General features: G+C 35.0%; 1 protein-coding gene and 1 pseudogene across 1 annotated transcript; both read left to right on the forward strand.

The window, feature by feature from the left end:
• The first annotated feature begins 21,116 nt into the window (after positions 1-21,116).
• Positions 21,117-24,093, forward strand: LOC120251100 (annotated as a pseudogene).
• A 10,095-nt stretch (positions 24,094-34,188) lies between these two features.
• On the forward strand, positions 34,189-46,396 carry LOC120251937 (UDP-N-acetylglucosamine--N-acetylmuramyl-(pentapeptide) pyrophosphoryl-undecaprenol N-acetylglucosamine transferase-like). Its single transcript, XM_039260588.1, is given in 5 exon segments — positions 34,189-34,815; positions 34,818-35,205; positions 38,023-38,131; positions 45,648-45,784; positions 46,013-46,396. Coding segments are annotated over 5 exon segments (1,287 nt in total). The 5' UTR covers positions 34,189-34,277; the 3' UTR covers positions 46,128-46,396.
• The last annotated feature ends 19,463 nt before the right edge of the window (positions 46,397-65,859 follow it).

Consider the following 65,859-nt stretch of genomic DNA (forward strand, 5'->3'; position numbering starts at 1 on the left):
AATGTTGAGGCAAGTGGCTTCTTCATTTGTGGTTAATTGAGCTTCTTCCACTTTCTCATATTTTTCCATGGCCATAATGACATCCACATTGTCTTGCTTTACCCAGTCCTTCATGACACTTGGGTTTTCTTTAGCCCCCGCCTATACTTGTTCCCCACTTGTAGGAGTGACAGCCATCAAGTGCTCATTCTTGTTATTTCCAATATGCTCAATATGCTACCTGATGCACGCTCGGAATTTTCCCTAACAAGTTGCCTAACTTGGATCTCAAGTGCTTGGATCGAAGTTTGGGCACTCCTTAGTACGCTACCAAGCTCATCACACTGGGTGTTTATATTATGAAATCTTGCCTCCATGTTGAGCATAAACTTTGCTAGAACATCTTCGGTAGTGTATTTCTTCAATTGTTGCTGTTGGGGCTGAAATTGGGGGACTTGGGAATGTGGTGGTCTTTGTTGTTGTGGATAAGATTGGCTTGCTTTCATGGCAAAAGACTTTTTCCATCCATTTTTCAAGTGCATAGAGTTTTGCGGCCAACAGTTTGTCTTGAAAATCCATGGCCTTGTGTAAATATACAAAACAAAAATTAATAAGCTAACAAAGAATTTAAAAGAAAAGGAAAACAAATAAATATACACAAAGGGAAAATAAACACATAGAAAGACAAATATTTACAAAATGAAAGAAAAATGACTGGAGCAGTGAGCTAGAAGTTTGCCTAGCATTCTTCGAGTTCCACGGCAATGGCGCCAAAAACTTGATTGAGACCCGCAAGTGCACGGGTCGTCAAGTAATACCTCTTGCATAAGAACAAGAGGGTCGTATTCCCCTGAGGTCCTAAGAGCTGCTATTACTTCCCCCTAGATGGCACTATCTAGTCTACTCAATATAAGTTTAAAAGAAACTAAGACAACTAACAAAAGGCAAAACTATAAACAATTGGGCTAAAGCACACGACATAAACACATTAAGGACGCAAATAACAATAAAAGTATGAGGCCCGGATGAGGATCCCCTCCGGACTACTAAAGCTAGAAGGATGCTAGAATTACACAGGCAATGGTGGTTTTGGGCCAAGAGATATCCTAAAATAGGTTACCCCGATGGTCACGGCGATAACTCCTAATCCCTTACCAGTATTGGCTTAGAATCTCCTCTGATCAAATCCTCCTACAATCACATTACAACTTGGAAAATCTCTAATTAGGGCTGTGACACGTCCGAATATGCATGCGTAAACCGCAAGTGCACGGGTGTCGAAGTAATAATTACCCGGTGAGTCGGGTAGTTGAATCAACAGGGAACGGAAGTACTAGTAATAACCACTTCTCAATTATCTAGTCGGAATCAATGAATATAATGAAGTGAACTAATTGCAAGCAAAGCAAACAAGTATGCAAGAAATAAAGTAGAAGAGTCTCAATCACTAAGGATGAGGTATTCGGGCAATGATCCCCCTAAGATCTTCTTTAAAGCTCAAGATTCACTAAATGCTCTAGAATCGAGTCTAATGAGTCGATGTAGTCCAACGATAACCAATCCTTGTCTCCAAGCAAAAGGCACTAGTCCCCTACAAGGTCCCGTGGAGAAATCAACCAATCTCAACACTTCACACCCCATATGACCGCGAATATGCTCTAAGGAAACCTAAGAGTGAAACCGATTCCTAAATGTAGATCCAACCCCTAATTCCCGGCGAAGGATCCTAACCCCCTACAAGGTCCCAGGAGAAATCGAGCAATCTCACGCCTCACACCAAATATGGTTGCAAAGAGAATATGGAATACGGAGATAGGAAACACTCAATCGAAAGGGAAAGGGGACACTCCTCCATCTCAAGGCTCACCCTCTCAATCCTCTTTAATCTTGGAAATCTAACTCTAATGGAGACCTCTCACATTAAAGTATTAAATCATGCAATGTAAATCAACCACAAGGATTAACAACACTAGCAAGCAATTAAATCACAAGATTAAAAACTCAAGACAACTCGGATTAACTAGAAACATTAAGAGAATCAATCCAAAAATATAAATCTTAGGGTTCACATGCCCAAATACCCACTAGGGTTTAGCCCTCCATGGGCCTAGTTACAAAAACAATAATGAATACAATGAAAAGCAATAAAAACCCATAGAGAAAACCCCTCGACTAGCGCGGATTGGCCTTGATTGGTAGTTCTACGCCTTGAAGGATTCCTCTCGAAGCTAGGTCGCCAATGGCTCCCCAAAAATGCTATGACATCGAAGGAATCTATCAAAGTTGGTGAAGAACTCCCTATCAATCGGGCGAAGACCTTCTCCTCAAAACCCCTAGCCGCCTCTCTCAATGTCTATGCTCAAAGCTCCGCAAAAGTCCCTTTAGAATCGGCCAAAAGGTGTATTTATAGCCTCACAACGCTGCTCGTCACGTGCCTCCACGCGCCCGCTGGGCTGCGGGAATTTCCACGCGGTCGCTGGAATTTCGCGCGGGCGCGTGAATAGCACTCGCTACGTGAGTTATGCTACAAGCATCGCATGCTGCTTTTGCTACACGATGATAAACATTCTCCTCTTAAGGCCACACGATCGGGCACACGATCATATGGTAGGCTATACGGCTTTTCCTTCATCAATGCGCCTTGAAAGGTCTTGAAATCTTTACAAAGAGGAGGAATGTGGAGACATGGCTGCCTTTTGTGCCCTTCCATTAATAACTTGGCTTGCAAAAACTATGGAAGTTGGCACACATCTCCTCATACACGTAACTCCTCTTGTGTCTTCCAACTTGATTTGTACAAGAACTCCCAATATTATGCCATGATAGCCTATCTTCGCCTCCCTTTTTGAAATCCCAATGCCTTCACAACCTATATGCATAAAAAGAACAACCAATACACGAAATGAGACATAAACCGTATAAAATATGATGCTCAATGTATGTAAAACATGCATAAAAACATGTTCACTCAAGCACTTATCAGGCTGATACTTAACCTAGGTCCAACTCTAATGGTTGGGGGAAAATAAAGTACCTGATGGTCATGGCGTATTTATACATGAACCCCTTCCAAGCTAGGTGAGTCTAGCACAAGGGTGATGGTCACACACCAAGTACAATCTAGAAGTTAAATCGCAGAGTTCTCATACAAAATAACACATCAAAGAACACCAAGCTTGAACAATAAACCAAACCAAAAGCACTAGAAATAAATCATAACATCCATACAAGCAAGTCCATCCCAAGGTTTACCGGATTCTCGATGACCTTGGGAGTCTAGTTCAACATGAATAAAAGAGATATCTCAAGATACATATACAACATGAACAAAACTAAAGAAACTCCCTTGAAATGTTAACTAGAAGATGGTGATGGGAATCCAGCATATCGACGCCGACGAACTCCTAGATGCTCTCCCTTGAGTGTGATCTTCCACTCCCTTTGGATTTGCCCCTCAGATCTGCCTTCTCCAGCCTCCTTAAAGCCCTAGGTGATGATGGTGGAAAACGGATGCCAAAGACTCCTTAGATGATGCCATAAAAACCCCTTTTAAACTAATCTAGGGATGGCTTGCAGTTTGGCATATGGTCAGCAAATAAGTCGTGAGGTTCCTCAAAATTCTACTGAATTTCCAGTAAGTTTCTAAAGTGACTACTACAGTATGCTACTACGGTAAATCTGCTACAGTAGAGTGCTACGGTGAAATAGCTGCAGTACTGCTTCTTTAGTTGGCTTACGGCCGTCTTAACGACCATAAGGTTGCCCGTGAGGAATTCCAGACTTATCATTTTTCATCAAATCTTCATGCTTCAGGCTCCTATTATGTTACTACAGTGCCCGGTGCTCTAAAACGCCATTTTTTAGTGTCAATTTCTTCTTGAATCATGTTGTCGAGCTCGCCTAGGCTTCTTTTATGCCTGTAACATTAAAAGACCAAATTGAACCATAAAATAGCATCGATTCATCAAGAAAATACACAAATTATACACAACAAATACATATAAATTACATACATTTAGGCGTTTATCAAACATCCCCACATGGAAGCTCTAAGCGAGAAAGACATAAATGACTCATTCCTTGAAGAGCACTTGTACAATATTCAGGTAATGGAAGAAAAAGAACCACCATGGTTTGTCAATTTTGCTAACTACTTAGTTTGAGGGTCATCCAGAAATGGTTCATGTATCAACAACGAAAAAAAATTCTTTTCTGATGTTAAGTACTACATATGGGAAGATCCTTACTTGTTCAGAGTTTGTTCTGATCAAGTTGTTCGAAGATGTGTCTCCTAGCTAGAGGGCCTAAGTATCTTGAAACATTGTCATTCAAGACCCATCGGAGGCCACTACAATGCGAACAATAGAGCAAAGAAGATTCTTGATGCAGGTTTTTATTGGCCGTTGTTATTTCAAGATATCTAGAAATTCATACAGTCTTGTGATAGATGTCAGCGAGTAGGCAACATCTCTCACCGGGATGAGATGCCCTAGAATTGGAATCAAGCTTGATAAGTCTTTGATATGTAGGGGATTGAGTTTATGGGACCGTTCCCTAGCTCCCATGGATACAAAGTCATCCTTGTGGCAGTTGATTATGTATCCAAATGGGTGGAAGTATAGGCCTTACAAACAAATGATGCAAGGGCAGTGGTAAAATTTTTGAAGAAATTGTTTTCCAAATTTGGTGCGACACGAGCAATCATTAGTGATAGAGGCACTCATTTCTGCAATGCCCAATTCGCAAAGATCGTGAAGCGTTATGGTGTCTACCACAAAATGGCAACACCGTATCACCCGCAAACTAGTAGGAAAGTAGAAGTATCCAACATAAACTTGATGCGAATTCTGGAGAAAATATTCACTCAGAATAGAAGAGATTGGGCAATGCATTTAGATGACACTCTTTGGGCATACAGAACTACATACAAGACCCTTATAGGGACCACTCCTTATAGGCTAGTCTATGGAAAAGCCTGCCACTTACCTGTTGAACTTGAGCATAAAGCTTATTGGGCTATTAAATTTCTAAATCTTAACTCTACTCTCGCAGGTAACAAGAGGAAGCTACAACTAAATGAGCTAGATAAATGGTGCTCCATTGTATATGAGAATTCAATGCTTTACAAGGAAAAAGTAAAGGAGTACCACGACAGGCATATCAAGCACCCAAAACAATTCCAAGAAGGAGACCAAGTGTTGCTATTCAATTCCAGGTTGAAACCCCGAGAAGATCAAATCATGTTGGTCACGTCCGTACTCTATTACTCAAGTCTTCCCACATGGGGCAATAAAGGTAACCCACCCGAAAAAAAGTACTTTTAAAGTGAATGGGCAAAGATTAAAATTGTACTTCAACCACAATGACTCTCAAAAGATGACCGGGGGTAGCATCAAGCTCTTCAAACCCCCGCGAGGTAAGCAAAAGGTATGTTAGGCTCGTGACATTAAACAAGCACTTCTTGGGAGGCAACCCAAGCATTCGGGGGTGTGCATTTCATTTTTCTTATTCTAGGTGTTCATTTTACTATTCTCATCATTATTTTCTTTATTCGTATTGTGTGTGAATATTTCCATGCTCACATGCCTTGTGCAATTTTTCTCATCGTATTTCTTGTGTTTTAATTGATAACCATCTTGAGAAGCATATTTTTGATGGATTTCATGCATTAGATCAAAGTTTTAATCGTCTCATTCATGTTTGAAAGAGTCCCAAACCATTGTCTAAGTTCACTTAGTTGTTTGGAAGCAAAAGGGTTCAAATCAAAGAAAAATAACTAGGCTAAACAGCCTTCATGCGGCCTGCATGGAGGCCACATAGAGCAAACCCGAGAGGTTTGCCTATGCCATGCGGGCTTCATGCAACCGCATGAAATGGGATAGGGGCTTTATAGCCCCTATTCTCCCATCTTCTCTCTCTCTCCTATTTTCAACCTTCTTCTAACCAAATTTCCTCTCATTTTTCTCATTCATGTCTCAACCAAATCTCTTCATTTTTTTCTTCTAAAACTCCTCCTCATTTCATTGGGACTTAGATCTAGTTGTTTGCCAAGAGTTTAACTCAAGTTTTCTCAAGATTTGGTCGGTAAGCTCTTTGATGCCCTAGTTTTATCTTCTTCATTTTTCTTGCTTTTTTCGAGCTTATTTGTGGAATTTTTCAAGCATTTGGCTTGGCTTTTGTGGTGTGATTATCATGGATGAAATTTCCCTTCAATTTATGTAAAACATTTTTGATCTTTATGTTTTTGGGGAGGTTTTTCGAAGTGAACAGTACCCATACGGCCCCCATACGACAGTATGGTCATTAACCATCATTTTATCCAATTTTTCTTCACCTTTTACACCACATTTTGAATTGTTTTGGATTCCTTATAACTTTATTAAGTTTATCTATGTTGTAAGAATGCCGAACATCAAGAAACTTTCCTACAAATGCCCAAGAAGCACAATGCCAACCCCTAAGAACCCCACTTTAAGCATGCTCATCACAAGGCGAAGTATGAAGTTTTGAAGACCAAACCTTTTGGCACATTTCATCACATAGAATGGGGTATCTTGGAAACAATTGGGATGAATGAATGGGTGAAGGAGTTACTCTCACATGGTTGTTTGGTGAATTTGTTTGCAATTGATGATCCCACTTATTGCCAACTAACCTAGGAGGTTTTGAGCACTCTTGAAGCACACCAAGGCCACCACATCTGCAACATCCAGCGATGACTAGTTTGACATTTGAGCATGGACATTTGTTTTGCTTATTTTAGTGTGTTTTTGTTATTTATATTTCAACATATTTGTTTTCTTTCTTGTACTAATTAGTTGGCCAAGGTCCTTACCTTGCAAGCCTTTTGTTTAGAACTTTTTTTTTTTATCTAGTATGTGTGTTTGACTACTCCCTAGCTTTTAATCTTTGCATTTGAATTTTTCTTTGGAATGATGATGTCCCTTTTTGCCTTGCAGGGCATTAAGGGAGTTTGGTGAGCCTCTCCACATTCAATGAAGACTGGACCTGACATGTATAGCTCATCACACATGTTGTTAGGGTCACACTTCGCCACTTGCACAAGATGAACTGGGAAAGTTCGTTTTCACCCTCCTCTATTATTTTCATTGCATATATTGCGTTATTCTTCATGATTAGTGTACATTGAGGGCAATGTACAACACTAGGTATGGCAATGGGTGTACTTCATGTATTAGGGCTATTGTTTACATGCTAGTGTTATCGATGATGCCTTTATTCATTCTTATGAGATTCTTATAGCTTGGATTTATGATTGATGTGAGTTACATGCTTTTTGTACTCTATTGAATCCTGTTTAACCTCTAGTATTTTCTTGTGCACTGAATCTTTTGTTGATGCCCTAGGAATAGCCAACATGACTATTCTAACTCTCTTGTATGCTTAACACACAACTTTGAGTACTTGGCCTTAGAATATTAAGTTCTATCCTTCAATGGACTCTTAAGAACTTCTAAGTTTTATTGAGCTAGCCCTAGTATTGTGGCATGTAGAGCAGTCTAAAGATGTGATCTAGGGTGAATGTGAAAAAAAAAATAAGAAAAAAAAAAGGAGTCTATGTCAGCATTCCTCTGCTAATGATGCATGAATGCGTCTATGTAGAACTGTAATCGAGTAGTTGGGTGGCTCTTATGCCTAACCAGCATGTGCATTCTCCAAAAAGATTTTTGTTCAGTCTACATTAGTCAGACTCGAAAAAATAATAGTAAATATATATAAATAAAAACCCTAGTGATCATTTTGACTACCTTCTTGTTATTTCAAGAAGAAAGGGGATTTAGTTTCAAGCTCAAGAGTTAGAAGGATCTTACCTGTCCATTTAAGAAGCACTTAGTAGTTTTAAGACTTAGTACTCTTTGCATGTGGAGTGATTAGCATCTAAAGATATATTGATTAAAGTCAATAATCTAGACCATATCAGGGCAAATGAGATAGAAGATTCACACACATGGCACATACATATAGGAGGTGAGACAGGATCTTTTTTTTGTGCTTATTGATTAGAACTCAACATCTCTATATCATTATCTATTGCTTTTAGACTCTTGTATTCATTTAAGCCTGAGGTAATACATTTAGCCACTTATCATCCTCTCTGTTTTTCATGATTTGTTTGCTTGGGGACAAGCAAACACTTAGGTGTGGGGATATTTGATAAGTAATGTAGCAAATTACTGTAGTAATTTCACTACAGAAACTACTGTGTCACCTGGAGGATTTTCGGGACAGAGAGTTTAGCCTAGCTCATGCGGCCTCCATACGGGCCGCATGAAGGCCGTATGGGCCCTGTCAAACCATGATTCATCCAAGTTTTGAGCCCAATTCACGCCCCATATAGCCCCCATACTACCTATATACCCCTGGGGTATAAAAGCACACTTTTAGGGCAAGAAAATGGGTCATTAGCAACCACTTAAAGAGGGGAAGAAGAAGAACGAAGAAATCTCTTTGAGGTGAGATTCTAGGGCTAGAGAAGGAGGCAAGAGCTTCATCATCAAAGGGTGAGATCTATTACCAAGGAAGTAAGGATCAAGGATCAAGAAGCGGCCTTCGGCTAGGGGAAGCATCATTCGGCACTTCTTGGATGGTGGAAGTGTCATTCGACTGGATCTCCATCTTCTTCTTCATCATGTTGACTAGGGAGTGTCATCTATGAACTCTATTTATGCTTTTCTTTACTTTTTTGTTATTACTTGTATGATGGCACACTAGACCCCCAAGGCCATAGGGTGTTGGTGAACCTTGGGGGGAAGGGGGGTTCATCATGTATTTTGAATGATTTTTACTTAAATCTAATGCTTGGGTTGATTAATGATTTAGTTCATTGTTCTTCATGCCAAGAACTACCCAATAGAGAAATCCGTAGTTCTTTCTTGTTATACACGTAGATGTGACCTACTCGCGTGTATTAGATCATTAATGAACTAAAAGGAGTTTGCTTGTATCGATATGCAAAGAAATTGGATGTCAATAGCCCTCTAATCTATAAGGGTAAACTTAGGTTAAATGTACCCTTATCTTTGGATCTTCTTGTACTTAACGCAATCGTAGGAATGTTGGTTAGGGAGAAATTCCAATCAACATTCGTATGGGATTAAGGTTCAATCGCTGAGAAATTGGGGTTAATCTAATCTAAAGATCCCTCGGTCTAAATCACCCTCGCTATCTTTTATTATTCACCCATGTATCATGATGACTCCTCAAGGGGATCCACATTCATAACCTTTGCATTTTACTGTAGCTCTTGCAATCTCTTGCTTTGTTCTTTAATTCGTATAGCTGTATTGTATTTATTTTCCTGCATCTAGTAGAGTAAACTCTTTTGTTTAAGATGTTAGGCTAGATAGTAGGCGATGAAGGAGTAATAGTAGATCCTTAGCCCCCAATGAATACAATCCTTGTGTCTTTACACGAGGTATTACTTGGCGATCCCTTACACTTGCGGAGAGCACATCATTGTTCCACATCCAAGTTTAGGCTAGCAGATAAACCAAGAACAACTCTAATGGATAACATCTTCACAATCAGAGAAAATATTTCTACAAAGTCAATACATTTCTTCTGACTAAACCCTTTCATAACCAACCTTGCCTTGAACTTTGGTTGTAAGCTAGTCTTCAACTTCTACACCCACTTGTTTTTCAGTGTCTTCTTACCCTTAGGTAGCTTTACCAAATCATAGGTGTGGTTCTCACACAAGGAACTCATCTCCTCTTGCAAAACTTTGAACCAATCCTGCTTCTTCTCATGTTGTATAGCGTCTTGATAGGTTTCAGGCTCTCGTCCATCACTAAGCATAACATACTCATTCGTACTGTATCTACTAGAAGGATGATGATCTCTAATAGATCTTCTCACTTGGGTCTCAACTGGTGGTACTGGTGATGATTGTTTTGCTTATTCAACTAGTTTTAAAACATTAGTTGGAGGAGCTTCAATATTACCTGTATCATCACCATCTTCTTGCGTAGCTCCCCCTTGAGATGGACTCTATCCGGAAGAAGTACTAGATCAACACTAATAGAAATCTCACTTGAAAAACTAGATGCCTCTCCTTGCTCATTACTGTCAATCATCTAATCTCTTGGAAACACAACATCTCTGCTCCTGACAACCTTCATGTTTACTAGATCCCACAATCTATAACTGAATTCTTCATGGTCATACCCAAGGAAAATACACTCCTTCGCTTTATCATCAAGCCTGGACCTGTCATCTTTGGGAATGTGAATGAATGCCCTGCAGCCAAATACTCTCAAATGAGTATAGGACTCTTTCCCTGTCCACACTCTATTTCACACATCACCTTCTAGAGTTGCTACTAAAAAAGGATTTATCATGTCCATTGTAGTTATCATGGCTTCCCCCCAAAAGGACTTAGGAAGCTTTGCATGAGAGATCATGCATCTTACGCTCTCTTCAATTGTTATGTTCATTCTCTCAACCACACCATTAAGCTAACGTGTCTTGGCTAGAGTCTTCTCAAGCCTGATTCCATGAAGTCTACAGTACTCCTCAAACGGCCCTCTATACTCACCACCATTATCTACTCTTAGTGCCTTCAACTATTTTCCTCTTTCCCTTTCTACCTTGAGATGGAAATCCCTGAAGACATCCAGCACTTGATCTTTAGTCTTCAAAACACTTTCCCAAACCTTCCTTGAATGATCATCAATGAAGGTCACAAAATAATGTTCACCACCTAGAGTTTTGTCATGTATAGAACAAACATCAATATGAACCAAATCAAAAATATTTGATTTCCTGGATGGGGGATGTGAATGAAATGCCACTATATGTGTTTTTCCTGCTAAACAATCAACACATGTTTTGAGAGATGCCCCTTCCATGCTAGGTAGAAGATTCTTCTTGGAGAGAAGTTGTAGCCTTTTTCTCAATGACATGCCCAAGTCTTTAATGTCATAGCTCAATACTTTCATCTTTCTGAACTGCATTTAGTTCTCCCATGTGTAGCTTAGCTTGCATAACATAGAGTGTATTCATCTTCTTCCCTCTAGCAACCACTAGGGAACTTTTGGTGAGCTTGCACTTGCTCTCACCAAACCAACTGACAAACCCATCAGCATCAAGCCTTCCTGTGGATATCAAATTTAGGTGAATGTGTGGAACATACCTACATCCTTGAGTACTAGCTTGAGCCCTTGATTAGTCTCTGATACCCACTATCTTTGATGCACCGCTATTACCCATCTTAACACTTCCAAGGTCACCACTAGAGTATGTAGAAAAAAAAGTTACCATGGGGAGTAACGTGGAATTTAGCTCTTGAGTCAAACACCTAATCACTCTCATGGCTCACCAAATTAATATAGGCATCATCACAAATGACACTAATGTCACCCTCTATGGCTTCTGTATTAGTCTCCTTCTCCTCTTTACTTTCACCACTCTTCTCTCTTTTAAGGAGCCTGCACTCCTTTTTCACATGGCCTATCTTGTTGAAATGAAAGCACTTGATGTTCTTCTTGTTCTTCAACCTGCCCCTGGACGTATCTTTATAGCCATAACCTTAAGGATACCTACTCTTGCTTCTACCATGACCTTCTAGCTTTTCTAAAATAAAAACCCTAGAAGAAGTTTCACCTTTCTCCTTCCTCCTAGTCTCTTCACTCAATAGACTTTACTTAACCATTTTCATGGCTAGCTTTCCACCTAGTGCTGAAGTGCTCAAAGATACCACCAAAGTTTCACAACTATCTAGTAAGGAACTTAGGCATAGCAATGCTTGTGACTGATCTTCAAAAGGCATCTTCATGGAAGCCAATTGGTTCACTAAGCCTTGAAAGTCAAAAGTATGCTTTGTCAAACTTCTTCCATCTTTATACTTCAAGTTTACTAGCCTTCAAATGATTGAGGCCTTGTCCCTAGAAGTTTTCTTTTCATACATGGCTTCTACCTTTTTCCAAAGTTCATTGGCCTTGACTTCTTCGGAAATGTGATGAAAACTATTTAAATCCACCCATTGCCGAATTTTTGCAGTAGCTTTTAGATATAAAATTTCCCATTCATCATCAGTCATCTTCTCCGGTTTTTCTTTGCCCATCACCGGCAAGTATAAGTCCTTTACAATAAACAAGTCCTGCATCTTGGGCATCCAAATTGAATGATTCGATTAGGTTAGCTATAGTCATCCCAAATGAAGCTTGTTCAACCATCTCGACTCACAACAAACAATCCCTTTCTAACCTGGTTCTGATACCACTTGTCAAGGGTTTCTAGTAATGAAATAATGTAAAAACCAAATGAATTTACTATAGCAATGTTATTGTTCATGATACTGTAGCGATATTACTATTCATCATACAGTCCATCTACAAGCACACACCAACCGCAAGATTTCTTAGCCAACCTTTTGTGGGTTCTTTGCAGGAGCACACCGACTACAGCCAATCCTGAGTACTATAGTAAAGGTACTATTCACCACACTATATAATTGTTACTGTTCGTTGCGCGGTTTACATGTGGGTGTAAGCTACCTACAAAAACTCTCTACCAAGCCTGTGCAGTCTCTATGCTAATGCACGCTGCCCGCACAGTGTTTTGCCAAAGTTGTAGTGGCTCTATAAGGCTTGTATGACCTTCCTAAGTCCAATACAACCCTTCAAACCTTCAAAACAAACTCAAGACACTACCAAACCCCTCAATATGTGTTAGAAAGAGATAAACATCAACACAACAAACAAACAACAGGATTTTAAGTGAAAAACCCTTCGAATGGAGGAAAAAAAACCACGGTACTCCTTAGAGCCACTTGAAATAAGCTTCACTATATCAACTATAAGATGACAAGGGTCCTCAATAGATACAACTAGTGGAATGACAACAATGCATCAACAATGAGGGTTTTATACAACAAACATCAAGAAGAAGATAGAATGAGGAATCAAGCCACAAGGCCGAGGAGTACAACTTGCAATGATCAATCCAATGAATTTAGATGAACTCCGACACCGATTTGTCAATCAATCTTTGCCCTAGCTCAAGACCATCTCTTCCCCACTTTCTTCTTGGTCCCCCCTTTCTCTTGTATTCTCCCTCTTCACTTCCTTTATTTTTTTTTATCCTGATGAGCAAGCATAAAAAAAGCATCTCACCCTTTTGCCCTTCCATAAGTTGGCATAGCTTTTTAATCATGGGCTTGAATCCCATTTATTCCATCCAATCCACCAAATGGGATGGACTCAACAATTCTCCCCCTCAACAACATTTGGGGCTCTACCAACCCCTGTTCTTTCCCGACATGCTTCAAGCTTCTCCTTGGATAATGCCTTGGTGAACATATCAGACCCATTCTCACTAATGTGTACCTTTTCCAAGTATAACTCTTTACCTTCAAGAACATCTCAAATCCAATGATATCTAACATTGATATGCTTGGAGCCCATGTATTCCATTTCAACCCCAGCTCTTGTATTCTCCCTCTTAACTTCACTCTTTTTCATCCTCATGAGTAAGCATCATAAAAGCCTCTCACTTTGCAATTACCCTTTTGCCCTTCCATAAGTTGACATAGTTTTTTTTTTCTTTTTTAAATCATGGGCTTGGAACCCATTTATTCCATTCAATCGACCAAATGGGTTGGACTCAACAACATTATACCATACTTAATATCAAATCAATTCATAACAAAATTTCAAACATAACATCAAATTAAATTAGATTTAGGGATTTAATTTTTCAATTCTTTTATTTCAATAAAATGACATATTTACATTTTAGTATATAACAAAACTCACACTCTGAAAAAATCATTTCTAAAAAAAATAAGAAATTGGTCTCCAGATCTTAGAAACCCGACCTGTTTAAACTGAATTAATTGTATAAATGGTTTAATTAGAAATATGTATCCCCCCGCCCCTCTCTCTATATTTATTTAAAAACCTAATGTCAACTGAATGTTGCATTGGTTGTCTGCGGCTTGATTGGCGCCAGTGATTTGGACGTGACAAAGCCATGAATGTCCAAAATTGTCTCAAGAGTCCACATATATAACGACCTAAAGACGCTCAATTTATTGGGGTTGCTTAAATTGTCAACATTTCTCAAGTTGAGTAGGAACTTAAGCTCAAAATTGCTTTCTTTACTTTTACACATATGTATATGCTAACAGCTTCTTTTCTACGGAGAAACCAGGTCTTATCAAATAATGCAGACAAGCTAGCATGGGTCTTGGAATTTGACTAACTCTGAATTTTTATATTCTTCTTGAGTTGGTCCAAGTCAATTTCCATTATTAAGTCCATTATTTGTTGAAAACACTAAATCTTGTATTTTATAGCTTTCTCCTCCAAAAAAAATTTTTTTTTTTTTGGGATATATTTACAGCTTTCTCCATACCAACCTTTTAAAGTTTTTCTTAATATAAAAATACTTTTTTGTGACATCAAATTGTTCAATATAATTTCTATATTTATTGTTTATTTTCATCATTTAAAGTGCCTTCATCTAGAATTGGTATACAATAGGAAACATATAATTATTTTAATCAATATTATCAATCAATGTGGGTTTTTTTTTTCTTATATACCCTTGAAATTCGATTAGCTAGTTACATATTTACCTCTCAATAAAATTAAATATCATATCTACCTCTTAAAATTTTCACATTAACCATTAAAATATATTACATATTCTATGAATATTAATTTTAATAATATTAAAAATGGAGTTTTTTTTAATTACTGCCTACCTTAGATATTTTTTTAATTTTTATATAGATTAATAAAACAATATAAAATGTTTTGGAAATGATTTGATGACCATAAAAACTTTTAAGATTTAGATGTAATAAATAAAAAGAGCTTAAAGTTTTTTTAAGAAGTATACGTACAACAATATTAAGTTAATGATCATTAGAGATTTTTAACAGGATCCATGCATGGCTTTTTGGTTCTTTGACATTTAATAATGTATTTGAATAATATATCTAATGCACAGAGGTATGCTAAAAATAACATATGAATTAAAAAATAATAAAAATTAATTGTAAATTGTATAGAAATTATACTAAATATATTAAACATGGAAGGGTGAAAATAAATATTGGGGGTACAAAGACCAAATAGTTTAATTGTGCTTCTTATAATTTGTCTCAATATTTATTTCTGCCTAATTACTCTTAAAATAAGCTCTATTCTCGTAAAAAGTTTAATATGATGACCCAGTCAATCATTAGATAGCCGAATAATATGACACAAGATTACAAAAGGGAGGGTAAAAGTTTGAATCTTTCTCTCAATAGTACTATTTATGTATTGTACATTTGGGTCTGGGTGTGGATCTCCTGTGAAAAAACAGTGGTTTCATCCCTCTAAAATTATAGTGCAGGAGATATTTGTAGGAGGCCTGTAAACTACAATAATTGTTGGTGTATCTTTGTGCTTATCTATCTCTTTGACAATTTTTTAAAAAAGAAGTGCTTGTCGTCTATTCTTTAAAAAAAATGATTCACTCACATATGGCCAAAAACATATAAATATTTTATCTATTTTTCAATTAAACTTTTTTTTAAATAACCTTATAAAATGTTAACATGGGATACACAGATTAATTTTTTAAGGTATATTATTATAAGTTAATAGTATAGTTTGAATTATATGTCAGATGGCATCCATATTGAATACTCCCTCCGTTTCTATTTGCGGGGCCACAATAATCAAATCTCTTAAACCAAAAAAAATTAAGTAATTTCAAATTTCAATAAAATATTTACTTATCTAATTTATTTTTATTATTTGTAATTCAAAATAGAAAAATAAAAATGTCAAAACCACTTGATTTAAGTAATTAGTTACACAAAAAAATAAGTCTCTTGTGTGGTGTGCAGAGTAGTAAGGGTTCAAATCCTCATTGAAAAAATTAACTCATAAGTGATGTCATAGTCCATACTCAAACGCCATAGAGACATACGCCAAAACTTAGTTTAGTAGTAAACTTGAAAAAACTTGATAAATGTTTTATTAATAACATAAAATGACATATAAATAGAAAGTAGAAGTTATGGCCATACAAATATGAATGAAGTACTTTAAAAAACAATCACAAAAGAAAAATACAAAAAGACAAAGCACATGTACCATATTATATATATATATATATATATATATATATATAGATATAGATATAGATATGTTAGTTAAAACGTTAGCTAATTTTCTTTATATTTAAGCAACTCATATTCATTTAAGAATCTAAAATATATCTGAGAGTCAATGCTAGAGGTGGGCACCAGTCGGGTAACCGGGCCCGGCGGGCCTGATCCGTCGGGTCCGGGTTCACCCGATCCCATCGACCCGGACCCGACCGGTGGTCTAGAACCCGGCGGGCAGGTTGGCCCGCTGGACCCGGCGGGTCGAGGGTCACATGAAGCCGGGGCCCGGAACCGACCCGGCTCCCAGTTGGCTCGGCGGGCCAACCCGCCGGTTGGGCCCGGGGTCGGCCCACGCAGCTAGGCCCGGCGGGCCGGGTCGTGGCACACCTCAAAAAAAAATTTAAAAAAATTAAAAAAATTATAGAAAATTCAGAAAAAATTCAAAAAAAATATGAGAAAATTTGTGAAAATTCAAGAAAAAATTCAGAAAAATTTCATAGAAAAATGAATTAATTAAGACCCCAAAAATGAAAACCACAAGTTTCCAAGTAATAGGAGATGTCCCACGTATATAATTAAATTTTTACTAAAAATTGAAATTACACTAAATTTGGAAATAAATGGCTTGGACTTAATTCGCTTTACATGCCGAATTAAGTTGCCTCACGTATCCTCCTGGGTGTAAGAGGAATCAAAGCCCACGTAGTTCTATTACACATTATAATCGGGTCACCCACTTACTTAAGTCCAGCTCATCTAGGTCTTGGTCGGACTCAATGACTGTCGAGCTGCGTGTGCTCATCACGTATTATCTCGTAGAAGAAATCACTAGCATCCTGACTTCCTTCTTCCGCTTCTTGTCTGAACTTGAGCACGCTTCGGGTCCATCCGTCAAACTTGAATTTCAATATTTTGTGGAGTCAATCGCGAACGTGTCGAATCCAACATGCTTTCACATGCGCTAAAAAGTCTACTCACAAGCCATCGTAGACATAGGACACGCAAAAATATCCTTTTACCATTAGTGAAAAGAATGGGTACTGGATTTTCATTACTCTTGCCACCGATTGAGGACGTTGAAAGTCATAGTCCGTGTTGATTTCTTCCGAGAACCCGAAAGTTGTGTTTAAGTACAAGTCGAGCTCAGATATCGTGATCCCCTTGGTTTCTTCTTTGCTTGCCTCTGCACGAATGATTCTCCTCCACCACCGCTAGATTGTCCTCATCGCCTCCCGTACTAACCCTGTGGAACTATATGACTCTAAACTAATAATATAAATTTAATATCATAAATGCAGAAAAGAAATTCATTCACATAAAAAAATTCATGCAAATATTAAAGAAAACCAAGTATACTTTTTAAAACTCCCACAAGTTAAAAAAATAATTTCATACAAAGTTCATAAAAAAATACATTCATGCATTTTTAAAACCACAACTCTAAACTAATAATAAAAATTAATATCATAAATGCAACAAAAAAAAATCATTCAATTCTACAAAAATAATTTCATGCAAATATTAAAGAAAACCAAGTTTAGAAAAACTAGAAATATTAATTTCATGTATTTTTTTTAAAAAACCACATATCCATTCTAATAATAAAAATAAATATGAAGAATATAACTAATAATTTTGTTCAAGTCTACAAAAAAATAAATTCATACAATTATTTAAAAACAACTCTATGGAAACTACAAATAATAATTTTCATACATTTCTTATATGTCCACAAGTCTAAAAATAATAATTAAAAATAAATATCAACAATTTCAACAAATACTTTTATTCATGTCTACAATAATAATTTCAGTCCAAATATTTATATCAACCAAATGTCCAAAAACTACAAATAATAATTTCATGCATTTTTTATATGTCCACAAGTCTAAACTAATAATTAAAAATAAACATATAAAGAATACAACTAATACTTGCATGATTAAATTAAGACAAGCCTATGAAACTATAACTAAACATAAAAATAAATAAATCATCACCAACCTTGTTAATTGGAACTTCCGAAATCTTAAAAAAATTAAGAGAAAAACCAAAGTTGAACCACTCCAAGTCTCCAAGATTCCAACTTGTAATATTAAGCCTTGAGAGAGTGAGATTAAGAGAGAATGAAAGTAGGAGATTAAGAGAGCATGAGAGTAGAGAGTTGGGAAATAGTAATAATTGGTAAAAAAGTAAATAATAGTGGGGTGGGGGTATATATAGAAATTTATAAGAATTTATTTCGAAAAATTTGAAATTTGAAATTATAAAAAAAAAAAAATAAATTAGCCAACGGCTATGAATTCAAAAATTCATAGCCGTTGAGCTAACGACCCAACTCGACGAGTTGACCAGCGGGTTGGGGAACCGGTTGCAACCCGTTTTAGTTAGGGCAGGGCCCGGCGGTTGGACCGTGGGCCAACCCGCCGAGCCACGGGTTGGAAAAAGCCCAACCGGCAACCGCCCGGGTCTACGATGCTGGTCGGTTCTGAGTCAATGACCCGGCTGGCGATTTCCGGGCCGGGCAGGGTTCTTGGGACGGCCCGTGCCCACCTCTAGTCAATGCAATCAAAAGGTAGGTATGCAATTATTTGAGACTTTTTGCTGAATGTAGTGCATGATTTACAGCTAAAAAATAGCAAATTTAACTAATATTAAGTCAAGTGACATCCATATTAAAAAAACAGCGAATATAACAAGAGAGCTTCGTTGCGCATTATGCCAAGTTTAAAAGAGTGGTGTTATGGTTTACAGAATAAATTCAATGGAAAACTAGCAAATAATGCAAATGGAAAGTGACGACTTTGCTTATTTCCACAAAATCAATGATAAATAATAACAACTACATGCATAATATACTCCAACATGTAATATATATATATATATATATATATATATATATATATATATATATATATATATATATATATATATATCCGCCAACCACCTCTTCATTTATAAAACACTGGATCTCTTATGTAAAATATTTATGTTTTGTTGAAAGTGTTTTGTTGAAAGAACATATTAAAATCTCAGCACATGCATGATGAGAACATGATATAAATGCTTTGAAATATTAATTCTATACATATGCATACTCTTGACATATGACTTATCTACAATTCATCAAATATATACATATATACATATATACATACATATAATTTTCTTGATGTTAGAATGGTCCTCTATGTGATCATCATTGACAATCTTCATGACTACATCAGTTGCGTGGGAGTGGTTGAAAAGCATGTGTATGTTGTCTTTGATTTAAAAATCAAATTTTATTTATAGACGAAATGTAACGTGTTTTGTTACTTTTTTTAAGGATCTAAAAATAAATATAAAAATGATAAGCTTTGTCAAGAGCATTTAAGTAATTTTTCAAATAAATAAATAAATAAATAAAATCATTTGATAATCATGGTATGGGAAAGCCACCGGAAAGTTGGAAGCATCTTTAGAAGAAATTTTCTGAGGAACTACAATACATGATACTTTTCTTACTGTCACAATGATTATCAAATTTTGAAGCGTCTTTATAACAGAATTACAACGGACAAAGACCAGATAGTCTAATGACACTTAAACTTACTATAAAAAATAACAGTGAAACCTTAATAAAATATTTCAATTCATAATTTATTAAAAACAATAATAGTAATGAGTCACTAATTATAAATACAAGTTTGTAATTCAAACCTCTCATCCCCGATTGAGAATGTGCGAGTTAAACGATTAATTATCCATCTATACATATAACTCTGATATATATAGCACTTGTCGATTTTGTAAAAAAAAAAATTACAACACACATTTGCACTTCCTATCTTTAAAATTAATCCCTAAAAAATATAAATTATTATTCATAATTTGTCAGTTTCCAGTTTTTTATTAAATTATCATAGTTCTTACTCCTTAGTTTAATTGCAAAGAAAAACAACAATTAATATTACTATATTAGCATGATCTTTTTATAAAGAACAGAAGGTGGCCTACCCCCAAAGTACACATACAATGGAACAACTTTGCCAAAAAAGGACAAAGAAAAGAAAACATTGGAACAAGATGCTGCTTCTTGTAGGGTTGTGTGAGTTGAAACCCTTTTCTTTCTTTTTTTTATTTAAGTTTTTACTTGGCACCCCCTGAAAATTATCAAAATTATTTACCTCATTATATTTCAAATATTACCTGTCATTTCTTGTTTATGTACATTTATCTTCAAGGCCATTTCGGGAATAGTTCAATTGTTTTAAACTGGATTATTTATTATTTATAATGTATATATTATACACGAATGTGAGATTTTGTAAAAATATTCCATGATTTCTTAATTAAAACCACTAATATATTTCTATTTTTAAATTCATTTTTTTATAATTAAGTTTGAAACAATTTCTAATTATATCTAAAAGCACATAATACAGAAAGGCTGAAAGGTACAAGTTTGGGATTAGGTGGCACCTAATAATTGCATCTTTGATATATATTTTTTTTTTTTCATTTTGTCCAGCTCTTCAAAAACAAATAATCTTTTGTAGTAGTCATGTTTTAGAGACTTCAAAACTTACAATTTTACATGTATCACAATTTTGTTCTTCTTATCTTCTTTAACTTTACAAAATATCTAATCATCTGTTGTAGTTAGAGTGTATTTCACTTTTGTTCATCAAATCCTTACATGTGATTACTATCTTTATATTTATGCTTTGTTTTTACTAATATATTTTAACCGACTAACATACATATATATATATTATTATTATTATTATAAAAACCCAAACTTTTTTTTATTATAAATTAAACCCTCAAAAGTTGTTATGGACAGACATACAATAAGTGAATAGGATTAACAGAGTGATGAGAAGTAATATTTGAAAATTGAGATGATGAAAAGTAATTTCACTATTCTTAAGGGTGTGGAAGTAAAAACATTTTAGTTTTTTTGTTTTCAAAAAGAGCCTTCAAAAGCTATGAAGGGATTCCTTCCCCTCCAACCGCTCACACTATCCCCGCCATTCTTTCTCTTATATTCTCCTTTTCCAAAGCCAAAGCACCCACTACAAAACTAGTCTATCTTTCTTTCCTTGAACTTCACTATTTATTTATTCATGCATCCTTCACTCCATTGACAGCAACTACTGCTGTTCTGTTTTTGCTACTCTTCACTGATGAGTGTATATGTTCTTCTGCTGCTCATCATAGTCCCTACTGTTTCAGGCTTGAATTTAACAAATGAGGAAGTTACTGCTCTTCTCTCTTTCAAGTCTTCTGTTTCTTATGATCCAGATGATTCCCTGAGCAACTGGAACTCCTCCATTGATGAGAACCCATGCTCTTGGAATGGCATTACATGCAAGCAAGGAAAGGTGGTTTCTTTGAGCATACCAAGGAAGGGGCTTGTGGGTTATTTGCCTGCTGCTCTTGGCTCTCTTTCTTCTCTCAGGCATCTCAATCTCAGGAGCAATAGACTCTTTGGCAACCTTCCATTAGAGCTCTTCTTTGTAAAGAGCCTCCAAAGTCTTGTTCTTTATGGCAACTCCTTGTCTGGACCTCTTCCTCAAGAGATCGGCAACCTTACTTCCTTGCAGAATTTGGACCTCTCCCACAATCTCTTCAAAGGCTTGATACCTTCCTCATTGATTCGATGTCAAAGGTTGAGGTCACTTCACTTGAGCAACAACAACTTCTCTGGTCCCTTGCCAAATGGCTTTGGCAGGAGTTTGGTTTTTCTTGAAAGACTAGACCTTTCTTTTAACTCGCTGAATGGTTCCATCCCTGGTGACATTGATGAGCTTTCTAGTCTTCAAGGAACTGTGGACTTGTCCCATAATTTGTTCTCTGGCTTGATTCCTCCCAGTCTTGGCAATGTCCCAGATAATGTGTATATTGATCTCAGTTTCAATAATTTGAGTGGTCTCATTCCACAGAATGGAGCTTTGGTGAATAGAGGGCCAACAGCATTTATAGGGAACCCTGCTCTATGTGGTCCTCCATTGAAGAGACCTTGTTCTTCTTCCTCAGTTGTTGTGAGCAGTCCATCCTCACCACTCCCTTTTGAGCCTAACAATTACCAACCAATGAGCAATGTTCCTAACAATGGAGTCAGTGACAACCACAGAGGCATGAGCAAAGGCCTGGTCATCGCCATCATCATAAGCGATGTTATCGTACTCTTTGTGATTGCATTTGTTTTCTTTTACTGCTACAAGAGAGCAACTTCTTCGCTGAGAAAGGAGAAGGTGGAGGAAATTGCCTCAAACAACAATAAGGGTAATAATAGCAGGAAGGAATGCCGGTGTTTCTTTGCGAAGGGTGAATCAGAGACAATATCAGAAGAAACAGAACAGATTGATCTGGTGCCTTTGGATGACCTTGTGCATTTTGATATCGATGAGCTATTGAAGGCTTCAGCTTTTGTTCTCGGCAAAAGCTGGATGGGAATTGTGTATAAAGTTGTGTTGGAGGATGGATTGAACTTGGCTGTGAGGAGATTGGGAGAGGGAAGCTCACAGAGGCTTAAAGAGTTTAAAACGGAGGTGGAGGCAATTGGAAAGATTAGACATCCTTGTATTGTTTCTTTGAGAGCTTATTACTGGTCTAATGAAGAGAAACTGCTAATTTATGATTACATAACTAATGGCAACCTCTCTGCTGCAATTCACGGTATGAACTTAAATTCCGCTTGACTTTTTAACTTGTGCAAAATTTAGTTTTTAAGTTTTGTAGAGGTTCTGGTTTAACTGTGTTTAATTGTTTCAATCAAAGAGCACAAAACTTCGAAATAGCTAATGTCTAAATTGTAGCAATGGTATACAATTTTCGTATTTTACAGTATGGCTTTAAGTGAATCACTTAGTTCAATAATAACACACTGTGCATTCATGTTTAGTTTTGAGTTTTATAGAGGTTCGAGTTAACTATGTTTAATTGTTTCCACCAAAGATTACAAAACTTTGAAACAGCTAATATCTAAATGGTAGCATTGCCATACAACTAATATCTCAATATATACTGACATTCTTGTGTTTTAGTCTTTAGTTTTAATTAGTCTATGATAATAGTTTCATCCAAAAAAACTACAAAGCCCTCTTTGAAGTAGCTAATCTAAATAGTAAGATTGGCAAACAACTTTCATATATTTTGTTATGGTTTTAAGCTAATCATGTTGCCTAATATTGACACACTATGTACATTTTGATTTCAGGCACACCAGGAATGGTTGAATTTAAGCCGATGTCCTGGACTATGAGGTTAAATATTATGAGAGGAATTGCTCAGGGTCTGGCATTTCTGCATGAGTTCAGTCCAAAGAAGTGTGTCCATGGTGATCTCAGGCCAAACAACATCCTTCTTGGCCAAAAACATGGAACCTTACATATCTGATCTCGGTCTCAACCGTCTCGTTAACATAGTACGAGGATCTTCATTGCTGCCGTCAGAACGGATGAACGCTGATAAACCTCAAATTCAACAAACCGATGTTCCCGGGGAGCCCAGCCCGAAGCTCGGATCATGTTATCATGCTCCAGAAACACTGAGGACTCTGAAACCTTCTCAGAAATGGGATGTATACTCATATGGAGTGATTCTGATGGAAATGATTTCTGGTAGACCTCCAATGGTTCTGTTGGATACTTCAGAAGTAGATCTTGTTAAGTGGGTTGAGTTCTGCATTGAACAGAAAAAGACCACTAGCAGATTTGTTGGACCCTCAATTAGTTCCTGAACTGCAGAAAGAAAATGAGATGGTTTATGTGCTTAAGATTGCCTTAGCATGTGTTCAAATCAATGCCGAAAGGAGGCCAAGTATGAGGAATGTGGTTGACACTCTGGATAAGTTAACTCATGTGAAATAGACAGGTCTCTCTGATGAGATTACTGATTGCTCGTTTGCATCTCACAGTATTAATTCATAAACCAACGCATGATCTATTGCCTCATACACCATGGAAAGAATAGAATGCTGATCATAGTTCTCAATCTTTTTGCTGAATGTTAAACTATAGGTGGTGTTTATTAATGTTATTGTCAGATAATTATGTTTGTGGTTTCTGTTGTTATTGTTTTTGTTTAAACATGAGTTTGGTTTATTTTAATGTGTTCTTACAGCTCTGAAAATTTACCCTTGATTCATGAAATGCCTCAGATAGCTTGTAAACATCCAACTTTCCATGTAATAAATATCTTAGCGTCAGAATTATAAGCGAAAATCTACCCATTTTTTCCTTGGCTTGATGAAACATCATTCTATGTTTGTCTTTTTCTTGCAACAACATTAATGTCCCATCATGACTTAGCGAGTGTTTAGCTGTGAACGTGGAAAAGTGGTAAGGGGAAAGTATGCGTTACTTGTGTCATGGTCCCCTGAGTCTTGCTCTTCAATCTCACTTTCCATGTCAATTGCATCCTCTAAAATGAACCCATCCTCACCACCATGCTTATGTTTTTTCCTTTATGTGGAGCTTGGGTAAAGAATAAAATAAAATAATGAGCCTGTACTCAGTTGTAATAACAAAATAATAAGTAAACAAGTAAATGAAATACTTATTTTGTCAAATAATTGAGCATAGTTAGAAAAATAATTAATATAACTAAATAAATCATGCATAAAAATTTCAAAAAATTTATAATTTTAAAATACAGAAATTTACAAGTGGATTACTGATTGGGCTAGTGATTAAATATTTTTCAAATCAAGAGCAGTAAACAAAGGACTTGTTTAGTAGGTTGTTAATAGTTGTAACTTTTTTGGAGTGGATTATTGTATTTGTTATATGGATACTAAATCCGGTATTTTGGGTTTATGTTGATCCTTAAAGTATATACTTGTATTTCTGTTAGTTTATTACATTCCTCCACTCGAGAGCAGTTCGAGGACCTTGCAGGTCTATTGGGTTCACGCCATGTGGGATGACTGTTTGTCCCTGTTTGTCATTCCCCAAAACCCGGTTGAGCTCGAATCAATGACGAACAATCGACCACGCGCCTCATAGGGGGCGTGAACCCGAGTGGGCTGCAAGGTCTCAGAACCTATCTCAGAGTGGAGGAATGTAACAAACAAACAGAAATACAAATAAATTTTAAGGATCAACATAAAACCAAAATACCAGATTTACTATCCAGATAACAAATACAATAATCCACCCATACTGAGAGATTCATTGAGTGTAGTACTTTTATGCTTGATCCAGGATGGAGATAGATCTCACCAGTGTCTTGTATTATTTAGATACTAATTGCTTTGAGTGTAGTATTGACATGCTTGTAGAATCTCCATGGCTCAATTAATCCTTGATTTAATCCAGAAGTTAAGGTTTAGGGTATTTGACAAATCCTATGGGGAATTAAGTCCACAACCCCTCCATATCATTAATGTCCTTCACTCCCTTGAGCTCAGTATATTTCCCTTCTTAGTTCTTAATTAATTCACTTTAGTTTATTTATTTAAAAAAATTTAAAATTGGTTTTAGACTAGAAAAATAGGAAAATGGGTAGTACTAGTAGTCACACTCCTCGTAGGGATCGACATCTTCCATTTCATGCACACTTTAATTACTTGAGCGACCTATGCACTACAGATGAGATCAAACACATCTTAATTGCAATTTCACAAGCACATCACAATCGATCAATAGCTATAAAATTTTTAACTTCACTATAGATAAGCGCTAGTATATGATAATATTTATACCAATGGAAGTGTATGCATTAGTAAATGTATGATTTATACTAACAGTTGTAAACTTCCATTAGGATAAACAGTCTATAGTTAAGGAATTTGTTCATCACTATGGATAAGCAACATTATATGATAATATCAATCGGAGTATATGCATTAGTAAATGTTTGATTTATTGTAACAATTGTGATAAGTGTCTAAATATATGTATTTTATACACAATGCGTGCATTTTGATTGGATCATTACTCTTTTTATGCGTTATTTGATTTTATTTGCTTCACAGGGTATTGAAAGATCACCAAGAGGGCAAGAACGTATTTCGTGACGAATTCTTGATGAAGAGGAGTAAGTTCAAAGATGAAGCACTGTTGCAATAGTGTAGTAGTAACAGTGCTCACAACAACCGGTATAATACCCACATGACTTGTCCAAAACGCCATATGACCCCTATGCATCGGCACATAGGCCTCATGACTCGTCCAAAAATAAACTATGCAACCTTCATACCTCCAAGCTTGCCAACAACGACCTTATCTTAAAAAATCATCCTTGCATTTTTTTAGTACTCTTGAGGAGATTTTTGCCTAAGGCCTACTTCATTCATAGAGTCTTTATCTCAATTGTGTCGCTTGGTGCTATTTTTTTTTGTTTATTTTAGGTTCAATTAAGACATCATTCTCTTGATTGGTAGATTAAATAGTAACACGAAGAGGAAGTAATAGTACTTCTTGGGACCTTAGATATACAACTCTCTCATGCTCACTCACGGGGGAATTTATTATTTGATGACCCGTGCACTTGTGGGAGGGAGGGATGTCATTGCTCACCCCTCTCATCAAGTTGTAGTTTAAATAGTCTATAGCTATGAAAATTTGATCACCACTATAGATAAACACTAGTATATGATAATATTTATAGCAACAGGAGTATATGCATTAGTAAATGTCTGATTTATTTTGACTGTTATTAGTTTTGTTGGTATAAATAATCCATGACTACTAAGTTTGATTGTCATTATAGATAAGCATTAGAATATGACAATATCTATACCAAGGGAATTATATACACTAGTAATCCATTTATAGTGAGCACATATGGTTGCCACTGATTGGAAGCGTGTTCATTTTCACCAAAAATTGCCAACTCATACTCGAGACAACTATCTCGATATTTTTAACAATTATAAAGTTATGTTTGTATAAACATTCCATAACTTTAAATTTTTGCCATCATTATATATAGAAATTAGTATATGCTAAATTTTTTTTTTGTAGTGTGGAAGAAAAAATGAAATGAAAGAGAACTCCAGAGGTGAAAAAGGTAGAATGAAAAAAATACTCAATAAAGGATAAAATGATCCTGATGGATATTTTAAGCGTGGGAATCCCACGAGATTAGACCAATCAGACCCTAAGCCTAAGGGACAATCAATCCCTAATTCAGAAACATAGCTATGCCTAAACTCTTAGAACATGCATAGATCTATCATGGCATGAACGTCATCAATATGGGGGCATATCCTCCTCATCCACATCAACATGTAACAATCAATTAAGAACATGCAATAATTATGAAAAGTAGAACAAGTTATATTAATCAATTAAGATTCATAAATAATAACTGAGGGACCTAGACATACAATTCCCCTCAAATTAGGTTTTTATGAATAATAACAAGTAAAGCATTAAAGCACAAGAGAACCACAAGACCAAATAAAGAATAAATAAGTTTTTAATGTATTTTTAGACTAACTCCCTCTAATAGTTCTCTGAAGGTTGGGGATTAGAGGATTCCAAGACTGTCCGGATGACGTGTGTCACTCACACCCCTCTGATGATGATTTTCGAAGATGCCTGTCACCCGTGATCTTCTCCGATGATGCTTGTTGACGTACTCTTGAGAAATCCGCCGTAATCCATTGGAATATGGAAGAAACACCATCTCTTGCCGCTTAAATCTCCAGAAATCCGTCTGTCCTAGGTTATTCAACAAAAGAGTCTCCCCGAATTTAGAGAATACTGAGGTATTTAAAGGAATTGGCTTTGCCATGGCATCACCACGAGCGTTGTGATGCCCGTTGTGAGTAAGTTGTTGCTTGGGCTCTAAGTCATGTCTTGACAACGGCCATTATGGACTTCACAATGGCTGTTGTGAGGACGTTATGTCTTCTATATTGCTACCAGTAAGCTCATGCTGCCACAGCTTGATCACGGTAGTGGTAAGTGTAGACAACAGGTGTTGTGTGTTGCCAGAATGCCTGTTGTGAGTCATAGTGCAACCTTGATTCATCAACTTGCTTCATTTTCCTTCAAAACATCCTTGAATTCTCTTATTTCTTCCTATAACAGAAATAAAGGTCATCATGAAGAAAAGAACATACTAATAAGATGCTAAACAAGTACAATTTCATGCTAAATGTAGTGTAAATGATATAGAAAATATGATCAGTTTAACACTTATCAAGTACTAGATTTGATTTCGAAGCTGTTTGCCGCTACTGATAGGGCTTGAACACTGAACTCCTCTCCTATAAACTGTGGCCTCTCATACTCAGAAAGTGTTCTACTTGGTTCAGCCATCATGATAGACTCCCTATTGCCGCTATCAATCTCTTTCTTGACTGCTACATTCTCTTTGAGCCTTCTCAACAAAGTTCTCTCAACCTCACTATATCCTTCTATTAAATCAGTAGGGTTCACTCTAGTCATGAATAGTTACATGCAAAAGAGAATAGCGAGAACAAATTAATAAAGTAACAAAAAGAATAAAAAAATGGAATAATATAACAAAATACCAATTGGCTAAAACACTAGGCTACAAGATTTCATAGAATCTCTGGACTAGGCGTGTGGGTTTAGGGTTAAGTTTGTATATAACGCAAGTACACAAGTTATCAAGTAATATCTCGTGGGTGAGCACGAGGATCGTATTCCGCAAGGAATAGCGAGAGGCTCTTATTACTTCTTTTTCTTATAATTAATAGCCTAAATGTCTACGGTGTTTCTTAATTTTACATTTACATGTTAATTAATAAAATACAAATGAAAATCGTTAAGTGCAATTGGGAGAAGTTGGGTAATCGTATGACGATTCCCTCAATTATCACTTGTGAATTAGCGTTAAGAGGTGACAATTCAATCTAGTATTGGACTGAGGGATTTCAAGGGCCCTCACCGATTCCAATCTCTCGCAACTCGGGTCTAAAAACACTAGAAACTTAAGATGGAATCTCTTCCACCCCAGCCTTCCTATGTCCGTCTTCAGTTAAAAAAACTCCACTAGAAGGGCAAATAAAAACCCTAATCGGAATCTAACAATAACTAATCCCTTAGCGCATGTATAGATCTAACAGAGCATGGGTGTTCTAATGTGTGGCCATATTTTCCTTATCACATGCATTAACAAAATATCATTAAACAAACATGCAATGAATCACAAAAGACTAGAAAGAATATTGAATTATTAGTAAAGAATCACAAGAAACAATCAAGGTGAATTTACATGAAATTCCCCTCGAATTCGGATCCTCTAATGGATATACATGTGTAATTCAATAAATAATAATCATCCAAGGGCAAAAGAATAGCAAAAGAATTCCTAAACTAACTCCCTCCAATAGGTCACCAATGGTTGAGGTTGAGAAGATCCCAAGATCATAAAAAAAACACTGAATCTCTTCATGCGCTCTCTACTATTGATGCACGTTGACTTCCCTTTGAGAAACTCACTAGAATCCACTGAAATCTTGATGAAACTCGTCTCCAGCCGCACAGGTCTGCAAAAATCCGGCCGCCTCAACTCAATTCAGCAAAAGAATCCTTGTTCAATTGTAAACCCTAGGGTATTTATAGTATCTAGTATGCTACTGCCTTATCATGCCCGTTGTAGAGGCCGTGGTGAGTAAGTTTGTTTCTTGGGCCTTAGGTCGCGTCCTGGCAAGGTCTATTCTGGCGTTGTATGGATTAGTCATTGTCGTTATGATTCACAATGCTCATTGTTAAGGTCGTTATGACTTCTGCATTATTCAATGTGATTCCACACTAACACGACTTGATAACGGTCGTGATAGAAGTTGACAACAATTGTGGTGAGATGTCATCATGAGCGTTGTGAGTCGTGGTGATACTCTGGTTCAGCAATTTGATATATTTTACTTCGAAACGCGTCTATAATCTCTCCTTTAGCCCTAAGACGGAATAAAAGCTCGTGGTCAACAAAAGAATGAAATTATGTATCAGTTTGGTGCTAAACATGTAAAATACCATGCTAATTGCGGTATAAATGATATATAAAATATTTACTTTCAAGCACTTATCACTGATCCCGCCTCTCATGCTCAAACAAAACATATTGAGTTCGATTTTTATTTTGTCCAAGACTTAGTTGCGAAGAAGTCCCTTTTTAGCAATTTGATCTGTTTTACTTCGGAACGCGTCTATAATCTCTCCTTTAGCCTTAAGACGGAATAAAAGCTTGTGGTTAACAAAAGAATGAAATTATGTACTAGTTTGATGCTAAACATGTAAAATACCATGCTAACTGTAGTATAAATGTTTTATAAAATATTCACTTTCAAGCACTTATCACTGATCCCTTCTCTCATGCTCAAACAAAACATATTGAGATCGATATTTTTTTTGTCCAAGACTTAGTTGCGAAGAAGTCCCTTTTCATTCGTCATATTTTAGATACTGAGCAGATTGCCGATGTTAAGACTAAAGCCCTAGCGTTCACTACCTTTCATTAGTTGCATGACAAACTCACTATTGTTTCGCCTGTGAGCTTAAAGGGACTGATAACACAATGTATATTTGAGAATGATCATCCCATTATTCTCAAATATTCTTTCTCTTAAATTAGCTCATCTAATTATGTCATTGTATATTTTGTAACATGATAAATATATGAAATCTTTGTAAATTATGATCAAAATATTTTATTTCCTTTCTAGATCATTCTACCAGTTATTGTCAAAAGTTAAGAAAATTGATACCATAATTCAAGGTTAACCATGAGAGTGGCATATATATATATATATATATATATAGATAGATTTCAAAATTAAAGCCTTCTTTGGCCATATTAAGATATATATATGAAAAAAAAATAGAATATATACATGATTCCAGAATTTTATAAGGTTATATATATATATATATGCATATGTCTGTAAGAAAAAATTACAATATTTATTAATTATTTGAAACGACAAGGACAGGAAGATGCTGGATAGCCTTTAAACATATAATAAATGACTTTTATCCCAAAAAAACCAAACAAAACAGATAGACAATAAATGAACTTGCAAAAACCACTTATAATGTGATATTCATGAGCCTGTTGTATTATTTCGTCTTCACTTGTTCAACCACCTCTCTCATTTTATTGCAATTCAACATTGAATATGGACATCTGTTATTAAGAGAGGAAGATAATCATGACTTATGTGACAAAGGGCCAATGAGTGAAGAAAAAAAAAACAGGGAAAAAAATAAAATATAATAAAATATTAAAACAAGCTCATATATTACAATTGCTTTCCCCACAAAATACAATAATTTGAGTATTATGTAAACAACTTTTCTAATTAATGATAGCTATTTATTAATATTATAATTTTTAAATTTTAATTATTAAATATATTTATTTAATAACTAAACTTTAGGAGTTTTTTTATAGTGATATTGAATCGTTTTGCTAGATTATTCTTTATGGAAATTTTTTAAAAAAAATAAACTTGGAGAAAATGATTATTTTAAAAACTTTCTACCCACATTCCATATTATTCATTATGATATATATTTAGGATGTGGGAGGCAGCAGTAGGGAATTTTCCACAATGGGCGAAAGCCTGACGGAGCAATGCACGTGGTTGCTCATATATATGGGTTGAACACAAAAATTACCAATCAGTAGTTGAAAGTTTTGAACTTTCTAGTTAGCCCCTTTAACATTCTTCCATACCTTTTAGTTCCTCTATGCCGATTTATTTCTATCCCTCTTATTAGACTAGCTGGTGAGACTTTTAGAAAATTCTCTGAAATACTGAAATGCGAGTCTCTTTTGACTATCAAAATGCAAGGGAAAGTTCTTTGAGAAACATCATGGAAGCCTTTATGTTAGGAGTGTTCGTGGAGCTCATTGAAGGTGATAAAAGTGTGTTACATGGCCGGAAATTTATCATTCAAATTTGAATTTGTGATAACTAAAAAAAGAAATCTTCAAGGATGCAATATAAAAAAGGCATAAATCAACATCAAGGATTACTTACTATTTTGACTTTGTTAGAGAATCAATTTTAGCTAAACAATTGTTATTTTAGTATTTTCCTTATTTGATCGAGTAAATTAGGAATTTTGGTATTAATTTAAAAATTTTATTAGTTGACAAAATTCATTGACTTTTTTATTTAAGAAGCCTTTTTGGTTGAAATAATCAGATCACCTTTTACCCAAAAATTGTGAGATTTTTGAATTCTCTCTTGGTTCTTTGAAAACTATTTGAGCTTATCAGAATTTCCGTGATACTCAATCATCGACTTATCAAACATCCTTCCGCAACTGTTTCTGGCGTCTTCACATACTGAGGTTCTTGCTTGACATAAGTAATGGGTCAAGGTTCCATCCCAAGCTAGTATTAGCAAATAATCTGGGTCAATTTTGTTAAGGGTTTCATCACGAGTTGGTGAGGTTCATATCAAGAAGAACACTAGAAGGGTTTAGTATGTATACACTTAAATAGTTCACAAATTAGAAAATCTTTAATTGGATGTTAAAAATCAATCATAAGGATTTGTATGACACATGCTTTGACAAAGAGTGCCAGTTGGTCACTATAGAATAGTGTGAGCATATATCATAGATACATTGATAGAATAGGTGTATTCAAACATGACTTGCTACAATCCAATCAATGTGTTTTACTCTTTGACAGTCAATGTACCAACACAAATGTGTTTGTGTAAATTGTATTGTTATAATTCTAAATTTTAGAAGACTATCCTCTCACGAGGCATAGATTCATCATTTGCAGCAAACTGCATCATATTAAAAAATGACTATGTGTTTATCATTTTTCAAAAAAGTAAAATCAAAATTATATATGATAGCAATGCTTAGTGTCCCTTAAAGTGCTTCACAGTTCTAAAACCCTGAAACAATTTGATTATTGGCATCTTAGAAGATTGAGAATACTTGACAATATTTAGAGCTCTTGCATATGATTGTGAGGGTTACATGAACTTTGGATTGAAGGGCATTCTTTTAAATAACGGATCCTTGATAATTAGGATAAAACTGTACAGTTATGGTAAGTAATTTAGAAAATATGGAGAAATAATCAATAATTATCATTACTAAATAGTAATATTATAATGCAAATAGAAAAAGAACAAAATAAATAAAAACATTACACAAAAACCATAAGCGGACTAATAAGCATTTTTCCAATGTATTCAAACCATACATAACATATATTTTTCAACCAAGGCAACATCTCTAACAACCTGAAATTTCAGAAATTATATGGACTATGGTTGTGATATTTATCGTGGTACAAAGAGCCGAGGGTCCTTCGACGGTTCCTTCTTCTGTATCCATCATCATATCCACTATATTCTTCTTGAACATATGATATATGCTACACATATTTAGGAAGTCTAGCCCTAAATTAATAGTATAAATTGTTTTGTGATTTTTTGATTGATACGCTAGACTCTCAGCCTAGAAAACTAGAGTGCTCGACTGTTGCACATTTTTCCTATTATAGATTCTTACAAGGTTAACACATTAAACTCTAGGTTGAGAAACTGGAGTGCCCTCCTCTTATTATACATTTTTTGGCATGACAAATTGTTTTATTGATTTTTTTTATGCCTTACGATAGCAAGAAAGGTCTCTATTCACAAGCTACAAAAAAAAAATGGCTTGCTTAACTAAGTAGTAAATAATGTAGACCATAAGAGACCAATGAGCAATAAAAATAGAACTCACACATTTGGGGTTTCTCGCATGACTCTCTTTGACTTCCTAAGATTACACTTCCATAAAAACTAGTACAATTTTAAATAAAGACTTCGATGGGACTTCCTAGTGGTTTCCATAGACAAAGGAGTTATACTCCCGTAGTCAAGTAAGAGAAGAGTTAGTGATAAAAGGAATTTGAAAGTATAATAAAAAGAGACTATAAAGCCGATGTAAAATGTCAAAGTGACTATCTAAAAACAATAAAAAGTTTCTAGAGACCATAGGATAATTTTGCCAAAAAAAAAAATTTACTTCCCATTTCCTTCATTAGTAGCAAGGTTGATTTTATTAAACTAGTATTATTATTAAATAAGAAAAGAAATTCCCAATCTCCTTCTCTTTTGTCACTTAATTAAAAACATGCCATCTCCTGCATTGTACCTCCCCTGGCTCTTCATAGTCCATGGCTGCACTCCCACACTCTCTAACCTTCCTCTCCTGCTCCTCTTCCTCTTTCCATGGCTTCCTCTCCTTCTCTCAATCTTCTCCTCCTCTCTCCTACTTTACCTAAACACCCTCTCCTCAACCCCCGCCACCACCACCACCTCCCCGGCCACCGCGCCGGTCGCAGATCCCTCACTTGCTGTCTTGCTCTTCACCCATCCAGCTCCGGCTCCGGCCTCCGTGTTGTCGTCACCGGCGGTGGCACCGGCGGCCACATCTACCCAGCGATCGCCATAGCCGACGAGCTCAAGAATGCCTACCCTGACGCTCAGATCCTCTTCATCGGCACAGAATCCGGCATGGAGAGCGAAGTCGTCCCCTCTGCCGGCTATGACTACTCCCCTATTCCCAGCGCCCGCCTATTCCGCCCCTTCCTCAACCCTGTCAATCTTCTCCTCCCCTTCTCTCTCCTTCGCTCCATCTTCATCTCCTGGACGATCCTCCGCCGGTTCCGCCCCCAAATCGTGCTCGGCACCGGCAGCTACGTCGCCGCGCCGGTCTGCTTCGCTGCCGCTCTCGCCGGCATCAAGTTTGTGATCCAGGAGCAAAACTCTTTCCAGGTCTCACTAATCGCTCTCTTGCTCCTTATGCTGAGAAGATCTTTCTTGCTTTCAATGCTTGCGTGAAGTACTTCCCAAAGGAGAAGTGTGTGGTGAGTGGGAATCCGGTCAGGTTGGCTCTGAGGAGATATGTGTCCAAGGCAGTCGCCAGGTCGCACTTCTTCCCCAAGGCTTCGGCGAAGAATGGGGATGAGAAGGCCCAGGTTGTGCTTGTTCTTGGAGGCTCTTCTGGTGCCTATGCTCTCAATATTGCAGTTCTGAACATGTATTATGAGATGCTGCTGGAACACAAGAATAGGTACATTATATGGCAGACTGGCGCTGATGGCTACAATGAGATGGAAAGCCTTGTCAAGAACAATCGGCGCTTGCTGCTAACACCGTCAGTATACTCCCTCTACTCCTCTACCCTTCTGAATGATGCTTTACATAATAGTTCTGGTTTATGATTAGTTTGACTTTTCTAGTGATTGGCTTTATGCAATTCCTTTTTTCTTGTGCGCGCGCCCGCGCGTGTGTGTGTGTGTGCGCCCAAAATAAGATACAACATAAAATATGGACTTAATTTTGTAATGCATGAAAAGCTCTTTGCAGGATGTTTGCTTTGCATTACAATCATTACCCTGATTAGTTTCTATGAGTTGATTATACAGTTGCATTGTTTTTTGTTATAATTTGTTTTAAGTATATCACCCACGCGTTGCATGAAAATGATGTAAATCTCAATTAAATGCTTCTTTTCTTTAACTTTAATGGAACTATTAATCTAGGGATAAATAAATGTTCTATAAACTTTTAAAAAGAATATAATGTTGGTCTTCTGATTTTAACTAAAACAAAATCCCTTTTCTTACATTAGAACTTTGGATTAATTTTCTTATTCCTTAAATTTTACAAGGCATTCCTTCAGGCTTGTAAAAGTCATTGAGTTGTGGCATTTGCTTCATTCCATACTTGGCAAAAACTGAGTCAGTTTGATCATTTTTGAGATTAGACATATGACATTTGTAAACTTGGCCCTTGAATAACCAGATAATTATATGTATGCCCACCAAGCTAGGCCTTTGGCGGATACTATTTCAAGGTCAGTTTGATAAAAAATCATAATATATTTACATATTTTGAGCTGTTGAGCTTGGCTTGAAATTAATTTTGAGCCAAAAAATAGAGCTTGTGGTCAGTTCGAAAGCTTAAAATTCTGAGGCGTGCTTGAGCATTTACTGAGCTAAGCTTGAGCTGCTCACAAATTGCTTGATCAATTGACAATCCTAGTGGTGAGTGATCAAGAATGGGCAATGATAACAATGGTATTGATGCAAATATTAGGTTTTTGTTAAATTTTTCTAAGTAGAACCTATATGGGGATATATATAACTAGAATCATATTGCTGGATACCTGACTAGTAAGTTGTAGATTGTGAGGTGTCAAATGCTATTCATAAGACAATTAAGGGCCAACAGCCATAGAACAAATAAAACAAACATGCAGGCAATGAACGTAGAATGTGAGTGAAGTTCTAATAGCTTTCAACTTCAGGTTGGATCTTATGGTGGTATATATTCATGCAGGGTCATCATCAACTCTACTATATGTACGGCAAGTTAATGGCTAATTTATTCTAATTGCATGTATTGTCTTGCTAATATGACAAATCATATGATGAGCCATCAACTAGGCTAATATAACCTTAATTTCTTCCATGTTGTAAATTTTGCTACTTATTAGATAATTCTCTTCATTAGACATTGTTTTCCTATTTGTTGCTTATTATGTACTGGTTGCCTATTTCATTAGAATAAATTTGAATCAAATCACTAATGATGATAGGTTTCCATTTTTGGCTAGTGTCTATCAGATTTCTACATCACATGGCAATGCATTTTCTTGTCAGGGTAGTCTTAACTAAAGGATAATTCAAAGTTTTATGTAGAGTTTAATAAGGTGAAGCAAAGTTTTTTTTTTTGTTTATTTATTAAACCTGATAAATATGAATGAGGAATAGTTATTTGGAAGAGGAATGAGACGGGGATTTTGATTAAGGAGACATTTTCTTTAAAATTGATGTTTACCTTTCATTCTATATATATGGATGATATATATGGAGGCAAAAGAAAGATTATAGTTGTGGTTGTCATTATTATTATATTAATATTAGTATAATTAATATATCATCATTAATATTCTTATTTTTAGTACAACAAATAATAGTACTATTTTAATTATTATAAATATTTCCACTATCAAATATTTTCATTATTAAAATCCTAATTATTGTTGAAGATACTTATATTATACGTATTTTTTGCACTATAACTATTATTACACATAATAATAAAACATAACACTATGGTTGAATAAAACTACATATCATCAAGTCAAATACATAATAATTAATATTTTAGCAATGGTGCATACAAACATTATTGATTATAGTTGATGGAGAAGAGAAAGTAGAAAAAAGAGATGTGGTGCGTGAAGGGTAGAAAGATAATTTTTCCTATATTATTTAATCTGGAATAATTTACTTTTGAGTGGGGCAGATCTTAATTTAGAATAAGTCTCCTTATTCCTCTAAGGAGGATTAAGCCATACAAGGAGTATTTGCCAAAATTTTGAGTAATAAGGAGGAATAAATGGCTTAATCCACCACTTATTCTTCCATCCAAACACTCCCTTAAAACGTGTTCCCATCATCATCTGGTATAATTGTATTTTGTTTTTCTTGGTCATATAATATCATTTTATTAGTTGTTCAGTAATCTGAAAGGCTGGCTATGGATTAACTCTTAGGTTTTTACATAATGGAGCTTCTTATATATGGTATCATGCATTATTACTTTGTTGAGATATCAATAAGACTTCATATGCTGCTGATAAGATTGTAATATTTGGCATCCACGTAGCCATCAGTATAGGAGTAGCCAGAAGGTTTTGCTTTCATGATGGTTTCTTTTTCTAAGGTTAATTTGTCCTAAATCATGCAAGTTTAATTCATATGATCCATGTATCTATTTAATCAGTATTTACCATACTATATTTGATGCTCCATCTAAGAAGACACGAGCAACTATAATTCTACTAAAATTCAAATAATTTAAAAATCTAACAATGTATTGCTATATTCTGATAAGTTCTGCAGTTCATGGTTCCGGCATTTATGATGTTAATGCCTTATTTAATTGCTTGTACCTTCTAAAGGTTCTTGCATTCAATGGATTTGGCTTATGCTGCTGCGGATGTTGTTGTATCTAGAGCTGGGGCCATGACTTGCACTGAGATCTTGACAACTGGGAAGCCCTCTATTTTGGTACTTAACACTCTTTTTAATTTCAAACTGACATGCATGACTGTGAAAACAAGTATTACACATTCATAGAGTAGAAGAACCATCTGTTTAGGCTTTATCTGGATGTCATTATCAATCATATTGGAATATTTTAACTTGAATTTTCTGATGGATTATTATTTTTGTTGTGAACCAAGAAACTTAAATGTTGGTGTGACATGTTTGTGTGTGCAACAAATAGTTGGGAAACATCAGATTAGATGGTTGAAGAGATAAGCTTGCCATTTTGGAGTAAAAGAAAACTGGATTCAATATGTTTTAACTTTCTTTGGAAACTAAGAAAACTTATTTTTGCTAGAGATGGCAATTTGTACCCCACTCGACGGAGTCTCCGATAGCACACCGGTCAAAAGAGGGTACTACCCCTCTTTGACGGGTCATACTGGTAATGGCACGGTAGACACTCCGTTAGTTTTTGAGCGGGTACGGGCCTGCAGGGTATGCCCCTCACCCACCTGCCTCTTACCCTTACCTCACCTGGTTGAAGAGGAGTGCGGGTAAAACCCGCACTGCATTCCTTACCCTCTCATATATATATATATATATATATAATTTTTTTATAAAACTAAACATTTACTCACAATTTACTCAATATCTATTTTCATAGTGATTAATTTGAAAATAATACTTCAAATTTTCTCTTAATATATTATTTTAAATTTTATTTAATTTCTATATTTATATTTGATAATATTATCAAAATTGAATTTTAGATATATATTAAGAATCATAATTAAATTAAAAAATAAACAAATATAAAAATTATAAGAACATCATGAAAAATAAGATACTAATAAAAAATCAATTGGATATAACTTATGAGAACAAAATATTACTAGATATTATTACTAGATATTTATAAAATTTGAAGCTATATAAAATATAAATAGTAGATATATGAAAAAATTTTAAACAAAAACCAAGATGGTTAAACATGAACAAAACAAAAGGTAGAGTTACCATTGAGTCCTAAATAGACGTCATTTTTATGTGATTATATAATTTAAGATAAGCAAATATATATCAACTTGTAATTTTGAATTTATGGATGTGTTTAAAGATTGTAATATAATGTATAATTAATTTATTTTTATTATTATTTAAATTTAATTCGATAATTTGAACAACGGGTAAGCGGGTACCCTGCGGGTATACCCGTACCCTGCGGGTAAGGGTAAGGGTATGATTTTTACCCAAGGGTACGGGTAAGCAAGTACGGGGTAGGTTGCAGTGCAGGTAAGGGTTTTGGCATACCCCTACCCATACCCTCACCCGGGTTACATCCTAATTTTTGCATGCTTTTGTCACTCAAATAGATTCTGCCATTAACATAATTGCTGGTAATGGCTGGATCATAATAGATTTAACCGTAAAGTAGTGTGACCTTGATAGCCTAATCTTAGAGCTGCATACACATTGATTCTATCCCCAATGTTATTATTTATGCGCTTTATTTCATGTATGATATTTGTGAATTACTCAAAGAATTAAAGAAACTACCTTTTGTGGTTAAATATTAAATGTTATTTTTGGGAATTTATTGCACATCATGTTTACGTCCAAGGTTGTCGACCGCCCGGCAATGATCCCGACTAGGCCTGTGGGTCGAGTCACGGGTTCGACTCGGATCGAACCGGTTGAACTGGGTCAATAATTAAATATAAAAAATATTATAATAATTAATAATGAGCAAATATAATGTTAAACCCATAATTATAATATAAAAACCTACTCAAATTTGATATTTAAATTGATAAATGATCTTATATACAATAGAGTTTTCTAATTATGTCATTTATTTTTACATTTTTAAATATTTACAAATTTAATATATTAATATATAATTATCGAACTTCTCCTCGGTGTTATTTATTTATTTATCTATTTGTTTATTGGTTGATTTTTGTTAAAAATAGATAAGAAATTTAATTCACTTTTTCTTATATCTCAATTGAGTTTTTTTATTTTGTTTTTAAATTTTTCTTATATTTTTATTTAATTAGAATACTTTAATTTTATATTTTTTTATAATAAAATTACACTCATTTATTGTTTTTATTCTCTTTAATAAATTAAATTTTTTTAGAAAGTATTTACATAACACATTAATAGATTTTATTTTTTTAAATGATAATTTTTTTGTTGGTATGTTTATGATATATATATATATATTGTAATTCTATTTATTGATTATAAATTATAAATTAATATTAATAAATATACACGTGGTTTCGAATGAGAAAATAATAATAAATTATTAAATATTGTATTAAACATTGTGACCTGATTAACCCGTACTGGTCACCCTGGCTCCCGGTTGAACCGGGTCACCCGGTCCGTTGAACGGCCTTAACACCGGGTTTTTTAATATCCGGTTCAATGGGGTATACCCGGGCCGGTCACATGGTCGGTTCCCGGTTTTTCCGGTTGAACCGGCCGGGCCGGTCTGGGTCTCACAACCTTGGTTTACGTATGCTATTAAGACTTCTAAATATGTTTCCATTATAGTACAGATGACGAATTAAATTTAGTAACTCCTATATCATTTATGTGTTGCGTTTTTTTTGTCATGTGATAATTAGGCCCATTTGTAATTTTAAGTAGAATTTGTTAATGCAATCCGAAAATAAAAAAATAAATAAAATAATAATAATAATAATAATAATAATAATAATTGAAAGAAAAGGATCTAGATTTGATAACTAAAAGAATAGGTTTTTTTCTCTAATGCAATTCAAATATATATATATATATATATATATTGAAAGAAAGGGATCTAGATTTGAAAACTAAAAGAATAGATCTTTCCTCTAAATTTAATGGAGGTACGACTTTCTTTGAATAAGAGAAAGATTAGGGTTTTCTATACTTAACCTTAAAAAACCTTATTACGTTTATACTTTAAACATATATTCATACTTTAATATCCCTCCTTAAACTATTGATAGAGAAGAAGTAAGCATTAAGAGTTGCTTAGAAGAAAACTAAAAATGGGCCACTTATGAGTCTTTGCAAACATATCAATAATCTACATTGAAGGAAATGTTGGCATTTGATTTCTGTATCTTTTATCTGCTGATGAAATTGAGTTGTGAACAATTAATGTGACAATTTTTTATCATAAGCAAGATGCCACACTGTGTTAGATGCCATATACAAAACTCGGCTTCAATACGTGATCTAGCAACAACCCCTAGTTTCTTGTTTCTCTAAGAGATCAAAGGTTAATATGAATGGAACAATAATCTATGATGATATATGCCTTGCAAGTATCAGATCAGAAGAACAACTATTTAATGAATATCGCGAGGGGCAAAACTTAACTGACTAAAAACATTATTTGTGGACTTTATATCAGCACAAGTGACTATGAGATACACAAAAGAGCCAACAACATTTTGATATTAAGTGGAATTATTCAAAAGTCCGCCATTATCTGGGGAAAGTTTAATGTTGTCCTCAAAAACGAGTGGTGATTATCTTTTCATTAGTAAGGCTAGCTTTGTTGAGTATATCTACATAGTTTGAGAAAAAACTTAACCATAAGTTGATAAAGTTACTTCAATGCCATGAAAATAACATAGACGGCTAAATCTTTCATTTCAAACAATGTTGCAAGGTGTTGCTTGAAAGGTAATGCTATTTGAGTCATCCCTAGGAATGATCATATCATTCACTGACAAACATAAGAGAATTTGCCAAAAGAGCAGGTATGGGTGAGAAAACTAGAATTGTTTTAACAAAAGCAAGTTGAGTAACGCTGAACTGAACTTTTCAAACTGAGCACAAGCTGTTTTTTTAAAAGCATTAAGAGGCTCTACGAAAATGATGTATTTGTCTTTTACCCTGGAGCAAAACTGGAGGGAGGTGCATGTACTTGTCTTTTCCAAAGTCCGTAGCAAGTTGTGTATGTTTTCCTAGTTACATTCTACATGGCTATATGGACTTGCCAATTTCTTGACCTTACAAGCTTCGAAAAGTATCCAGCTTCTCCAAGTTGATCGAACAAGCCATAAATGGAACATGGTACTTATTTTGATAGTTTGCTAATTTAGTGCTTAGTAGTCTATGCACATCTTTAATGATTGATCGTTCTTCCTTTGAAACAACACTAGTGCTCTATTTGGGGGCTTTTGATGGTAAAATAAAACCGCATCTAGTAAGTCCTTCAGTTGTTTCCAAATAAAGGGCATGAGTGGATGGTTTTCATTCAAGGACTAGCTCGATGTTGTGGTCCATCTTTCACCTAAGCGGTATCCTTTAAGTAATTCTGGTGGCTTCACATCCTTAAATGTGTAACTCAGTTTGAATATTGTTTAGGATGGGAGCAGTTAGCTCAATTGTTTCCTCTACTTTAAGCGTTGCTAAGAGTGTCACATCATTCTTTTGTAACCCTTTGGTCTGTTGCATGACACAGATAATAGCTTGGTGGTCAGCTTTGCCTCTCTTTTAATTAAAACCACACAATGGCATTTTGGATCTAATATGCAAAGTTAAATTGAGAAAAAGGCATAGGCAAGGCAAGGATATGGTAAAGGAAAGTCATCCTACTAGCATCTCATAGTCATCATGGGGGATAATAGTGATGGTAACCTTATAGTGCCCACTCTTTACATGGAGTGGGATATTATGTGTTGTGCCAATAACTGGAACCTCTTTCGTGTTAAAGGTCTTCGTAGCCTCCATCTTGTGGGGTTTGAAACCCAAATTATTTGCTGCTTCCTTTGAGTAAATACCTCTGATGCTCTAGTATCCACTAAAGCATTAAACTTTTTTCATGTGACCTCAATCTAAACAAATATCATTTGTTGAAACTCTTGTGACTTCATAGCTCTAAGGAGACATCTGGCTCCTAAATGGGTAGCCTTTCTTTCCCACTCATCAATGCTAGTAGATAGCTTAGAATGCTTGGGACAACCTCTTGCCAAGTGGAGCATTTTCCACATGAGCATCCATTTTTGATTGTTCATGCTCATTATTCTTCTTAGACGTCTTGCCTTTTAATATTCAATCCTGTGCGGCATTTTTTTATCAAAGCATTCCTTCTCTATTTCTCTGCTTATTTTGCCTTTCAGTAGAACTTTCAAAAGTTGCTTTAGTTGAACTCAATAAATAGTTTGGCTACTGCAATGGTTTGTGAAAAATGTTTGCATGCCTCGTCACTATAGCTCCATCTTAACCCACCATTGGAGGCCATCCATAAAAGTGAGTAGGGAATTCTTTTTGCTCATGTCAGGAATCTCAGACAATATTACTTTGAACTCTTGCACATATTTTCAAACTTCATCCTGTTGAGCATAAAGATACAGCTTAGCTTTAGCCTTGTTTTTTTGCATATTCTGGATAAAATTGTTGATTGAGTTCTTTGACAAATGCCTTTTCATGTGTTGATGTTGTCATGTCCCTGCTTAACTTTATCACATATCTACCATACCATCATGTCACGGGGCTACATCGCTCAAAAATAATGAGGCCGTACACTCCTTAGCGACATCATCCACAATCCCTAGGAAATTGGAATCCTGCCCTATACTCCCCAAGTTGTCCACATCCTTGGCTGCTTGTGTGCCATAATATGGTTATTGCTTTGGCATATTTGTCTTAACTAATGATTGGAAAGCAAGTACCTTATTCCCCTAGCTGCTTTACATGCCATGAGCTCACCCTTGAGCTCCTTAAGCTACTGTCATGATGCATCTGCCATGCTTCTAAGACTTCAGCAATGGCATTGAGGGCACCTTGCATCTCTTCCTGTAGTCCTTCCTTATCCTCTTCAAGTTGCTCCATTCCTTCTTCAGTTTTCTAGTGCTTGTCTTGGATCTCTGTTATAGCTTACTCCATTTTGGCTGGTCTAGAGTCCAATGCAAACACTATGCCCCTTGACTTATTCTTATGTACATTTCCTTAGTTACCAACTTGCCATCTTCCATCTTGTGGGCAATTTTTATAGTTTGATATGTTGCCAAAGTCTTCTACTAACCTAGTTCTGATACTAATTGTCACGGGTTGTTTGTTGAACATTTGCACCATGTGGCAGTCAGGCAATCTTTCCCCTAAAAAGATGTTAAGCCAACCTTTTAACCCTATTGTGATGCTAAGAGAGTTGAGAAATGCAATTAAAATAAGAAGAAACTTGAAAGCTTGTAGTTTTGTATTCATTGAAGTGATTTATAAATTACGACCTGGTTCCTATTTGTAAGCAAGGTCTAGTACAATGAATGGCCAAGATAAATCTAGTTGGCTTGATACTGAAGTATTTCTAGAGTGGTCCACATTATTCTTGTATATCATACATTTTCCCTTAATTTTTCCATTATTCCTTTATTGTTCTAGTACTGTGAGGTTTTAGAACTCTCCAGAGCTTTTAGAATTTTAAAAATTGTTCTATAGTATCCTAGAATCTTCTAGAGTTGGTTGTAAGGTTCTAGAATACCCTTAGTGTACTATGGCATAGTTGTGCATACTATTTTCACCCTGACACACGTGTTAAGTTTTGCGACAGTGCGCTGAGACACAAGCAATTTATATGTGAAAGGAAGGGTTATTGTTTTGCAGGCTGGTCAAATCCAATCCATTGCGTGTTGAACCATTTCTTTTGGATGATTGCGTATAAATACTTCTATGGTCCCCATTAAAAAAAAGTAATTTTACCTGTTGGTCAGTTAGGATATGCATGGCCATGGGCTACTATCAAATTATTGTTGAATATATGCACACACACATGTTATACGCACACATTTGCATTTTCTATATTATTTTTCTTATTTTCTATCCTTATAATATGCAATATTATTTTCTTTACGAATAATTGTTTCTCTAAATTTTGCATATTTCTATAATTTTATAAAGATGTAAATTATAAAAAAAAGAAAATTTCCGGTTATGTGTGTGCTCAGCCAAGGGTACTTCTGTGGCTATGAGTTTACCTAAAACACTCTCTCTTAGAAAACAGGCAACTTTTATCTGCTTCCATTTTCCTGCTGGGAAATGTGACCAGCAAGCCAAATGAGACCACTCCGGCCTAATTTTGTAGCTTGGAGCATGGTATGTTTAGTATGAGGTGCTTTTAGCATATGGAAAATGGCTTCCTTGATGGTTAAAAGTGATCATTGTTAGTTTTTTTGTCAGTTTGATAGGATGAGAAAGTTGCCATTGTCAACTAGGACTTCTGTATGTTATTGGCTTAGTTGATTATATTGGGTTCTTCCTTTCATTTTGTCAGTCTATAGAAGGGCTATATGTATGCTATAACATGAGAATATAACAGAATGAAAGTCTACAATGGGGAAAAAAGTGGATATACCACCTCTAAATGAAACTATTTCTCGTATTTTGATTGAAGTTTTTAAGAGAATATATGCATTCTTGAATCTTGATGAATGATGCTTTGAAGAAGCTTCATGTGCTCCTACAAAGTTTAGTGTTGACCAGATTGTGTTTATATTTATGTGCCTAATCTTTTCATTTTCCTGAACAGATACCGTCACCTACAGTTGCAGATGATCATCAAACAAAAAATGCTTATATTATGGCAGACGTTGCTGGGTCAAAAGTCATTCCACAAGATGAACTTGATTCAAGCTGTTTAGAAATTGCAATCAATGAAGTATTAGGGTATGTTGAAGCTTTTTCTTACTTTTTATGTTGTGATACTTTTGTGCGTACGCTCTCAGAGAGAACTCATGGATAATATAATATTTATATATTAAAAATTTCTTATCATTTATAGCAAAAACTGAAGCACTGAATTTTTATCAATTAATGGAAATCAAAATGATGGTTTATTTCTTGTGTTCCCCTATGATGCTAATATCATATCATTATTATCATAAATTCGACAGGGGATGAGAAGTTGATGGCAGAGATGTCAGAGAAGGCACTAAGTGTTGCTCGACCAAATGCCTCTGCTGAAATTGCGCAAGACATGCTTTCCCTCATCAGGGTGTCTGCTCCATAGTACCAAGTTGAAGCATCGTCAGGTTTTTGGCTCGTCTTCTTTGTAATTTTGCTATGCAATTCTTAGAGAGTTTATTGTGCATTACTTTTTGATATGAGCCCTTCATTCCTGCGGGAGGTAGGTTAGAGTCACATGCAGTGTAATGGTCACATTGTTACGAATATATACATGGATTGGTAAAAGCTGTATGATGGAGAACCATATGTTGAAATGCTTCAAGTCTCCAAAGAATGAATTTTGAAATGAGTTGGATTGATTTCTCTTTTGAATTGTTTGTTAGCGGCTTTAAGGTGGTTAAACTGAAAAACAGTTTGTTGGATTTGATTTGGTTTACGTTAATTAGGTTTCAGGTTTGAAAGCTAAGTATATTTCGTTAGTTGATTAGCCATAGGAAAGAATGATACTGTGAGCCTGTTAAAAGGATGAAGACGATTGTTTGGGAGATTTCACTGATATAGTTTATGGGTGATGCATTCATTCATAGACTTGTTGAACTTTGGCTCTTGCTAGAAATTTGAGCCATCAACACGAAGGAGAAGATATATTGGAAGTAAAATACAAGAAAATAAAATAGCAGGTTGATGTTTGACTAGTTTAATTTAACTCACAAGAGTAGATGCTTTCCAAAGTTGTTTCCGACATGTAAAATAGGAAGCATGATTATGATGTTTTCCTAAGTTGCTACCGACATGTAAAATAGGAAGCATGATAATGATGTTTTCCAAAGTTGTTACCGACATGTAAAATAGGAGCATGATAATGAAGTTGTTCAAGTGAGATGCTAAGCTCCCAATCATGGTCAATTTTCATAATTTATTTTTGTGTGCCATCCCTTGTGTTATCGGCAGTAAGCTACAGGAAATGATGTTATGTTTGCATTCTAATGATATTGTCGTTGCTAGAAATGCCATGATGTTTGCAACCATTCTGTTTGTTTCTTGCGCCTAGTGTTGATTTTTTTCTATTTTTCAATGATATATATTTAATCCAAAACCATGTAAAAAACTTTTGTTTCAGTATATATATAATAAAAATTGAAAAGTGCATCAATAGTTTTGTTAATTTTACGTGAAAATGCCTTTGCCTGTTTGGCTCAGACTGATATATTACTATATAATGTGATTATTACGGTAATAAAGTTGAGAATATAATTATGTTTGAAATATCGGTAATTTGATATAATTATATGTAGTTGGGAATTCATTATTTGAAATATTTCATTTCGGTGTTTGATTGGTTATAGTAATAAATTTGGAAAAATACCATAATTTTGAAAATATTTATGAACCTTAAAAGAGTTCAATCAACGGATTACACATATGCATAGCACATTATATATATGTATATATATGTATATCTATATTATATAAAATCTGATATGTATATATATGTATATATATAAAGAGATGAGTATATGTATATATGTATATTTATATTATGTAAAGTCTGATATATATCTATGTATATATATAAATACATATGGCTATATATATGTACATATGTGTATTTACTTATATACACATGTATGTGTGTGTGTGTGTGTGTATATATATATATATGTATATACATGCGTATATGAATATTCATATATAACTATACATATTTATATACATATATGTTTGTTTTATATAGATATATATACATTAAAAATCAATTTGTAAAGGAAAGCGCAGATTTGTGAAAAAAAAATTTTGATTATCACCTCTCAGTAATCTAAAATAGACATCTTTTTTAAACTTTTTTTAAGATATTTTGGTGCAAGTTTGTGTGTATGTATATAGCATGTGTACATACACACAAACTTACAAACATAAACCTTCTACCACCCTAAAAATTTGTTTATTATAAAAAAAAAATGGTACAAGGCTTCCGTCATCTTTCTTCATCATATCCATCTTCTTAGTGAGATCCCAGGTCTATTGGACTGCCAGTTTTAATAGGAGTTCCACTATCAGTCACAACCTAAAACAGGCCTCTTGCTCTCTGACGGCTTTTCTATCGAAGTTTGGAGATGACTAGAAGCTGAATAGGATCTGTGACTTTGAATCTACAGAGTAGCTAGTCCAAGAGATTGAAACTAGAGTGCGCAATACCAATAACAAGGGGATATACACCAAAAGGTGAGCGTGTTAAGAGAGGATGCACTCATTAAGTGAAGAAAGGCGTAAGAGGAGGAGAAGCACACAACATAAATAAAAGAAAGGAAAGAGATGACTTCAAAAGAATAAAAATTTTATTAAAAACTTAGGTGTAGACTAGTTTGCACCCATGCTAGAATACAAACTATAAAGACTCTTATATAGACTCTAAAATAGCGAAAGACACAAAACCATGGGCTCAAGATCATAGGAGTCAAAGATTTTGCAAATCAAAACCATGGTTTTACAAAAGTACAAACTAAAACCATGGGCTATTTGCCCATGGTTGCACTACAGTAACAACCAACCCATGGTTGCACTACAGTAAAAACCAACCCATGGTTTTCACCAAAACCAAGGGCCTATAGGATTGTACAGGTGCAATACCCACAAACATACTACATTCATATACAGAGACTTACAAACGCACACCCTTTACCATCCTAAAAAAATGAAAAATAAAAAACAATACAGGGCTTCATAGTCTTTTTTTTATCAGATCTATCTTCTCTAGGAGATCCTAGATTTATCGGAGCGTTAAGTCTAATAGGGGTCTCCACCATTGGTCACAGCTTAAAACATGTCTCTTGCCCTCTGAGGCTTCCTTACTGAGGCTTAGAGATGACAAGAAGTTGAACAAGACCCGTGAGATTGGAACTTGAGCTTTGATACTAGTAACAAAGGAGATGCACTCATCACCCGAAGGTCAAAGTGTTAAGCAAAGAAATGCAAAAGAGAAGGAGAAGCACACAACATAAATAAAATAAATACTTACATGAAGGGCATCCAAGGCTAAAGCCCTCTTAAAGAGATGGCATGATTTTGATATAGAATATTTCAAAGAAATGGAAGCATTAGAAACATAATTAGAATCAATAAAAAACTGTTATTGTTAATCAAAATGGAAGAATTAAATGAAAACGTGTATTTAAGATATTATTGGATAGTAAATTTTGAAGAATTACTAGAAGACATAGATGATGTAGTTTTCTTATGGAATGTAGGTATAAATATGAGGAATATCCTCAAAAATGGGTTGGGGAAACAATAGAAAAATATAACATTGAAGAATTATATGTTACTAATGAAGAAGAATAAGAATATCAGATTTATTAAAACATATCGAAGAAATAAATTTGGGTGAAGAAATGATGGACATTGAATCAAGGGGATGTAATAATAATCAAGTAAGGTCATCTTTAGCCAGTAGTTTTAGTAACCCAAGTACCTATGAAATAGGAAGAACTCCGGTAACATTGATTTCTATAGAACGAACTAGTAAGATGACACAACTATTACAACCATATTCTAATTATGAGTTTACTCAATACCCTCAACAACGTTATAGACGAGGAAGAGATAAACCAAATCCTTTAGAAGTAGTCAAAACAATATCAAAACAAAATAACAAGGAAAGTATGCTAGTCCCAAGCACAATCCATCCACAAAATGGCCATAACTCATTGATAGATGGGAATCAGATGTAATCAATGCCATAAAAAGAATATCACACACCCTAGATAACATTAGTGTGACAAATTTCATAGAAAATTTATTAGGAACAACAAGCAGAGATTTGTTAAATAATTGGAAATTGAACTTTCCTTCAGAATATCAAAGTATAATAGAAATATAGACAACCCTTATAACGTAATTGAACAAGTTATACAAATTATCTCAGAAAAAACTCCTTCTACAGGAGATACATTATTACAAGATGCAACAACTAGAGATTTAGAAAGACTTCAGATAAGTAATTTCAGTGAAGCTGTTAAATGACTCTTCTCTTGTCGTGGACAGCAATAGACTTTTTCTCACATTGGGCCGAAGCTAATTCAATCAAGCATACATAACCTTAGCAACAAAGACAAAAGATCATTCAGTAGTTATAAAGTTACTTAAAGATGGTTTAGATGGCATTTGGTTTGATTTAATTCTAAATGCATTGGATTTTTCAGTTATAATGTAACTAGGAATATTTGGTTTTTAAAATATAATGCAGTCAAATCTGGTGTTTAGTTGGATGTAACGAAAATACCGTTTGATAAGATTTTATGTTTGTTTGAGTGGAGTTGTAAATCTAAAATTGGAAAACACATGTTTGGTTTGATGTATTTTAGGAGTGTGGTTACTCATGGTAAAGTTACCCCATATCCTTTTAAATTTCATTTCATTATAGTGTTGTAATTGCTAAATATGTATTAATTATTATCTTTATTATTTATTATCACTAGCTTATTATACTTAATAACTTATTCTAATAACAACTATTTTTATGATTCCCATTTAACATAAATTTTATTAATTTTTTATTAACTTATTAACTTATTTTAATAGAGAAGCAACTAAAATAATTCGGCCATTTCTATTGTTATTTATTATTAAAACCTTTTTTTCTTGTTTATTATTTTTCTTCTTTTAATAGAAGAGCTACTTACAAAAAAAAGGTTTCCTTTTTAATAACTGCCATTTATTATCAAAACATCTTTTTGTGGGAAGGGAGTTGAAAAAGCAATGCTGTTCAAATCAATAAGAAAACACAACATACACCTTTTAATGTTGATAAAATAAAAATACTTTTTGTAACTTCATAAGATTCAAGCATAGACTATATGAAGAAGATCTACGCTGTGCTCTTCAACCAAGAATGAAACACACCCTATACATTTAAGATTGAAGAAAGAAAAAAAATTGTATGTTCATAAGATTCAAGCATGATCAATTTTAGATGGATCTCAAGTTGTACATGATACTTACAACAAGTAAAGCACCATAAACCAACATATCATCGTTCAAGACTCTAAGCACAATCAAGTTCAAAGTTTCATGCTTTAGAACATTCAAAGGAACAAGACTCTAGATTGAGTGCGCCAACATAAAAAAACACATTCAAAAGGAAGGAGGCAATCATTTCATAGGCAATTTTATGAAATTCTAAACACTGGAATATACGATTCCATGCTATGTTCATTTGCCACCCTTGAAGACCCAAAAAACCTGCTCATTATTGAGAAATTCAATTTTTATTATCATGAGCTAATTAATGATAACAATATATTAACAATTATAGGAATATAATTTGTTACCCGTAGAATCCTTCGTGTTTCACGGATAAACTCTTTAGGATGTCCCACAATCTGCAACATCATTGTTTAAAAAAAGGAATACAATGACATACTAGATACATAACAATGTCATAATGCGGCAAAAAAAAAGTCCCAACCTAAGTGGGCCTTATAAAAAATTCTCCTTGATTGTGAAGTGATTCAAAGAAGTCCTCCACCCAATACTTCCTTAGCACTTCATCCTTGGCTAAGAAAGCCATAGCTCTACTATTGTTGGCCATTAACCAATCATAGGCCTTATTGATGTCACAACCAAAGTAGCCATGTGCTTTCAATTTCATTCACTCACCAATTAGTTCCTTTGAAAACTCTAAATTTGGAGTATATTTCTTTGTTGACAATATCTCCTTAATGGTATTATTCATCTCTTGTACTGCGCCAACTTCATAGGCCATTTTTTGTTTTCATTTTTCTTTTTTATATTAAGTGGAAGACACCCAGGGTCTTCGGGTTCTGTACTCTCTAACTGGTTGTGGATGGGTAGTGGCATATTGGCATGGTAATCAGTCTCCTCAAAGAACATATCATCATGACCATCAATCTGAGATTGACGGCGGGAGTCAACATTGTCATCCATATGCGTGCCAATTTCATCTCTAATTTGAACAACACGTTGTCTAGGTGCTTGATCATTACCAAAAAAATCTCAAGTAAGTCATGATCCTCATATGGTATGTTTAAGTATGGCTCATCATGCGGGTGAACTTAGTATGTAGAAACAAATCAGTTGAAAGTTTAAGTCAAAATTATTTCAAATAGATGATGTAAATAGAAATAAATTTATATCTTCACATAATTTTTGAACTCTAATTCTCCCACAATTATCATCTTTAGTCTATTATCCCACCCCATTCCACTTAACTCTCTTAGGTTTTTAATTCTTGCCCATTGCTTGCGAATTGTTCTCAAGTGGTTAGTTACATTTGCTTTAGTGACTACAACCCCAAACTCATTCTTCATTGCAATAATGGCAACATGGAATGCTTGGGGGTTGATGCATAGTTACCAAAAACACGGTACGATCCAAGTCGCGAGACGGGTAAGGATACAAGAAACGATACTTGTACTATAGTTAAAATGGTGGGGGATAGGCTTAGTTGGTACAATTAATTTGATTTAAGATACGATTGAAAATTACATCAAAATTGGTTACATAAAATGGATACAAAATTATAAAACTTTAATATCAATTCGAAATAAAAGATGTTCTTAGATTACTAAATATATCCAAAAGTGCATAAGGATAACATTTAATAAGAAAAGAACCTTATGATTGAAGTTATAAAAGTAAATAAGCAAACTTTATTATTGCAATTTTAAAGTATATATAGATTATAATTTTATTTAATAAAATTTTATATTAGATAATAATTTTAAAACTTATACTATATTTAAAAATAGATAACAATTTTATCGATAACCACTCTTAAACCTAATAAATTGTAGCGTTGTCTATAACTATTTTTTTTAAATAGGTTAGATGGATTTTTATAAAATCTATCGTTAATTAATTTTGATACACCCATTTCATCATCTAAGATTGCGTACCCAATCAATCTGGAACAAAAACGAACTTCGATTGGTTTGAGCGATCTAGATCGAAGATTGGTGGGGGGCTTTGAGAATCTGATAATTATGGTTTGAAGCCTTGCTCCACTTGAGAAGCCATAAATCTTATAAATAATATGCTTTCAATAGTGATCCACCTGTTATTACCACCAGTTTTTGCTGGGGGTTCTCATTGATAACATTTGGCTATCTTTTGACATTCTTGTATTGCCCATTCTATAATTGGGGCATAAATAAGTTTTTTTTTTAAATAACAGCTAAATTTTTTTTGTCAAAATAAATGTGTATCTAAGACAGGGAAGTTTTAGAATAGGCACATGATGAGTAACAACAAACATAAAATTAGTCCATAGAAACACATAAATTAATTATATGGTGCTAGCCTAAAAATTTAAACAGACAACCTCAAAATAACAGCACTAGTCATGGTCTAGTATGGAGCACAATTTTCATAAAATCAATTAGTCATTATTGAGTCATAGTCTAGTATGGAGCACAATTATGGAGCACAACAATGCTATTTGTTTGCCCACATATCGCGTGCAATCTGTCAATGTACCACCCATTCTTGAGCCTCCTCCTTTTGTTCTCTCACGTTACTTTCTAAGGTGGTCTTTATGGTGTCCACTTTTCCTTATAGGGTATGAATATATCTTCACAACCACTTATAATATAATTATGTGAAGTACATGCAGCCAAAACTAGTTTGGACTGAGTTTTGAATGGAAAGAATGGTCTTGATGAGAGAATCTTGAATCATACTATAAGAGAATAAAAAACCCATTCAATGGTTATATAAGATGATGAGTGACGAAGGTTAAAAAGTTCTTTATGATTTACTGATATCTGCACCAAACTTTTTAAGATGATATCTTATACCCCTATGAGGGGATGTAAATCACAATCTTGTTTCGTACCTGACATCAACCAAGTAATACTTCCGTAAGAAAAAGAAAGATGGTAGTTAACAAAATTATAATTTTTAAGTTGTCCTCGTATACTAACCTATATCTATAAATCGGATGAAATAGATACTTTTAGAGACCAATAGGCTATTTGGTCTTTCGAGTGCATCACGTAAATCTAGAGAATTGTTTGCATAACCTTCCCATCCGGCAAGGACATATGTAAACATAACTTCAAATGTAGGAACATAAGTGTGGATATGGGTCCTATCTAAAACTCCAATACAATCCTACCATTAACATATTATAGTTAAGAACTAGTTATATTATAATAAATTTAGTTGAATCAAAAAATTATTTAATACTTTGAATTAAGGATATAGTGTGGATCTCGAGGCTATATATGACGGAGTTTGCGTACTAGGTGGGAACACATATTCATTATGCAATTGGCCAATTACGTAGAGAACATGATTGAAGTAACTGCTAACTATCTCACTGGATCTAAGAAAATTATGGGGGATGACACGATTAAGCTAGTTATGTTCTATGGTGTGTAGGAACATCAATATCTGCTCTTTGATAGTGATGTGTAACGTGTCTCTCATAAGCACTTTTCATCTCATTAACGAACAAATGTTAAAGATAGTTGATTTGTTCATACTAACCATGTTGATACTAGTAGTGTCATTTGCATCTACTATACGTGATAAATATTCTTCTCTAATTTTCATCCGGCCACAAGAGGGCTTTCTACAAATTCTACATCATTTACTACGCACAAATAATGTGACGGCAAAAGCCGCAACAAGAATTGTAATGCAAGTGGCACAAAAGTTAACCTCTATGTCATTACCTTCCATCTACAGACTATAAAATACCACACAAAAAAAGTTCAAGATATTGGACATTTTACACACTTTACCTAAATAGAGATGCATAGTACAAAATAACATAGATAAATAATCCCAAGCTTAATTTTTTTTCTTATCAAAGTTAACATACAAATATTTGGTTTTAATTTAATTTGTGATGCTTTAAATCACATGATTCCCTAAATCACTCACTGCTAAGAATTTTATACAAATGGAGGATTACCACTTGGATTATCTAAATCACATGATGCCCTAAATCACACACATAATGCCTTGAATCATATGATGCCTTAAATTAGAGAAGAGTACATAAAAAATGATCTTACATTATTACACATGGCTTTATTCCAACATTCTCATAGTCCATGCTATATAAACAAGTTGTTGAACTAAATTAATATGTATACCTTAAATCAAAGCAATCACTAGAAAAATAAAAATAAAATAAAATAATAACTAAATTTTGATATTGAAAACAATGAATTTGGAAAATATGAATGTCTAAAATTTTTCCTAAAAAATGATTTAGAAAGTACCCATTGTGATTTTTTTTTTTCAGCCTAATGTAAGATTAGTAGTTGTTGCTCATGTGACACAATTTGACCATATCATTTTTTTGGCAAAATACATGGCATTAATTTACATAAATCATCATGCGATTAGGCACCTAATGTCAAGCAGTACACTAATTACTCACTAAACATTCTCCTTTATCACAGTTAGCTCTAGAATTTAGGCAACTAATGTGTGATTAACTAGCTTAACCTAGCTTAGCTCTTAAATAACCTTTTCAAAGTGCCTTAAAATGATCTTATATAATTAGATTCAATAATTAAGATTCAATGATTAATCTTAAAAAGACCATAAAAACAGCCATAGAAATAAATTAAGATTTAGTAATTAAGAAAATCCTCGTAATATAACTATTGATAGGTTAATGTGTCAATTAAGCATAGGAAAGGGCCATAATAATTAAGACGCTTAATTAAGAGCACATAATGTGTCTTGAAAAGAGCATAATTAAGATGCACTACAATTATTAGATCTTGCGCCTAATCTAGAAAGCTCCACAATTAACATGAGAATGCCCCATAATATATCTTAAAAAAAAAGCATCATAAAATGTTTATAGAAATGTGGATATGTGCAAAAACATACTTGAGATGAATTGGAGATAAGGGAAAGATGGTGACAACTTAGGAGGCTAATGAAGCAAGCTGGAGATGGTGCTGGAGCTTGGAAGACGAATAGAGAAGGACCAGTATATCTGAGAAAAAGTACCAACCTTTGAAGGAGAGGAAAAGATGATGACTAGCTGGAAGGCGAATGAAACAAGCTGAAGGTGGAGCTTGGAACACAACAGAGGAAGGCTTGCAGTTAGATCTAAGAAAATTTGTTCACATTCTCAGCTGATTCATGAATCCCTCACGTGTTCACCGTGTGAGGGTGATAGGGATGCAAGCAAGTGTACATGCCGATTGTGTAATAAAGTGCTCGAAAGCAAGGTCGAATTCATGGGACTAGATAGTAGAAGTACTAACTCTAATCATGTTATCTAACTTAGAACAAAATATCAATGAGTATCAAATTAACTAGATCTAAGAATGGAAAGGACCAAAATCACAAGTTAAAAGTTGAGAAATTAATAGGAGAAGAAGATGTCCGGATAGATTTCACTTTTGGAATTTAGAGTTAAAAGTAATTGCAATTAAATTTAGATAAACCCCAGGTATTATTGGATGAACGGGATGTGAAATACATATTGGCTTCCCTCTCAAGACTCTCCAATACCTAATCCTCATGTTACGGTAGGATTGGATCTCTTCTAATCCCACTTTTGCATGATTGCATAGAGAACTAGAAAATCCCTAATAGAAAATGAAGCTCTCGCTATTCGATCCTAATTCGGAGGAATCTCAGGTGGCCTATCTCTAACGCACACTCTTAATTCCTTTCATATAGTGGGTGATCTCACGTGATGGATCTCTCGATCTCAATCATGCCATTAATGTGAAATATCCACTCACATTACTCTAGATCAACAATAAAAGACAGATGGACCCTAACAAGTCTGGCGACAATCTATATTAAAAAAATATATCAAAATGAAATTATCCAAGCTATATCAATCCGGACACCTAAGGAAGTTATCTTTCCATGGGGTTAATGTTCAAATCTAAGCAATAAAAATAAAGTGCTAGAACACTAAACATGGATGAAGAAACTCCCTCTCAATGTTTCCACAATCGGAGCAGATGTGAGCCGATATTATCACCCTTGGATAGTCACTCCGGTGACTCCTTCAAGCTCCTTCTTCAATCATAGATTCATCTCGAAACCCTAGCCGTCAACCCTCAATCATTTTCCCAAAATCGAATCCTAAATAACTTTTTTAGCTTTCTATTTATCTCCGAAGGAATCTAGACATTACACAGGCAAGTACATTGGCGTGTACTTCGCTCGTGTGGATCTCTGGATGAATAAAAAAACTCGATCCTTGGGGTACATGGCCATGTATATCTTTGGATAGTCTTTTCTTCAATTCTTGAGACACACAGATGTGTGCTTTTCTTTAGCTAGTGTTCTCCTCTGGATCATATTCTTTAAAGCCCTAAATGTACACTAGCGTGTACATCATCTACATGGTCGTGTTTTTCTCGGGAGGACTTGAGCCTAGGGAGTGCATGGTCATGTACACGGCTATGTGAATAGCGCATGTATTTCTCTAAATGCCTTTCTTGCCAATGTCTGAAGGGTACATAGATAGGTACACAGGCTTGTACCTTGGCCGTGTATTTTTATGTTTGATGCTTTTGGCCCATTTTGCTCTTGAATTCATTCATTTGGCTTCTTTTATGCTTCTTTTGTCTTGAGAACATAAATGGAATTAACTAAGTACCAATTGTCCATAAAAATAGTCTAGAGGACAACTTAGGTGCAAAAGATGATCAATATAATATGTATAATATAACACTTATCAGAGGGATTTCAACGCCTTTGAAATCTTGGGATTTTGTTTTATTTTCATTTTAGCTATAAAACAAAATCCCTCATCCAAGGGATTTTAAAAACCCTTTGAAAAGAAGATACTTTGAAACAAAGACCATATTTTAAAAAGCAAAGTATTTGGAGTTACAAAGAACTCCAAATCCCTGGAAACAAACATCACCTTAGTAAATTACCAAAACCACTAGGAGACATAATTTTTAAGTCATTGGTAGAAAAGGGTCATGAAAGTTTTACTGGAGCAGGACTTGCTATACTATTCACCTTCAATTACCTAAAAGATAAATATTTAGAAGCAGAACTACAAGACAAACATCAAATTATTGTTATTGTAATAAAATCTATATACCTTCAATACATAAAGAACATAAGAAAAAGGAGATAAAAAGCACATATTATAAGAGAGGGAGACTAGAATATAATCATGTTAAAAGAAATTTAAACAACATAAGCCTCCAAGAAAGTGTGAGTCTTATATATGCATTGTAGAAGGGCATTATGCCAAAGAATTCAAAAATGAAAAGTAAAAAAAGGAAGGATTTAATAAGTATCAAGAACTAGAATTAGCGGATGAAATTGATATAGTAAGTGTAGATACCAATGGCGACAAGTATGGTAGTGATATCTATATTATTTTTGGAGGAGATGAAACTAATACCTTTGTAGAAATGGAGGATTAATAGATTTCGAAGAAGCCTATGGAAATCCAAAATGGATAGACGAATAAATTTTACTTATGACTTAGGTAATAATCCAAAATTTCTTTTAGAACAATATAATCAACTAGAAGAATTCTTTAAATGTACCTATAAGGTTGAACCCTTTGAAAAAATTATAAACAAAATCTTGATAAATGTAATAAATTTTATGCTTAAAGACAAACTCATATGCACCCTTTGTGATTTATCTATATGGAGGAGATGTGCTCAAGAATTATTTAACTTTACTTTTGAAGAAAAAAAAAGAATTATAGGTAACACAAGTTGTAATAATAATTCAGAGGAAGAGGTAATTAGACAATTATTAGAAAGAATAAAAGCTCTAGAAGAAGAAATAGAAGCTTAACCATAGAAAATAATAGTTTAAAAGATAAAGTTAAAGGAATTCAAATAGAGGAACTTGCTGAGCAAGGTCAAAGGTTGAAGAAGCAGAAACTATGGAAGAACATAATTTATATATCTTTCCCATAGGATTCAAGAACAATAATTTACTTAATGTAGTTTTACTTATATAATTTAAAGATGGTTGCAAACTCCTTGTAATAGGTGTCATGAATATAGAGGCAAGGAGAAATTATATTTCGGAAGTAGTTCTTAAAAAATATAGAGAAGAAGTCACACAAAAATCAATGGTTAGAGATGCTTTTCGGGAAAAAAATAATTTTAACAGAAAAATTAATAGAATGCACAATAGGTATTAACAATAAAAAATATTCCCTTACCCTTGCATGAATTTTTATTAGAAACCTGTTCGGGACTTCTTATAACATAAAAGAGATTTTGCCAACAAGATTTAAAAAAACCTAATATGATATGCACCGTCATGGCCCAACCAGTAGGCCCACGGAACGTGACTATTCTGAGGAGGGATACTCCCCCACTCAACCCTTGGGACGCAGCAAGGCTGACCAACACACCTGGAATTTAGCAACATTTATTACAGATATAGAATAGAGAAGCACAATGATACACAACGGAAGTAACAACAACATTAACGACCGCAATATACAGAAAATATAAAGGTTCACAAATGCACAGGGAAGCAATACTAATAACAGCATGAAATGCTAATACACAAGAGTTTAAGAGTTGTTTAGATACAAAACCATGCAACAAGGTTTACTACACACTAGTGGATCCATAAGTCAAATAACATGACCAATAAACATATGTGAACTGAAAGGAAATGCAACAGAGAGAATAGTAGCAAATGCCCAGCACGCTGCCACACAACCACACCTACTACCCCGACAAATGTCGGGAGGAAGAAAGAGGGGTGAGCAACTAAATTTACTCGATGAGGGAAGGTTAGCACAACTCTACTAGTAATATACCAAAAAGTATAGTAATAATAAACCACCAAAATAATAATTCTACTAATAACACAACTAGTTTAAAACATAATTACACATAGTAGTGATCTCCATAAAACACATAAACCAAAATAGTTCCAAAATACAGGTATAACAACTAAATAATCATGAGTTTTACAATAAGTAATCATAACACTAGTGCCAAATCGATTTATAAGAGACTCGCCTCCTAAGAGTGACGTACATGTAGCTCGCCTCCTCACCACAAATTCAATATGACACAACAAAAAAACACAAAGGGAGTAAATCTCAAAACCCAACATAAAAGCAACAACCAACACTCACCCAAAGATAAAAGTGATCTAGAAACCTCCCTAAACCTTCACCATGGCCACGGCTAGGTTTGGAGCCGTTAAAGTACTCATGCCCTTGACGTTGACCCATTAGTTCACCATATAGTGGCAATAGCTACCTGATGATTATCCAATCAGGATTCTACACTCCCACATGTACTGACCCTCGTAGTAATCAGCCGGTCTACCACGCCACCTCAAAAGGGTCGGGTCGTGGAAGTCCGCCCATCTGCAGAGAATCACCATACAAACTCAACAATAAACACACTCCACACGGAATACAATAATCACAATAACCAACAATTAACAACATAGCCATTTCTACAAGGAAATGATAAAAACACAAACAAAACTAAAGCTTTTAACACAAATCATTTTACACACCTCAACACAAGAAATAACATGGAAATTATTTTCTTTCGACAACCCAAAAGGAGTTCAAGCTTAGATTATGCAAAATCAAAGAATTCCACGACAAATCCCAAGTTTTACAAAACAAAGATTTTGCAAACTCGTTGAAGAATTTAACTAAGAAGTCAAAGATGAACATTCAAACACCGAATAATACCTTCAGGATCTTTAACAATAATAACCATCATTAAACAAGATACAAAACAAATATAAACCAATAAAGCTTTACTTAAGCCACAATATATATATATATAGCAATTAGTATTTTTCTAATAGAATTATGCTAATTAGTCCCACTCACAAACTTAGGCGAGTATAGCACGTGAGAGTGTTACTCCTTCGTTGGCTCCTTGCCTCAAGCCAATCCCTCAACACCTAACCAACCATGACTGCACACACACACACAAGTAAGATAAGAGTAAGCCAAAAAAAATCAAGGAAAACCATAAGATCAAACATATAAAATGACCATCAACGAGATCAAGGGTTAGCTCAAAGCTAAGATCGGGGGTTTCCAAAGAATTCCAAAGGTTCTAGGCTTCCCTCTAAGCCAAAGAAACCAAGAAAAACAATGAGAACTCACCGTGCTATAGTAACCCTCGAAATTACAATGACACACCCCTTGCGTGTTACCCGCAAGTGCACGGGTTTGTCGAAGTAATAAATCCCGGTGAGTGGAGTATCGTATCCATAGGGAATAAGGAATAGAAACACCAAGATTGCTACTTAACTAAGTGAAAATGAAATAATGATGGTGTGGATAAAGATTGATGCAAACAAACTAAAGAAAATGAGAAAGAGAGGCACAATAAAAATGAGAGGAAAAAGCAATCGATAAAAGTGGGATACTTGGATATTGTTCCTCCTAGGATTATTTCTTCAAGTGCAAAACCAACTGTTATGCTTCCTAACTAATGCTTAATGAGTCGTTGACAACCTTAAATACACGGTCCCAAACCTAAGGTCAACCGTGACTAACTCTACACTATACCCCGTTGGAGAAATTAACTAGTCTCAACACCTCACACTATGTAAAGTTGCAAGAAGCTCTAGGGATTCCAAGTGAAAAACCCTATTCCTATATGTAGATCTAACCCTTTGGTCCAGGTAAAAGACCCCTAATCACAATTAAGCCCAAGGTATTAAAGTTACTTCAACGCTTCACTTTGTTGTTCACGCAACTAAGCTCCAGCGAAGTTCATCCCTTAACCCTTCATTATATTGTGACCACAAAGAACCCTTGGAACGTGGAAGTAGGATAAATCACACCGGAGGAGAAAGGGGACGCTCCGCTACCTTTCAACTCACCCTCTCGACCCTCTCCAATCTTCCATTGTCTAACCCTCATGGTGTGTCACTCACTCACAAGGATTACCAATGTAGACTCTCAACCTTAGTGTCACTCTAAAGGAGAAATAATTCAACAAGCATTCAATATTGGAACTCAATTAAAGACATCAATTAGGGAAAGCATAATAAAAGGTTAATGAAATAAAACATCCTAGGGTTCATAAATCCAAGTACCCACTAAAGAGTTTAGCTCTCCATGGAGCAAGATACAATCAATGATAGAACTGAAAGTAAAAAACATGCAATCTATAGTAAAACCCCCTCGGTATTCATATCGATGGTCTTGTGGAGTAGCCTCATCCTCTTCAAAGGTCCCCTTGTCAAGCCTAGGGCACACATCGCCCGGATCGGTGCCGACGAAACACGGTGTCAAAACCGTAGAACCACTCCAAAAAGCCTTGCCAAAGCCTCTCTAAACCCCTAGCCATCGGCCTCCCAAAAAGTTTGGAGAAAAAGATAGAAGAAATGATGAAAGATGGATCCCCAAATCGGGTACAAGTCGCGGCTTTATAAAGGGATGGAATTGAGCATTCACACGGGCGTGTGGAATTTACACACACCTGTGTGGATTTCTGGAAAACTAATTTTCTACGAGCTGTGAACAAAAACTGCTACATTAAATTGCTACAATGATTTACTACAATACTCTACTACAGTACTCCTCCAAAATACTCTCGAATCCATACTTTTCATCGAGAAAACATAAACGGGCACACGTCTATGCCGTAGATCTCATCGCTTCTTCAATAAAATGCCATATTGGTAAAGATTTTGCTAATATTGCACAAGTCAGAATACGCAAATGTGATTGCCTTTGTGCCCCTCCAAACCATGTAATTGCTTGAGCACATGGAAGTTGGCACACATTCACGTATCTTCAATCACAACTTGTGACTTCACATTGGTTCACTCCAAGACATCATCAACAATAGTACAATCACAATCGCTTTGGCTTCTTTTCTTTCATATTTGGCTTCACAACCCTTTCATGCACGAAAGTTCGAAATACACATGTATTAGTGCTAAAAATCGATAAAAAGAAATGCTCATCGTAAGAAAAAGAATACTCATATTACTAATACACAAGTACTTATCAAACTCCCTCACACTTAAGCTTTTTGCTTGCCCTCAAGAAAAAAATACAGATTGAAGTATAGAAGAAGGAAATATTGAAAGTGCTTGGCCTTAGGGTTCACCTAAGTATGCAAGGGAAGCATTCTACAAGTAAGGGAAATTTCAACACTAAATACGAAAAATCATTGCTCTAGCTAAAAACTCTAATAAAAAAAGACAACAAATCTGAAATCATGTAAGTGTGTAAACTCACTCAAATCAATCCAAAGTATACTCCTCAAAGTTCTAAACATAAGGAACTTATTTATATATAAAATAAAGCAAAGAGGTGGTAGTAGCTTCACACATCCTATAAGGTAGCCTTTTCCAAAGCGACCGCTAAGGTGGCTTTCGCACTTTTGAGGTGGTAGCTCTTTCTACCGGGGTAGTAGCTTTCACTCATCCCATAAGATAGCTCTTTCTCTTATTAGGGCATAACTAGTATTCGACTTATGAGAGTAGCTTCATACTTCATAGGTGATAGCTCTTTCCACCCTAAATGCAAAACTAAAACAAGTATTTTTATTTTATTTTATTTTATTTTCAGCAAAATAACACAAGAAACAAAACTAATTAATTCCTTAAACATCGAACTTGAGTTTCCAACAGAGTATCATGAGCGAGTGGTGCAACAAGTGTCAATCGGGGAAAAATTCCTAGAAATTCAAGTAAAACAAGACCATGAGAACATTCAATGTTAAAAATTCTCCTAAACTCAATAATATAATCATTGCAACTAATGTGAACCGCCATTGGCTACGTTAGCATGTATGTCAATCAAAACTTATGTAAAAGACATGTGCAAAGTGAACTTCCCCCAACACTTTAGATGTACATTGTCCTCAATGTACACATGCAAGCACAATGATAGTATAGCAAATCAAAACACATGTGGGAGTGGGCAATTTAAACAATACTCCGCTGACTCCTAGTGTTGCGTTTGATGGAGCTAAATCCTTGGAAGTGAAGTTCCAACGGGTTGTGAAGTACACACGGCCAAGTGTAAAACACCTTGGCCGTGTCCATGACTAGTTCTCAACTCCCATACTGACAAGACCATCTGCATGCATACACAAGGGGGTTCAGTAAGGCTCAATAAAGAAAAACAACTTGAGCATATAAAGATAAACAATGAAACACAACTCGAGACAAAAACAAAAGATAAACTCAGAAGGAAAATCCTTTATGAGTATACAAGTCGTCGGCGAAAGTAAAATACAAAAAACATAAAGAAACTAAAAGAAAGACGCATCAAGCATTGGTGTCGTCGGCGATCGGCTCTGCTGCTGCTAGTGGTGTTGGTGGAGATAGATCAAATGGTGCCGGTGGATTTGGTGATGGTGATCTTTGGCGGAGCCGGAGGGGTCCGGGGGTCTCATGATGAATGGTGAGGCGATGTCTCGCTCTAATAGCTGCTGTAGGATGTCAAGACGTGCCATCACCTCTACATGCTGCACGGCCTGTAGGAATTCTAGATGAAACAAAAACTCCACATAGGACAAGAGCATTTATTATTAATAAACTTGGTGAAATAATATGTAAGAGTAGACTGGTTTTAACTATAAAAGGTTGAATGATAGTACAGAAGAAGACAAATATCCATTACCCAATAAATAAGCATTAATAAATAAAATTAGAAATACTTATATTTATAGCAAATTCGATTTAAAAAGTGGATTTTAAAAAGTAAAAATGGCCAAAGAAAGTATAAAATGGACAACTTTTATCATTCACAATGGTCACTATGAGTGCAAAGCCATGCCATTTGGCCTAAAAAATATTCCTCAAATATTCCAGAGAAAAATGGATAAGATTTTTTTAAATGATGAATGTATAGTAACTTATATAAATGATATTTGGATATTTAATAAGAATCTTAAAGAAGATATTGAACATTCATTAATTTTCCTTAATAAGTGCAAACATGATAAGTGCTTGTGTACTAAAAATATGAAGTATCATTTTCTTACAATGAGCTTTACTTTTATCATGTTTTATCGCTAATTTGTGTGTTTTTTTACGCATATAGGGTTGTGGAGCCAAGTAGAGAAGAAATGGGCCAAAGTAGATTGCGAATGCATTATGTTGATGGAATCTTGAAGTGGACACATGAGAAGACACAAGTTGTGCTCGAAGACATATGAGTGTGTGCCAACCTCCATTATGCTTGATGGAATATGTAAATTGTAGGGGCACAAAGGCAGTCACACTCATGTGTTCCGACTTGTGCAAGACTAGCAAGATTCCCGTCAAATGTGCTTTTAGATGAAGATGCAACACGATCTACAACATAGACGTGTGCCCATTTTTGTTGCCTCGATGAGAAGTGTGGATTCGGTAGTATGTAGCAGGGCACTGTAGAAATCACTGTAGCAATTTACTGTAGTAGTTATTATTCACAGACCACCGAAAACAGATTTCTTGCAGATTTACACGGGCGTGTGGAAATTCCACACGCCCGTGTCGATTCTGGATTCCAGCCCTTTATAAAGCCGTGACTTGTACCGATTTGGGGATCATCTTTTCCATCTTTTCTCCATCTTTTTCCCTAACTTTGAGAGGCCTCGCGGCTAAGGTTTAGAGAGGCTTTGGCAAGGTTTTTGGAGTGGTTCTACGGCCTTCAACACCATGCTCCGTTAGAAGATAGTTATTGGGGGAGCCTTTGTCATCATCGATTCGGCGAGGTGTGCCCTAGGCTTGACGAGGAAACATTTGAAGAGGCCAAGGTTACTCCACAAGACCATCGGCACGAATACCAAGGGGGATTTTTATTTATGGATTGCATCTCTTTTACTTTTGACTTCATTGTTGATTGTATTTTTGCTCCATGGAGAGCTAAACCCTTAGTGGGTGCT

Source organism: Dioscorea cayenensis, chromosome 20 (assembly GCF_009730915.1).
Source record: "Dioscorea cayenensis subsp. rotundata cultivar TDr96_F1 chromosome 20, TDr96_F1_v2_PseudoChromosome.rev07_lg8_w22 25.fasta, whole genome shotgun sequence".
Taxonomy (NCBI): domain Eukaryota; kingdom Viridiplantae; phylum Streptophyta; class Magnoliopsida; order Dioscoreales; family Dioscoreaceae; genus Dioscorea; species Dioscorea cayenensis.